This window comes from Dipteris shenzhenensis, chromosome 11, assembly GCF_047967505.1.
Source record: "Dipteris shenzhenensis isolate YYH24624 ecotype China chromosome 11, Dip_SZ_1.0, whole genome shotgun sequence".
Taxonomy (NCBI): Eukaryota; Viridiplantae; Streptophyta; class Polypodiopsida; order Gleicheniales; family Dipteridaceae; genus Dipteris; species Dipteris shenzhenensis.
The window spans coordinates 5,268,671-5,340,759 of record NC_141606.1 but is presented as its reverse complement, the minus strand read 5'-3'; the positions used below and the strand labels follow the sequence as shown (position 1 = coordinate 5,340,759).

The 72,089-nt window shown below is 42.3% G+C and overlaps 1 protein-coding gene across 1 annotated transcript; it reads left to right on the top strand.

Moving 5' to 3' along the window:
- Window positions 1-18,252: 18,252 nt before the first annotated feature.
- On the top strand, window positions 18,253-35,000 carry LOC147896529 (E3 ubiquitin-protein ligase APD2-like). Its single transcript, XM_087381002.1, has 10 exons — window positions 18,253-18,508; window positions 19,064-19,170; window positions 31,792-31,911; window positions 32,075-32,171; window positions 32,341-32,415; window positions 32,978-33,063; window positions 33,176-33,322; window positions 33,610-33,679; window positions 33,804-34,104; window positions 34,261-35,000. Exons 1-10 carry the CDS (start codon window positions 18,385-18,387, stop codon window positions 34,337-34,339), a joined length of 1,206 nt encoding a protein of 401 aa, XP_087237128.1. The 5' UTR covers window positions 18,253-18,384; the 3' UTR covers window positions 34,340-35,000.
- Window positions 35,001-72,089: the final 37,089 nt, after the last annotated feature.

Below are 72,089 nucleotides of genomic sequence, written 5' to 3'. Positions count from 1 at the left end.
ATAAGGTTGGCTCTAGTTGTATATATATAGCTATATATAGATATACAAATATATCTCCTTATATATATATATATTTATTTATTTATTTATATTTACTTATTTATATATTTATTTATAATTATTTATAGGTGGTTATGTATATATGGTTAGGTATTTACATAGTTATGCTCTTAGATATATATATTCCTTTTGCTATTTTGGTTTAGATTGTTTTCCTTTTTTTTGAAATCTTAAAATTTTCTTTTATATAGACTGTTCTCGATAAGCTTTTTTAGTAATCTTTAGTATATAACTAGTAAATAGTTTAAATTAAATTATATATATATATATATAGGCATTGAGAGGCAGTTAAGTGCATCATGAGTTACATGAAGGGTACTAAGGAGATGTGCATCTGCTTTGGCAGAGGAGAGATGCATGTACTTGGGTACACAAATTCAGACTATGCATGGCATGTGGTTAGCAGGAGATCCACTTCTGGTTATGTGTTCACCTTTGCAGGTGGTGCAGCGTCGTGGATGTCTCATGCACAGAAGTGCGTTGCTTTGTCTACCGCAGAGGTTGAGTATGTTGCAGCCACAGAGGGTTGCGAGGAGGCTATATGGCTTGATCGGCTAGTGGGAGTGTTTGGGTATACCAATATTGCATAATGATTCCATGAGTGCTATTCAACTGGCATGGAATCCAGTCTTTCATGTAAAGACCAAACACATTGAGGTCAGGTACCATTTCATAAGGGAGGTGCTTGAGGACAAGCGCATAGAGCTTGTCAAGGTTCATACAAATGATAGCCCTGCTTATAGGCTGATGAAGAGTCTATCTAGTCAGTGGTTTGAGTATTGTCATGTATTGATGGGCATTGGATAGTATGCTCATTGGTTGTTCTCCCTTAAAGGCACATTGGCCTTTAAATGGGAGGTTGAGGGGGTTAAAGGCCATTGTGCCTTAACCCTAGTTATATACAATACTCAAACATATATATATAGGGATGACATAGAAGATTAGGGTGTTCTGCACCCACCAAATGTTGTGTGGCTCTCCTTATCTCACCCTTGTTCTGTTTTCGCTTCCATTGTTAAATCCCCTCACTTCACATATAAGACAATAACAAGTATATTGCTTTTCATTTTTGAATTTCACAATTAGAAAATAAAAATATATTGCTTTTCATTTCTGAATTTCACAATTAGACAATACCAATATATTGCTTTTTATTTCTTTATTCTTGTTCAACCATAATTTCAATCAGTAATTGTTGTTTGACTTGAAACAACACTCGGTTGGTTTAGGACAATCACATTAAAAGTCCAAGCCATCCCAGTCTAGAAATTAAGTGGTATATGGCCTGAACAGTAGGAAATTAAACTTAACTAATTTAAGAACTAAGAAACACAGTAACTTCAACCATCAGGCTGGTCAACAACTACTGTCTCTTCAACCATGCCGGTTTTAAGACAATCACATAATTGGTGTTTCAGTTGAACCAGCTCAGTTGAACCAGCCATGGTTGCATGATGTTCCATGGGCTGGTTTAGTAAAATAACAATATATTAATGTTCTGTTGCAAAATATATTGCTGTTAATTTCAGTTCAACTACTCTGGTTCAAGACAATCACATAATTGATGTTTGGGCTGGACCAGCCACTGTTGCAGGATGTCCCAACCATCGGGTTAGTTTAGGACAATAGCAATATATTGCCATTCTATTGCCAAATATATTGCATTAATTTTTGTTCAATCGTGCTGGTTCATGACAATCACATAACTGGTGTTGAAGTTGAACCAGCCACAGTCGCATGATGTTCCAACCACCGGCCTGGTTTAGGATAATCACATTAAGTCCAAGATAGCCTAGTTTAGGAATGAAACAAGTAAAATATCCCAAATCTCAATGACAAACAACCATCGGGCTGGTTTAGGCAACCACTGATCTATGTTGTGTCATGTATGTGTATGATTGACTCGTCAAACACCTTGCATCCCATCCGCTTTTTACAGATGTCCTTCCTATTTGGAGAAACTCTCATATTTTCATGCCAAAACACCGTCACTCTGGAAATGACTTCGCACTTAAGGTGTCTCTCCTTTTCTTGTGTTTTGTTGAAGCCCACATACTTCTCGAATTAGGATGATTATGCTTCCACTTTGTGTTTCTTGCTTATTTGGCATTTCATGTTAGACCTAGGAGAGTGATAGCAACAACATCATCCACTTTCATGCCATAAAGTGGCATGTGTGTAGCGCTATCATGGAGATAGTATTTTCAAAAATAAAATAAGATAAAGCTCCATATATGTTGTCGTGCTCATTGTGATTCTGCGATGGAAAGTTTAAGAAAACCTTAAGACAAACTATAATAATGGAGATAGGCCTGAAGATCCTTCATAGACACATTCCAATAAGCATACAGATAAGCAAACATTTCATCTGTGGCTCTGTACAATATCCAATGCCATAATGCATGCACACGCCAAGCATGAAGCAAGTAGAGTGGCAAGGAGACTAGATAAGATGATGGATAGAAAAGGAAAAAACAAGATGTAAACTTTACATTATGTATGTGGTAGACCCTTATGGATATACATGTCTTTACAAATTGGTAAAAGGATGTCCATGTGAAAGCAAAGGATTAAAAACATGAATTTGGTAGGCCAAATTATAACATAAGACAAAATAAGAAACATGGCTGCATCTCTTTGATTCACCAAATTAACACATTGTCCATAATGACCAAATAAGAATGCACATCTTCCACGTTTAGCTGTAGGCGTTATTTGTAAAATGATTATAAAAATTTGAATCAAAAATATATTCATGGATGAAGTTATGTTCATATATCATGAATTCATATCATTGCTCCAAACTAGGAGGATTTACCATCCTATTGACCCACATTGGTGACACGTGGTCAATGCATGAGAATGAGCATGCAATCTTACCACATGCTCACACACTGATGCGAATCATGAATGCAAAAAAAAGTAGACAAAAGGAAGTGTGCTCCATTAATATCACTTCTCCTAAATTTTTAAGCTTCTTTACTTATAATGGAGAGTGCAATTACACAAAGATACATTGACTAATTATTGCAAAAAGCACAAATTATCAATCACAAGAGCCATTAATTAATTATGCAAGGGATGAAGAACACCATTACTTAACCAAATAAGGGATACAAAACATCCATGTACAATTACAAAATAATGATGGGGGCTACCTTACCCTTTCCAAGGGACAATTTCATGAAATAATTAGTGTATTGCTAGTAAGCACTCAAAACTTTATAGCAGTATAAGCTTACTCCTACTTGGATACATATGTTGAAATTATGTTAACAGGTTGTGAGAATTACAAAACATGACCTTATTATATAGTGGGGTGAACTAATCAGGGAGTTGTAGGAAGGCAACTCCAGTTGTACTCAACTTGTCCCCCCTTAGACAATTAAAACCAAAAATGAAACAACAATAGCTTGGGGGCCGCTTCGAATGAAAATGTTAGCCTAACGTTAGTCTAAGGTATGTCAATGTTACTATGTTAATATATTTTGTAAGTATTATCAAATGAGGTCATTGTCTAATGTGAAAGGGTGATAGGTTGTGCAGAACATTATAAATTCATTAGGAATCATGATTTTTTTTGCATTATGAAATTTGACTCACGCAATCAAAATTCTAACGGCATTGGAAATTGGAATGAAATCTGGTGGTGAGATTTGATTAAGGATACGTAGTTGTCGGCGAGTTCTAACTCGAGAGAGCATTATGTATGTTAGCCCAAGTGCAAATGACTTTTGTATCACAACAAGAACCTTTCCATTGAGCGTGCATGCTTGAGACTTGTGTCTAGTAATTGCATATGCAAGTGTTATTGGAAAGGTTGTCTTGGCGTCTACTACTAGTGGAATTTCAGTTTGAAGGTGATCTACACGAGAACAACTCCAAATTGTATTTGCGAAGAAATAGGGAGTGGCGTGGGAATGCCTCTTTAAGTATCACTCTTGGATGCTGTGAATTGCAAGAATGCACAATGCCAAGGATGCAAGAGAAGCCCGGCGAAGACGGATTTTGGACAGGGGCTCTGACCGTCTTGCGTACATCACGGGCGGACTCAAAAATTCCTCACCCGTCTCTGTCGATCTTGCATCCAACAAGCATGGATCGTTAAGCGCTCCCGACGACGGTTCGTCTTAAGAGCACTTCTATTGCTTCGCTGTTTTTAGCAGATCGATGCTCGTAATGCTTTTTAGTTTATGATGAAACCTACCCCTTTACGGCAGGCGGAAGCGTGATTTCAGAACATAGCGTTGACAAAAGAGCGCCGGAACTGCATCCCCTCTTGACAGAAGGTTTTTCGGATGAAGTTCAAGAGATCGTCTCAAGTGTCCTACCTTCCCGTACGAGCCCCCCATTCGCTGCATCGAGTGGCGATGCTACATGCGAGAAGCCTTCTGCTATTTTTCGATGGCCTCCCCTGAAAATGCTTGTGCAAATTATCGATGCTTCTGAGGGTGTTCGAGTGATAATGGCAGTCAGCCTTGCCATTTTCATTGTTTCTGAGACTCTACTCTCATGCTGTGGCGACACTTGGGGCAGTGCCTTGCATGTATGGTTGCCACATTGGCCCATCAGCTTTATTTTATTGGCTGACTTCTCTGTACTTGTCGGAGGTTTCTTGGTCTGTTTCTTTCAGAGACGTCTCCAGAACGAACCACAGGAGGCTGTTGACAAGTTTGGCTCGTTTACAAGAGCGCTGGATGTTGTGGGCAAATTCGAATCACTTCTCAATATCGGCCTACTGTGTAAAAAGGCAGCTAGTGCTATCACACTTGATTGCAGCACTTATGTAGTCACACTAGTGTGTGGCCTCTGTTTAGGGCATTATGGATTTTCATGTTGCTATCTGCCTGGCTCCGAGTGACTTCTGGCCTGAGCCCATAAATTTTCTGGATCATAACTTCAAATAGAGTTTAACTTTACATTGGTTTTCAACTTCCCGCAAAGGCGTAAATAAAGTAGATGTATTTTAATTGCTAAACCGAGAGGAGCGGGGACTCCTTTAGAGTCTTTTCTTGTAATTAATGTTCCTTTGAAGGAAGTCAACCAAGAAACACAGCTCCTCTCTAACAAAGAAGGTATTGCACAGGGAAGTCAGATCGTTTAGCTTAAATGCAGCTTGAGGAAACTTTGCAACGAATGCCTCATCTTTTGATCGTTGATAGTGTTCCTTTTTAATGAGCTTTTTTCTTTGTGAGCAATAAGGATTAAAATTGCATTCATTGGTGTAATGTAGGCATAGACACTTGTTGTTCATGAGATTGGGCCGGACCTTGCTGGTGGTTCTTGTCTTGAACTTTGAGTTAATTTGGCGCAGCGTGGAAGTCTTCTTGATTGCGGCTGTTACCAGCCCTTCGACTGCTTGTGGCTGGCCAGTTCCAGGCAGCTCCGCATAGGTGTAGTTGTCGCGCTGTTTGGGAAGCAGTACCTCCATCTCGCAGTGGTCACAAGTGAGCCCTTAGGCTCCCACACTGGTGCTGGAGCTGCTCGCTCCCCTTCAGTACGCATCTGCAAGGCACTTTTTCAGTTTCGAGTTCCAAGCAGAGGTGATGGGTTTCGTTGAGCTGCTCCCTGGCCTGGCAGCTTAGTCTTAGCTGTTTGTGTGGCCTCTCCAGCAGCTCTTTTCTAGGGAAGCCCTCTGTTAGGTGCTTGCTTGCCGACCAGCTAGTACCTTGGAGCCTCTGCCAGGCATTGTTCTTTCCAAGACATGGTTTTAAGGTGCCTTTTCAGCGAGCTCAGATAGTGTGGCAGAGGTCTTGGAAGCCCTGTGCTCTTCTTCCTTTACTGGGAGTCTCTCCTCAGTTGGCTTCTTCAGCTGGCCTTTTCTTTTCATCGTGGCAGCAGGGTTGCGCACCCCTTGGACCCCTCCCTGATGGGATGGTCAGTTCTCTCGGATAGGGGTGCCTCGTAGGGTTCATTTTTTTAGAGTCTCTGGGCTCCATTCGGCGCAGGTTCTTTAGTGTGGGATTAGGGGGCAGAGACAGCGAGGGAGTTTGAGGAGGTTGTAACCTTGGAGGGTCTGGAATGAAAGAGAATCAGGATTGTGGGACACTTGGGCATGGCATGGCATATTGACCCGAACACAATCTTATGAGGATCAGAGGAAGACGTTTGGTGTCTCTGGCTGTGGGAGGGCCAGCCACTCAAGGACATTCGGTGGGACCCGGGATAATGGTTTTGGCCAGTCCGGGTGGGACATTCAGACAGGAAGTAGGAGGTGTTCTTTTGGCAAACACATCCTGTTGGAGGGCCCCCTCAAAGGGAATGACACTGGATGGAGCAGAATGTTGCCCGGGAGGTGGGCACACGCTTTTGGCTGCGTCTCTGGTCCAGTTTAAGACCACAGCAACAGAAGATCTCCTAGTTTGCTCTTGCATTGTCATTGTTGCCTTGTCACCTTTTCTTGGCCTTTGACATTGTCTACTTTCAAGAGTTTTTTTTGGCTGGCTTAGAACTTTAGAACAACAAATATCCGAAGTTGTATGATTGGATATATTCTATCTTTACAAAATTATATTTTTTGGCTGGCATGTTTGAATTCATCGACAAAAGTATATGTGACATCATGCACACCCAATTTCTACCATTTGGTGGCATTGCTATTATTTTAGTTGGTGACTTGTGCCAAATCTACCTTTTAAAGGACAAATGGATATTTTAAGAAATATTGTCCCTCCAACTTGTGCACTTCTAGTAATGTTTCATTTGCTAATATGAGCTCATGAGCCCATGCACAAAGAGGATACAAATACCAAGTTTGTCAACATCTTGAATGGTTTCAAATTAGTGACACAAATAGATGATGACGTCAACACCATAAACACCACTTTTTGTAAGCACCTTTTCAATTGACAAAATAAACCCTCACGTGTTCTACTTTGCAAGATCAACCAAACATCACAACAGCTCATTCTTGGCACAATACCACAAAAATCCCCTTTGACATTCATGCAAACCTTTGTCACAATGTCACATGTCCTAAATGTTAGTATCTACCTAACAATCCTTAAAAAATACATCGACTTCACAAAAGTTTGCAATTCAAAATAGAAATAATTGTAGACCTTTGCACTGAATCAATGATAAACTTGTGAAGGGTGCTAACAACACTTACAAAGGAATGATCAAAGACAAGAAAGGTCTCATTGTTAATAGTATGATTGAAGTACAATCTAATGTGTACAAACAATCTACAAAGAAGAACGGACATCAATTCGTCCAATAACCACAAACATCCAAATGAATCGAAAAAATAATCAAATGATAATAAGAACACAATTTTTATCACTCACAAAACTTGACATTAGACGACCTCACATTCAATCCAATCGGGTCAACAAATATCACATGATAATAAGAACACAATTTTGATCATTTACAAGACTTGATATTAGACAACCTCACATTCAATCCAATTTGGTCAACAAACCGTGGCCTAACATATATAATGCTATCACACATATATGCCAAGGCCATCTATATTTACTAAATCTCTTATCATCTAAGAGTTTCAAATTCAACAGGTCATGTAAAATTATAAGACTATCGATAGAAACCGTGGACCCTAACTACTCGAGAACTACAATAATATAAAAAGACACATATAGCACTCCAATCATTGAAACCAATAGGCCCAATCATCATACTTGAGGGCTTTAACACAAACGTAACCTAGAATGATCAAAATTATAAATAGCCATGGTAAACTTTGACGTGAAGCTCATCTTTAAACAGTAAACAATAGTCAACAGCATATGGAAAACCCTCTTTTTCAAGATAGCATATGAAAGCCACATTATTATATTGGATTATTAATGATGTTTCTTTTAGATTTTCCACCACATGCAAACATACATCCTATTTCAAGCAATAGACACAAAACCAAACAAATGCTACACAATCTATATTCAAAACTCAAAACCATGTTCTTGATGATGCAACAAACATCAACAAAACAACCAATATGCATCATCCTTTCACTATAATTCACCAACATATCACCACCGAAACAATATGCTTTCATATGCCATTTTGCAACTCATCCACATAGCTTGCTCAAACCCTACCCACCCACATTCCATGAGCATAAGCCACCCCAAGATAGAGAAATCATATATCTCTTGAGAGTATGAGAAAATTTCCCTCCCTCCCCCTTGTATAGGACCATACCTATTGCTAGAACTATTATGGAGGCCTTAGAGGCGTGGTGCCTCCAAGCATTTAAACCCATGCTCTAAGAATTGGAAATCCAATTCCCAAACCACTAAGCTGAAGCATTGGAGTATTCCAAAGCCATAGTTTGGTTACATTAAAAGCATTGATTTAACTGGTAAATTATCTCCTTCCAACAATTACTACAATGCAAAGTGTTATTTACTTTTTGGAATAAAATAAGCTTCCCAAAAAAAAAAAGGGAAAGGCATGTTTCAATCATACCAAAGTAGGTATGTGAACCATGGCATTCTTGATATTTTCAAAGTGTTTCTAACAAGTTGCACAATGGAAAGACATTACAAGGTGGACAACACCTGGATCACAAAGGTGGGGATAAATATATACGAAATGTCAAGTTTTTAATGAAACTCGTAGGATTCAAGGTTTTAATGAAACTCATGGATTCAAGGACGAGCAGATTTCTTTCACATCTTTTGGTGCCTACCATGTCCAAGAGAGCAATAAAGCTTTTGAGACTTAGAGCTGACTGTAGAGGCATGTTCACAAGGGCTCCTCTCTCACTTGTATTTCAGTGGATTGCACCATACCCTCTAGTAGTCTATTTCTCAAAGCATAGTTAAATGAACATATGTTCCCTTAAAATCATTAGGATCATTTTTTCTCCCATTCTAATAAGAAGAAATATTGAAAATATTTTGCATGGAGTGAAAGAATTATAAATGAAGGTGAATGTCTTAATGCATTGTAATTTGGAAGGGTAATTGCAAAATACAAATCATATTTTTGCATAGTGGTATACCCGCACAATAGATGAAAGTAATATTTGGCCAATCCTCATTGAATTTATAGCTATATTTTATGCACAATCAAATCCATCAATGAAGGAGTAGAGGGAAACTCCCACTAATTCTTTTAGATTCCCGCCATAAAGGTTGAGGTGATCCATGCTTGTTGTCCTAGTGCTTGTAGAGATCTATAAGACATATACCACATTGGAAGCCACCATGAGTGTTCGGTTGGGACTCTAGCCCTTGCCTCCCCTCCCTTGCATAGTTTTGAAAGATATCTTCTTGGAAAAATTTTCATTCAAGATTCAGAAGAATGAGCAAATACTTATTTATATTCAAAGAAATACATGAATAGGAAGAGAGCTAGGGACAACTTGGTGTGCCTATTGTGCCCAAGTTAAGCTCCCTTACCTCATCTATAGCTTGAGGACAACTCAAGTGTTGTCTTTGAGTCTCGTCATTGTGTGAAAACCCCTTGTTGGAGAAGTTTATAATCTTTATTGGAGAAGTGTATGGTCTCTTTTCCTAGCTACTTGAAGGGTAATAAGATTTAGTCATAAAAAATAGTGGATTGATATTCAATGAATTTATTCCTCCATCGAATGAGCTTGCACTTTTCTTGTTAAGCCCCTAAATTCTTTTCTCAAGAGGGCCTTTAATTTTGTAATCCAAAATTTTTTATCTTATCTTCAAGAGACAACATGTTGTGCTTACGTTTTAACATTTGCACTCTCATTTTCTACTATGCTATGTCAACTATGTTGACCCCACATTATAGAATCTTGTGAAAGACATATAGCAAAGTTTTTTTTGTTGCATCCCACCCTCTTGGAGACTTTTCGGAAATTGAAAACACAAACTCTAGATTGTAAACTATTTTTAAATATTCTTAAGAAATAATTTTTGGGGATATTCTAGTAGCATTTCTATCCATTTGTATCATTTGTCATTTTAATAAGTACTATATTATTTTCTCTTGAGTTCTTATCTTGAAACTTGCAATCCAAGAGAAGAACACAAAATTTGGATTGTAAAATTCTTTTTTTAATATTTCTAAGAAGAATGTTTTTGTGCATTTTATATTATCTAGCATTTATTTTACATATATTATGTTTCATTTATTTTACATACGTTTTTATGCTCTTGAGGAAGTAAAAGTGATTTCAATAGCCTTATTAATCTATGATTCAATCCAATTTCTTCACTAGCTCCACAATTCCATAGGTTAAATGGTTTTATAAAGTTTTTGTGTGAGGTTGAGAATGGTATTGCCAAAGGTTAAAATCTTATGGATATAATGTTCTTCATAGCCATTGTTGTTGAAGTTAGCTCAAATGTCCATTTGTCGTGTAAATTACCCACCAGCATTCTGAGTGCCCAATGTTATAAGGCCCCATATGAGGAAAGGGATGGTGGGCATGAAATATTGGGAGGGTCCCTAGTCTTGAAACTAGAAGGGGTCTTAGGTTGTGGACCAGATTGTTATGAGATAGCCTGTGTGAACTTGACATTCAATCAAGCGGGATAAATCTTGATGCTAGCCTCAAGGGGGGGGGGTTTTGGAGGGCATTAGCCCCTCAAGAAGCAAGGGTATGTATGGATGAAAACCCCACAACCAAGGGTTAGGGGACTTGATGGTACGACCTATATGCAATCTATAGTCGTCTTGCTAGTATGACTTCTAAAGGATCTATAGTCGGCCAATCGGTCAAAGCCACATGGTGCACTGTATAATAGTCACCCCTCTTGTCTTGAGACAATGTAGATTTTCATTGCTCATAGTCCTCCATCCATCATTTGTTAAGAATCTCTCTCTTGAGATTGCAGGATGGATAGCACAGCAGCCATCAATTGTATTAATAGTTTTGGTATATCAAAATTCATACTCTCTCCAATTTTCTATTGTGTACTTTTGTTTTTTTATTATCTTCTATTGTGTACCATTTTCTTTCAACCATAGATATTTGCATGTCATTTATACATGAGTGTCACTATCATTGAAAGGAAAGAGGAAATGCCATGCTTTAAAAAGAAAATTAAGAACTACAAAGCAACATTAAAACACTAAATGCTCACATGGCAGGGAGTACTGTACAAACCCTTAAACTTCATATGCAAAATGCAACTTTAAAGTAGGAGATTTCAAAGTCACAAATAAAAACACTATACATAAAAGATACTCCAATGAGTGCATGCCAGTGTAAAAGGAAATAATGTCTGATAAATGATTTGGCTAAGAAAAACAAGCATTGGAATCATTAGTTAGAGCCTTTAGGACTATTTTAGAGCTCATCTCTCAATAATAAAGGTTCTAGTGTTGTGGGAGAATCCTTCCCAAGAGAAGCTAGAATCTACAATACATCATCTCAATTTGTTGTACTTAGATTGAGTATAACCTTTGAGATAATGCAAAAAGGTTGTAAAACAATTCATTGCAGCTACCACATAAGAAGTGTGTGATAGTACAAGCATAAGTATTAGGAGTGTGTGATAATACAAGCATACTAGCTCATATTTAAGAATTTAGAACAAGTATGCCTTGATGAAGAAGGCTAGGGTCATGATGAGAGTCCACCCAAAATGAGGGGGGACAAAGGAAGTTCCTATTTAAAAGAAATAGGAGACTCAAAATTAGGGTTCAAGAGACGAGGAGGTGAAAGGGCACTTAGAACTGGGGGAGAGGGAAAATGGCAAGAAAATGACATCCAAGTATAATTAAGTTCCATAACTTGTAAGGAAAGAGACATCATAAGGAGATCATTAAAATTGTGTGTGTGTTTGTGGCCCATGTATGGGTGTGTGTGTGTGAGCCCACCCCCTCCTGGGTCTCTACATGGAAGGTAAGTAAGATAGCAAGTCCCCACATATATATTATTACTTCCCATAGCAGAAAATGAGAATGTAACTGTTACAGGCTCCTAAAGCATAGAGGGCTCCATGATTCATTACCACCCAACCACACTTTTCCAAAGTGCTCTCTCTATTCCAAAGTGCTCTACACAACATTGCCTTCCCCTTAAGAATGGTTTACGTCCCTCAAAACAAAATTGGGAAACCTCCTTTGGAGATTTCTTACTCTTTCCCATTTGGAACTCTCTTTAGGTCTATCTTTCCACTTAACCAGACATTCTCGCCATAATGTATGTCACGTTCTTTTTTCTTATCGATATAAATTGATTTTTGGTTCATGTGGTAAAGTAGCAAGTTCAATGAGTTCAACTAGGACTTCATTTCTAATGAGATTGTCATCATCTCCTAATTTTCTTTTTTGCCTACTTACGTGAAAAATTAGATGTACTCTACATCCCTTTGGTAAGGCTAATTTCTAAGCAAGTTCTCCAATTCTCTTAAGTATCATGAGACTATTCCACAATACCTAGGAGACAACTTTGGACATTAATCATGATTGGACTAAAACCTATGGTAGCTGAATGTTTGGCATTGTTATATGAAAATTCTAATATGGGCAGATATTGTTTCCAATTAGTTTATCGTTTACTTACATATGCTCGAAGCATATCCTCAAGGACCTGATTGACCCTTTCAATTTGACCACCATCACTTTGTGGATGATCCGCGATGCTCATATTCAAAGAAGTTTCCAAACCTCAATTGAATTTGCTATACAGATCACTAACAATATCAGCTCTTGGTAGCCCATACAATTTATAAATATGCTCCACAAATGGCCTTCCTAATTCTAGAGTTTTAACCTCTTCATTGGTTGGAATAAATGAGCCATCTTGGTCAAACTATCTACAATTACCAACACAGCATCATGCCCCCTCTGCGTCTTAGGTAATCCAATAATAAAATCCATGGAGATGATTTCCCATTTCGTGGATGGAATCTCCAATGGGTGGAGACCAGTTTAATCAAAATATTTTGTCTCACAGTCCTTGGCTTGTCAAAGGACACTATCTGAGTCACATAGCTGAGAAAACATCATTTTGGAAATATTTTAATATTGGATATACACATATACATATATTATTATATGTATATATATATAACTTAACAATTGCACTTACATTGAGAAATATGAAATCCCATAACTAATCCACAAATCCTAAATGAATGAATTGTATGCCATTCATCTTGTAATAATAAAGATAGAAGCAAACCACTGCACTAGTGGCAATTAACATCCTAGTGTGCAACCAACCACCATGTTGGCGACCACTTATCCTGCACTACTGCCGTGCTATCTTAAAATTGTTGCAAAGTCTCTCTCATTTCCAATTTTGGAAGATCAACAATCAAATATATAAAACAAAAAAAAGAACAGAGCATAGAGGCTGGGAGTCCACATAATTTCATATTATCCACAACTAGAGACTAATTTCATACATCTGTGTGTCATGCACCACGAGTAGACCTCTCTTGAGAAAGTTATTCCAAACAATTACAACGTTTTACAACATCGTTTTAAATACTAGAACCTTAACTTATGCTAAGTATATCTTCAAGGCAATAATATAGCTGATTAACACCTTGCACATCCTGATGGTTAGTAATCTTGGGACAAAGTTGTTGATGTGAACCTGTGAGAAAAGGTCTTGATCAACATATTGCATCCTCTACCTTCAGAATGTAGGCAACCCCTTTTTTAGTACAACATACACAAGTTCAAGACTATGTGGTTAATTGTTAGTAGAGCTTAGTGTAATACCAAGATACTAGTAGTTTTCATACATAGCTGTCCCATATCTCCCTAGGTAGAATTTGCTTACAAAGTATTGCCATGTTATCAAAATCAAATTATAAAACTACATAATAAATTCAAAAATAATTAAAAGGAAACCAAGGTGTGTTGACTGGCTTATTTACAACTCTCTGAGGCGATTCTACCTCTGAGGTGTCATCTTTTGCAGAACCATCATTGAACTTGGAGGCCTCCTCCATCTGAATGTCATAATATGTATAGTCCACTAGTTTGACAAGTGGCTTCTCCATTGTGTCCATAGATCCATCATCCATAGGAAGATGGACTGAATTGACTTGCTCCACCATTCTGTCCACTAACTTATCCAATGACTAGATTTGTCTCCTCTCGGATCTCTAAACCATCATATATTTTCTTAAGCTCATCTATAAAACTGGCTTGGGAAGCCATAATTAAAGCCTCTACAGCACCTGTATTTGTAGTTTGGACTGGTTCTTGTATGTCTATCTTTTCCATTGTATTGATAAATTTGGAAAAAAATTCTAAGACATTGGGTTGAGCATCAATTGAAAATACTAGGAATGGCTTAAAGGCAGAAGCAAATCTTACTAAATATGTTACTATTCACCTTGTCCCACCTAGTGGGATTTTTCCTCCAAGAAAGAGTCTATCATACGCGAGCTTTCTACATTTGGAGCTTTATATTTTAACAAGTAAATTTCCTTCTAAAGCTCCTAGACTTGCTTCTGCAACAAAAAATTTGTTATTCCTTCCTTCTAGTGTTGCCATGCCTACAAGGGTTCCTTTTCAAGTGAAGTAATCTATTTTAGATGTATGCCTAGATACCTGTTATATACTCTGTGACCTTGATTTTTAGATCCTCAAAATCTACATAAGACAAAAATGTGCCTACAATGTCCGACTCCTCATCCATTATTGACTTCAACTTCTCCTTTACTTGTTGTAAGGTTACCAACTTTTCCTTCATGATTATATTTTCCACCATAGGTGTATTATGTTTAGTCAATCACCCAGATACCACTGAGATATTCTTTTCAATGTTTATGGACTAGGTTTCCAATTTAGCTTCCATCTGGACTTTCTATTGCAATTTCTCCCTAAGTTCTTAGATAGAGCTCTCGAGGCTATCTTTCTATGCTGTAAAATACTCTTGCATAATCTTCTATTCCCTTGCTTTGAAATTCAGGTCCTCTTTTAAGCAATCAATTTGATGCGACAAACATTGTCTTGCTTCAATTGTTGCCACTCTTCATACACTTTTTGCATTCCCACATACCTTGTTTCCTCTTGTTGATGGAATATCTATAGAAAATGTATAGCCTAGCCTGCTTCTTCAAAACCAATTATTGTTAAGTTGTTGGGTGGCTCATCCCTCAAGTAGGACTGTGTATCCAAACTCTCCTCACCTTCTTTTGATGGTGGTGATCTATCTTCTTGTCTTTCTAGGGTGATTTTTTTTAATTTTTTGGTTTGAATTTTTTGTAACTTTCGTTCGGATTCTTTTCCTCCTCGTTCTCGGATTCTTCGTTTGTGTTTTCTTCTTTTTTCATGACGTTCATAATCGGATTCTCAACTTCCTCCTTGAAATTCTTCGTAATGGCATTTTTTGGATCTTCAAGTGCAGGGAGATTGTGTGGCATATCTTCGTGTTCTTCCTCAGTTATTTGAGAAAGATTACATGGTAGTCGATGATTAATTCTTCTTGAACCAATTCATCTGTCCCAAGAAGAGAGGCAATCTTTAGATTTTCTATTAATCAATCTTTTGGACTTTTTTCCTTCGATTCTCCTCGAGACACCATTTGGACCACACCTTCCACCCTTGGTAGACTATCAAGCTCAATCCCAATGCTTACTACTTCTTCATTGTTTTTTTGTTGGATGCTTACTACTTCTTCATTGTTTTTTTGTTGTAATCGCTCTTTGCACAATCAAACTTGCAAGTGCATTATTTGGGAATGGAGTCTTTATGATCATGATTCTCAAACATTCATTCTCTTGTCTTTTTAGTTTCATGCCCACTTTTCTTTTTACGTATTAGGTTTCAGAACAAAATCCTGAAACCATACCTATTCTACAAATGCTTAAAATTGTCGAAACTACGTCTTTTCAAATGTCTAGATGGGGTAATCTAAATCTCCAAATTGGAATCAAGGCTTCTCTCTTTTTTATTAATGCGGTGCTAAAATGGGAGAGTTGTAGTCTTGTCCGCACCATTTTAATTTTTGTATCCTCAATCACTGTCCACACTTACTGGCCTTGATTGTGTCTTTGAACTCGCAAGATCGCCAATGTTAATGGGATTTAACACTCTAGGTTTTTGAATTCGATAAAATGGGTTGCATTGCAAGGCTCAGCATCTCAAGCTGCACTTTGTCATTCCAGTGACAGGCATCATCCAATGAATAGACATTCTCTCTCTCTCTCTCTCTCTCTTTCTCTCTCTCTCTCTCTCTCTCTCTCTCTCTCTCTCCCCCCCTCCCCCTCTCCCTCTCCATTTCCATTTCCATCTCCCTTCTCTCTCCCTCTGCCTCTCCCTCTCCCTCTCCCTCTCCCTCTCTCTCCCCACCCCCCCCTCTCTCTCTCTCTCTCTCTCTCTTTATTTCCATTTCCATCTCCCTTCTCTCTCCCTTTCCCTCTCCCTCTCCCTCTACCCACCTCTCTCTCTCTCTCTCTCTCTCTCTCTCTCTCTCTCTCTCTCTCATTTCCAAAGATATAAAACAAAAACAAGAACACTACATAGAGGCTAAAAATAGAGACTCGCTTCATAAATCTGTGTGTCATGCACCATGTAAAGATCTCTCTCTCGAAAGTTGTTTCGTACACTTACACCATTTCACACATACCCTTTCTAATTCCAAAACAAAGATATAAAACAAAAATAAGAACAAAGCATAGAGACTGGGAATCCACACGATTTCATATTATCTAAAAATACAGACTAGTTTCATAAGTCTGTGTGTCATGAACCATGTAAAGATCTCTCTTAAGAAAGCAGTTTCAAACAATTACAACATTCACACACACCCTTTCAAATTCCAAAACCTTAACTTATGCTAAGTATGTCTTGAATACTAATTTGGGGCAATAATAGAGCCACTTAACAATAATGTGCAATATGAGGCTACACAATTGGGGGATTGTCTGATTTAAGTTGAGGCAATGCAAAGAACATTACCAACTGTATGCCTAGACCAAAAGACAGAATCTAGACAAAAAAAAGACGAGGAGCTATATAATCATTTGAATGTGGATCTCAGCCCCCCTTCTTGTAATCTTGTCAAGTCTCGCTCCTAATGGGACAGTTGATTCCATGATGCAAGAGAGAGGGGGTGTACTCCATCACTTGAATTGGAAGTAGACTGCAGAGATGGATAAGACAACCGATCCTCTTCCATTTGATTTTGTCCAATTCAAAGGTTTTGGTAGATTGGTCTAAGAAAGGTTTTGGTAGATTGGATGAAAGCTACTTTACTCTAAGGTTTTTTAATTGCCTACTACTTGCACTCATAAGAGGTAGGGCTAGTAGGCATGCACCTCACCACTTTCTCAACTCATTTTTGGAGGGGGGAGGTGATCTGTCCTAAAGAGGGGGACACACTTGTATTGAATGTATATTGCTTGAGTTGGAGCCAAAATTGCATTTGATTTTTTTCTCATAAATACAAAGGAAGTGCTCTCATGGTGGGAGACTCTCATTGCCATTGGATACAAGGGCTAGTGACCACAAGATACCTTAGATGCTATGTTGCAGATTGATATCTTAGCATAGCAATAGATTCCCTTAATCAATCACAAAGGGTGTTTGTCTCAAATTCCTTTACTGGAGATTTTCCAAAGTAATAATTGCCCATTAGGCTCTCTCTCTATTTAGATGGCCAATAAAATTTTGAATTGCAACAAAGTACTTGACAGTGGAGCGTAGTCCAACACATGAACATAGAGGCTCTTTGGCGACATTTCATCAGGTGATGTAAAGTGTGCTTGTGGGGCTTTCTTGGGATGCTCTATCTTAGGCCGTTTATAGATCGCCAGCATGGGCCGGGCACTTGCAATGGGTAGACCCTTTATAGATACACAGTGCAACCGAATCCTGAATGAACAGCTTGGTGGGACCTTGATAGTGAAGGTGAAAACCTTGCTATCTCCTTGCCCAATGTTGGGCAGTGAAGCTTGGTTGCTAGGTGGGATTGGACACGAGCGGAAGGCCAAGGATTTAAGTGTGTAAACGCTTGCTCACCCACAGATCCATCTGGACGGTAAAACGGCCGGGCATAGTGGTCAACGGTCAGAGACCCACATTTGTGTCATATGAAGTGATGCAGCAATAACGCCGTGGCAACTAGAACGTTGAAAACTCAAAAACGCCGTGGCAACTAGAACCGTGTCCAGAGTCCCACCTTGAAAACTCAAAAAAGCCGGGAATTTGGCAATATCAAAAGAATTATAATGAATGACGAAGTTTGAGCTATCCAAATTTAATGCAACGTACTTCACGAACACCTCGTGAGCGTGCCTGCACTGTCTACTCTCTCTGCCTCTGCTCCCCTTGCTTAATTCAGGTTGAGCTACGACGCTGCTTCTATTGCACTCCATAGATCCTCGCTCAGCGCTGCTTTCCCACCATGGTCGTCTCCCCGGTCTTCTGGCTGCGCCCCCGTCCAACCGTTTACTCGTGATGTCTCGTATCGTTCATTTCACAATGATGCAGGCGACTGGACGTCGCTCTCGGCGGGACGAGCTGCTTCCTCAAGAGGAATACTGGGCATGCATTGCGATACCTGTCTTATTTTGGTTGTTCGGTAAGTATGCAGAGCTCGTTTAACTGGCCTCGTTCAATCGATTCTTGGGATGCTCGATACTTGCGCTCGGCTCATGTAGGTTTACAACCTCAAGTGCCGTGGTAGAACTCTCTATGAAGTTCGATCAAGCTCTTCTTAGATGGAGTCGTCCCAAATGCTGGTTCCATGACATCACATTACCAGGAAGTATATCAGTGCCTGTGCCTGAGATTTATATGCGTAACGAAAAAAACATATGCCTCCAAGGGAAGACAAGGCACGATTGCGCTTTTGAATGATAACCGATTGTCCAGGATATGCATGCACTCGACTTTTGGCAAACTGTATATTTCAATAAGATTGTACATTTATGATGATTTCGGTTTGCTAAATCGCTTTCGGCGTCAAGTGCCTGGACTGTAAATTGGCTGACCCTTCGTCTGAGGCAGTTTTCAATGCCTGTTGCTTGATTGGTAGATATTAACGAGAAAAGCTTAGCAAATCGTCTCCATTGGCTCAGTTTTAATGCATTAACGATTCATGCGGATAATGATGTCTCTACTTGTGTTTTGTCAGCTACGTTGACATTGACCATGGGCTACTATGGAACTAAGTCTTTGGTGCTGGGACCCAACTATTCGCATCTTTTTGAGGCTAATGCCCTGCTCGTAAGCCAAGTTGTGGTAAGCGAGGTCTTCTGAGCCTTTATGCTTATCTAACTTGAGTAGCAACTGTCTGTATTCTCTATTTTGCGAATTACATGGGAAAATGCTAGCAGCGATGTGCCCACTGTCACTTTACAATTGCGACTATTGTACTGTCCATGTCTAATGATAGTTGATAATTAAGCTGGTCTCCGCACATTGTTCTCTTAGACTTTGGCCAGCATGTGTATCAAGGTTGTGTTCAGTATGCCGATGTGATTTTTGACCCTTGAGTTTATCTATCCTTTATGTCGGGACCTAAAGAGGGGAATCTCAACCGAACTCAGACAATCCATTGCACGTGTCCTCATGCTCGCAAGCCTTGCTTGGCAAATTTACACGTGCACGTGTGCAAGTTTACTAGAATGTTGTGGGAATGGTGGCTTATGGCCGATTGCCTCCCGTCTACGAACCACCCATACTCTCTGCCACTTAAGCTTATCGAAAGACGACTCCTCTGCATGATGCTAATGGAGCGGTTAAGTATTTAGTTCTAGTCTCCGTTTAGGTATGGTGCCACTCGCAGCCTCCGTTCAGCTATGATGCCACTTGCAGACTCAGAGACTTACTGTCCGAGAAAATTGGGCCTGTTTGACTGGGGATGAGAGATCCAAGGACTGTTCCTTTGGCCATTTATTGGTTGTTTAAGGTATAGAGTCAATGCCCTACCTGTGAGTCCCCTAGTGAGGAGAGCAGGAGGGCTGGACACCTTATCTGTAAGGGTGTTGGAAATTCGGTGGGGGATGGACTGAAGCTGCCATGTGGGCAGCAGGATGGCTGCCACATTGGCACAAATATTTGTCCTTCTTGGATTTGTTCAAGGGCAGCCATATTGGCCACCAAACCCACCAGAATTGGTTGCCTTATAGGCCCTGGGAAGGGCAGCAATAGGTGCAGTAGTAGGGCCTTAAAGGCTGGATGCCTACAGATCGGCAGGACCCACAGAGAGGTTGGAGTCTGCTGACCAGTCAGGCCAGTGGCAGACTGCCACATAGCACATTCGGCAGTCCTGCAGGTGGGGTCAGTCTGTGGATCCTGTCGGCCAGATCCAGGGCTTCTAGCCTTTTTAAGGGGGGTCATTTTATAGTCCAGTAAGACAAGGTTTGATCATAGGACACACTAGAGCGCAGAGCAGCAGCTTGTTGGAGGGCATCTATGTGTGCATAGGACAGCGCTCAATAAGGCATATCTTGGAGCAGCTACTGAAGCCTGCGAGAGGCAGGCAGTGATCTAGCAGGAATCTACAGCAGCAGGTTCAGCATACAGAGCCTGTTTTTAGTGCCCTACCTCAGCGTGTGTCTGCTGTACAGAATCTGGGCAGGTTTGGTACATGGATTGGACGTCTATTGCAGAGCCTTTGGGCAGGTTTGGTACATACATTGGACATCCAATTTTTTTTCACTGTACATCTGTGTGTACTTTCTCCACATCTGAAGTGTTCTTTACACGTGTGTACACACGTGTTGAAGTGAGATAAAGTGGTGTAGTACCTTAGCATATCTTCTGCATTAGATGACTTATTTTCATCATCTGTCGGTGATTGTAAGGTCATTGGTTTAGTATCAGGTCCAGGGAGGTGAACATCCTTGGTGGCAACGTAGGTAGCCTTCTCCAAGTTTACTTTGAAGATGCTGAAGGTGGATGCCTTTGCTCCAAGAAAGAAAGGTGACTTCAATTCAGGAGCTGTGCTTTGATCAAATTGGGTTTGCAGTGAGTGCAAAGGATTCAAGATTGACGGCATCTTCAGGGAATATACAGAAACATCCATGACCTCTTGAATGCCTATCCTTAACTTCGGAGTGAAGGGGATTCTGGATGAGAGCATTGCCCCATTTTGAAGATAAAGCGAAGTATAAGTACTCTCTCTCTCTCTCTCTCTCTCTCTACACACACATATGTATGTATATAAATGTATAAATATATTTCTTCTCTCTTTATCTTCTTCTTGTGCTTCCTCTCTTGCCTCCTTTTTAGTGTTGTAGACTTGTTGGACTGAATTTTGTAACTTAGTAAGCACCAAGATTGTCCAAGAGATTTTAGAATCTTTTGAAACCTAGATGGTAGCTCATGCTTGGGGTATGTGTGTGTGTGTGTGTGTGAGAGAGAGAGAGAGAGAGAGAGAGAGAGAGATTACCATCTTTGGGAGGCCTCATGGGCCTATGAGGCAAAGTACAATCATAGAGTAACTCATACAAGCCACTATGGGTTGATGCAGAGAGCTTGCTAAGGCCCTTTGCTGAGTACTATACTAAACTAAGCTCAAAGCTGAAAACTCAAAACTAGTACTCAATCTCAAAGCCAAAATGCATAACCAGGTGCCATGGTGGCTCTCTTGTGAGCTGCAAAAACATATTTGTATCTTTGTTTGCTGGGAAGTCTCTCTCTGTGGCAAGGTGCGTGGTCTCCGTGATCTCTGTATTTGGCGGGCCACGCCGAGACTAAGGCATGTGCTTGGGCAATCCCCTCCGAGTAGAGTTGTGATGGGCTGAACCTCCATCGTGCCTATGCTGGTCCATCTCTACATCGTGTGTAGTCCTTGTGCCTTTGGCTGCATCTTTCCTTATCATTGTCTCATCCCACTGATTGTACAAAGTCAGGCAAGCTACTTTGAGGTCACATCTTTTGGTCACCTGCCTTTGGTACTAGTTGAGGTACTTGTATTTCAGTTTCGGATTCTTTTCTCCCCTTGGTTGTCGGACATGGTGTGATCATACCCTCTAGAGCTCAGTGGGTTCTTTTGATTGGACAGAGGGGATCATGTACTGTTTAGGAAGGAGTTGCTCTCTTGGGCCCCCATTGCTAATTCGTGGGTCATAGGAGGAGACTTCAACATGGGAGAGTTACCCTAAAAGGGGGCAGAGAGGGTGGCATCCATTCTTTGGAAAGGGCAGTGTGGGATGCCTTCCTCTTCAGTTTCACTTGCAGAGATGTTTGGCTTGATGATGCTTTTCGCACTCAGTCACAATCACTCCTGTTTTTCTTGGTCGAAGAGGAGGCTGCAGGTGCCTATCAATGCACAGATCGATCTTATGTTGATGATTGGGCCTTGGATAGATGAGGATCAGTTTGCATTGCCTCTGGGTTTCCACTTCGGATCACTTTCCAGTGGTTTTCGAGCTGCATTTGAGAGGACGATCTGCCAACATTAGGATTCATGATACCCTTTATGCAGAGGAGGACCTCTCAGAGGCAGCTTTGCAGATCTGGGTTTCTCATGTTCAAGGTGGGGTGCCCTCTCCTTTACATATGACAGCAGTCCTCTCTAATATTAGTGACTTTTATCATCCAGTTGCTAGTACCAAGAGACGTGAGATTCTTCGGCAAGAGACAGGTATTCACCAGTAGTTGGCAGCTTTGCAGAGGGAAGAGCAGAAGAGGCCACTTGATGCTTGGATTCAGGAGCACCTTGCTGCAGCAAGGGCTCATCAGTAGATTTTGTTGGATCAGAGAGCAAAGTTTGCCTTTCATGCACGAGAGTCCTTCTGGATACAGATCGGAGGTAGAGTCAATAAGCAATTCTTCTCTACTCATGGCCCCAGACATAATAGAGAGAGTGTCTCTCAGCTTATTGTCTCAGACGGAGTTTTGCAGTCAGACCTAGATGCCGTCGTGCGCATAGCTACAGATTTGTATGCCTCCCTTCTTTCAACAAATCCTGGTAGTGTGGCTACAGATGATGCCAGACAGGTCATTTGGTAGTGTACCCCTAGGTTGGTGAGTCTAGATATGAGTCTCTCTTGACGCACATTTTACCAACCTAGAATTCTGGATTGCTCTTCTTGCGCTTCATAAGGGTAAATGCCCAGGATTAGATGGGCTTACACCCTCCTTTTTCTTGACCTTTTGGGATATGATTGGGGATCACATCACCACAGCCCTGCAGAGGGTTTGGGACTTTGGTGAGATGCTTGGCTTGGTAGGCGGGAGGCGGCGGTACTAAGGAAGCACTCTGTCGAGGAAGGGCGCTTTGATGTGAGGAGCTATACCAGCACCCGGTTGAGGTCGAGGAGGAGGTGTTGGAACTACGCCACCCCCTTGTCGAGGTCAAGGAGGAGGTGTTGGAACTGTGCCACCCCCCGGTCGAGATTGAGGAGTTGTTGTACCAGAAGGCTTCTGGGGCCTCCTCTTTTTAGGGCATTCCTTGGCGAAATGCCCAAAGTTCTTGCAGATCTTGTACTGGTCCTGTCTGCCTGCAATCTCTACTCTCTATCGAAAGAAAGAACCATCTGGACGTTGAAGTATGATATGGTAATCTGATAAATTAGGGTCCGACGCAAGGATCCTAACTCTAGGAACCCCATCAGAACTGATCGCTTGTGTAGCTGTCAAGGGCAAACCAGGGAGTTGGGGGTCTCAATGACAATACCAAAGTACTCCCCAATAATCGGGAGTAAGCGATGGTAAACCTGGGCGAGATCGAGAAATCTGACGAAAAGTGAAAACCCCTGCTTGGCCTCCTCCACAAGGTCACAGTCGAGGTGAAGGGGTTAAAGAAAATCTTTCTATGTCCCAGGTGCAAGTACCCAACTTTGAGCACAGTGCTTTCAGCGTCTGATGAATCAAACACCATCTGGAAGAAACCTTGTCCGAGTAAATGAACATCTTTAAGTCGAGGGTGAGTTTTGGGGGTAGCATAGAAACATCTAGTCTCTAGCTTGTAACCTGGAAGGGTGAGACTCATAGATGCATGTGATCAACATGGTTGAGCTTTCAAGCTCTACATCCTTCTTGAGCTATTGCAACTTGTCTTCTAAGAATTTAACTATTTCCGCAGCCTGTGGAATTGGCTCATTGGAATCCATTGCCAATCAAGGTGGGATGGGCACTTGCTATAAAATCCTAACAAAAGCAATCAGCTTGCGTTTGCATCCTATACTTTCAGATCTTATTCATAATACACAGATGGGATTTGTTCATGGTAGAAGCATTTTTGATAATATATTCTCTTTTTGGGAAGCTTTGCAATGGGCCATGCAGAGCGGACAAAAGATAGCCATTCTACTCTTGGACTTTGAAAAAGCCTATGATAGGATAGATTGGGATTTCTTGGCGGGCGCCCTTCATCATTTTGGATTTTGAGATGCATGGATCAGAGGGGTTTCAGCCTTGTACATATCAGCCTACAGCTAGGTGCTTATAGGAGGGGTCAGGAGGTGCTTTCAGATGTCGAGATGAGTCCGTCGGGGATGCTCTCTTGCCCCTTTTCTTTTCCTATTTGCGGCTGAGGCTATGAGCATTCTTCTTAGATCTCGAGCTGATATTCTTGGGCTTAGACTACCCCTCAAGCGGAGTAGGACTCCGTCGATTGTGAGCTAGCAGATGACGCTACTATTTTCTTGGAGGCCTCCGCTCAGACTCTCATTTCCTTCAGGACAGCCTTGGACTTGTTTTGTATTGCAATAGGTGCTCACATTAATTGGAACAAGTCCAATGGCTTTTGGATTAGTGACGATGACTCTCTGTAATGGGGGGCTGATTTGGGCCTTAGTTGTACTCAAAGGGATGTGTCAGTCGGATACTTAGGATGCCAGGTCGGTATGGATGTCTCTTCTTCGCAGCAGTTTGCTCCGGTGTTGGAGAGCATCATGAGGAAACTCCTTTTTTGGAGTTCAGCTAGGTTGGACCTTGCATCCAGGGTGGTGGTTGTTAACCAGGTTTTGCTGGCCACGGCTTGGTATGTTTGCTCCTGTTGGTGTAGCTCGAAGGAATGCATCTCAGCTCATAAGACCTATAAGGAATTTTTTATGGAGTGGGCTAGATGGCACAGCAAACACTATTGCCAGGGTGGCTTGGGAGACCTTGATCCTTCCCACGCATGAGAGGGGTCTCGACATCATAGACCCATATTTGCAATGTAAGGTCTTGCTTTGCAAGTTTGTGGTTATAGGTTTTTTGCTTGGGGATGAACTATGGAAATTTTTAAAAATTCAATGCATTCAGACATGTAGACCCTCCTTAGGTGGAGACTAGATGGACATCACTAGATGGATTTTCACTTTAGCCCATCTCAAATATCCTTCCTCCTCGCTTATGATTGCTATTCTGAAAGCTTGGTCAAGCTTCAAAAGTACCCTTCGGAGAATTCCTCCCTCCTCTCTCGAAGAGATTGACATGCAGCCTATCATGTGGAATGACAATATACTTGATGACCATGATAGGCAGCTTGGTTGGTCTCATTATATGCAATGGTCCAGGTGGGAGAGGGGCCCTGCTGCTTCTGTAGGTTCTTTGAAAGCCTTTAAAAGGCTTCCAGAGGATCGTCAACAACAATTGGTTAGTCACATCTGAGGAAGTGCAGGGAGGATACTCCATGTAGATGCAACTTTACCCCATGATTGGGTAGATGCGGATGACAAGCTTGTGGTTTGTTCACTTCGGATGGGGGCTTTTTCGAGGATAGGTATTCCTCTCCAGGTCATTGCGTTTTTGGGAGCACGTGAGGATGCCTTGGTCTTTGATGTACAGTCAAGTGGGAAGCTGTCTATTTCTTTAGATGATATTCTTTTGGGCATGCATTTTCAGCCTGTCAAGATCATAGGCTATGTGAAACAGGGCAAGGACTCTGCTTGCATATAGATCTCGCTTTTTCGTGTTCATGGAGATTGTGGCTCCATGGGGGAGTCCCCATAAAGTATCTTCAGTGGGGCCCCAGACAGTGGGAATGGATTGTTGCAGGGAACCAAGAGAGGAGTCTTCTTTTTTTTGTTACACGGTCAGAAATGCCAGGAGATTTCAAATCAGCTGTAGAGGTTGGAGACCATCTAGAGCCCCTCATTGGGAGAGTATTAGGTTTCAGCTGATTTGCAGTTTCACCAAAGCTTTACCTCGTGAAAAGTTGAGGCTTGCCGCTTGCACAAAGATTTGAATTTATATCTGTTTGTGATTGGCATTATTTCTTGTACATTCTAACATTGTCACTGTAGGGGTGTCTTAGAAATACTAATCTCCAAGGCAGTGACCAATATAATTGGGGTAGGGGCAACACACTTTTCCCTTGTTCTCCCTAACCAGAGAAAGTGGTCGAGTTTTAGATTTAGTCAATCACATGTGTATCGACCCTTGTTAGGGTCCATTCTAGGATTTTGTCTCTATTACTATCTTAGTGTAATTTGACATTGTATGTTGCTTAATTCTATGACTACCCTAATGTAATTTGTCATAGTGTTGTTGCAAGAGAGAGGAGAGTAGTCGCAGCAAAAGAAAGGCTAGAGGAGCCCATGAAGGTGGAAATAACTCTGGGAGAGCAAGAAGAGCATCTTAGGAGAGGCTCATCTTGCCACAACAAAGGAATTGCTATAGCCCCATGAACTTGCTCTGATCCACTGATCACCTTTGCATCATCGTTAGCTCCATGTGAGTCTTTAAATTCATTTGCATCATTGCCCCCTCCTGCATCTATGTCCTCTTGGTTCCTAGTATCATCTTCATATCAAGAGAGGATGATGATGAGGAATAATCTTCTTTGGTGGAAGTGTATTGAGGAACTCCACAAGATGTTCAATGTGAGCCTTTGCATGTCTAAGTCGGGATCTGAGATCACTATACTAGAGTGACATGGAGTGTTCTAGACTTCCATTCCACGTATGTGGAACTAGAGTCTTTTATGCATGCTTCTCGTCTGTCTTACCAGTCCTAAGTGTCTAGCTATGCTCATGATGTAGCGATCTCTGTTTGAAGAGACATCCCCTTACTGTTTTGGGTGCCCAATTCATCCTTTTGTGAATGGACCTTTACCAAACTCTATAATTCTCTATATGCTGAACATGCTGATGTCAACTCATATGTAAGGAATGCAAGCAAAGACCACCACTTGGAAGGGTGCGGTGTTGATATAAAGGACAATTTGAGGGCGGAGGGGTCACAATGGAGGGGGTGGGAGGTAAGGGGTGTGGGGGTAATGACGGGTGAGAAAGGGGGATGGGGAACGATATTTGAGAGCGGGAGGGGTTGCAATGGAGGGGGTAAGGCAAGAAAGGGGTGGGGGGGGAATGTTACTTGAGAAGGGGATGGGTCATTGAATTTGGGTGAGGAGGGGTCACAACTTCCAATGGAGAGATGGGGTGCAAGAAAGGGGTGGGGAGGGAATGCTACTTGAGAAGGGGATGGGTCATTGAATTCGAGTGAAGAGAGGTCACAACTTCCAAGGGAGAGATGGGGTGCAAGAAAGGGGACTAATAGTCGAGAGGGGGATGGGGAAGTGAAACGGGAGGGGTGGATAGAGAACAAATGGGGGAGAAGACAAAGGAAAGCTACGAGGGGATGCTAGCCGTAGAGGGGAAGAGGGAGTGGGAGCAACGAGGGGTGCACAAATGGCAGAGGGCATGTAGAAAGGGGATCGGAAGGGAATGCCAACGATAGGGGGACAAATTGGGAGGGTTGGAGGGTGCAAATGCAAGAGGGGCTCCAAGAGGGGGCCTGGCAAGAATGCCAGCCAAGAGGTAAGGGGGAGGCCAATTGAGAGGGGCGCAAATGGGGAAGAGGACACATAAGGCTAATGGTAGGGGGCTGGCATTCGAGATGGGGAGTTAGAGGTGGAATTTGTGTGGGGGGAGTGGTGCAATGAAGGAGTTGGTATAGTGAGGATGCCTGGAAGCCGAGAAGGGGGAGGAGGAGGCAGAATTGGTGAAGGGGAGGGGACGCACTTGGACAAGGGGGCTGTTTGGGAGTGCAATAGAGGATAAGAGAGGATGAGTTTGGGGTAAGGTCGCTTTAGAGGAAGGCCATAATAGAAAGGGGGAGGAAGTTCGGATAAGAAAGGGGGCACAATGATTGAAGAGAGATGGGATAGAGGTAGAGGATTTTGATAAGGGAGAGTGGTTGTAAAGGAGGTGCAAGACAAAGGGGGGTGAAATCAATTGATAATGTAGTTAAGATTTATTGGATGCCACGAACTTTGATGTTGAGAGCCTTACTAGCTCTATGCTGCTGCTCCATGAGAGTGGCAGAGAGAGAGAGAGAGAGAGAGAGAGAGAGAGAGAGAGAGAGAGAGATTTGTGAAGCAATAGCAAGTGTATTTAGGCGGGAAGAAAAGTGAGCAAGATGCTCAAGGTGACCCCAATGTGAGACACATAGTGAATGCGGGGAGGAAAATTTATAGCCCCCCCCGCCCCCCCTTCCAGCCAAGTTGGCTAGCAAGGCTGGCTGCCAGACTGACCAGTTCGTTGGCCTGCTCCGACCAGCAAGTCCGGCTGACCTGATGCAGATAGGGTCGGGTTAGGTCGGTTTAACCCAATCTGGTTGGGTGCCTAACTAGGCTCCAACTCAATCGTAACCAGGGGCCATGGCGACCTCCACCAGCTAGCCTAAACTAGGCCAAGATTCCCCTATTCCTACTCCTCACTCTGGGCGAGCACACCCACAAATAAGCCCTCTCACTATGAGATGTCAAAATTTTAGCACCCTCTTTGTAGCTCATGGGGAGCAAGTGATCTGAAGAGGCAAGCCGATGCAGATGCAACCATGGACCCTCCAGCACTGCGCATACTAGATTCATCTCGGAGAGAGCACCCTAAATACTGAAAACATAAAGCTTGCTTGAATAGCAAATGAGATGTCCTTGGCTATGATTTTCGATGTGAACCTCGAACCACGAACTTTGGTACACATTGTGTCCATAGTTTCTGCGATGTCAAGCAATGAATCTCAAACATATCTGGTCCATAGCCCCACAGCCTGCTTGCCAGACTTTTAGATGATAGGAGCCGTAATCAGCCTGCACTCCCGCCCACAAGCCCTCTCTAGCTGTGACATGTGGGGGAAGACGTCCTTTCTCTTAGAAGGTTGGTTCTATCTGGTGTTCCTGGGCAGAAGCAGCTGCCTTGGAAGCACCAGATTGGTTGGAAATGAGTCTGACTCTGTGTCCTGGCCCTTAGCTTTGCCTTTCTTCTTGGACTGGCAAGCCTTGGTCAGATGCCCTCTCTTCCCATAGGAATAGCACCTGCTCCAGTTTTTCTTGTGCACTAATGAAAGTGGTTCAACACCATCTTGACTAACCCATAACTTTCCTTGAGAGATGAGAACCATTTCCTCCTCTAGGAAAAGGGAGCATAGGTCATCCAAGTTTGACTGACTGGTCGTGACCTGGCACCTCAATGCTTGAGAATCCATGTCATACTCTAGTGGACGCTTGGTCAGCAGGATTAGGGCTGCCAATTGAAGAGATGTTAGGGCAGCACCCATAGCCAGCAGATGGTCATGAATGACCTTAGCCTTCATCAAGAATGGCTGCATGGTACTCCCTGTGGGAACTAAAGAACATTGTATAACTGTCCCTGCAAAGGGATGGCTCGCATGGAAGAGTCCCTTACACATAGATCTTCCAGTTTAGACCATACCTCGAATGCACTAGTTTGGACAGCTCCATGATTGTCCAGACCAATGCTGAATGTGACTTGGAGTCCCGGTCCTCTCAATCTTGTACCTCCTCTTCGAATGCATCCTCCCGGGCACATCCCAATGGATAGTGCTCTTGGGACATTCAGTCTTCCGTTTGTAGCCCTGAACTATCCCATAGCCCTTGTGAATATCTTCACGTTCAGCTTCCAGTGGGCATAGTTTGTGCCATCGAGCTTGTCCTCCTTACTTGTACATGGTGGTCCAATGGAACTATTCCGTCCTTACACCTCTTATAGAAGTAGCTTCCTTGCTGCCTTCTCCAACAGGACTCCGACTCCTTTGCTGTCCACATGGACAGGCTGCTCTGAACAGCTGCCAGTGTTCTCTTCCTTAGCTCACCTTTTGACAAGGGTCTTCAATCAGCAAACAGTCCTGCAGATCAGTGTCACACTTCCTGGGCTGCATCAGCTTCACACTCTTGGGATGGGTGTCGAACAGCTTCTAGTGCTGGCAGACTGTCCATGCCTTGACGAGATTTTCTGTGAACAGGTTCCTAGGCCTCTTGCCTCAGATTGCCTTGTACTAAGCCCTGCAAATACTGATCAGCCCTCTGATTACCTCAGATCTCAGTCGCACAGCCTTGACTGCATCAGATCTGCCCTCTCTTGGCCGCTAGCCGACCATAACATCTGATACCATGTCGAAGTACTGCAGGAGAGAGAGAGAGAGAGAGAGAGAGAGAGAGAGAGAGAGAAGAATTGACACGAGTTTAGGCAATAGCAACTGTGCTTAGCCAGGAATACAAGTGAGGAAAGATGTGCTTAGGTGACCCCGATGTGAGACATAGAGAGAATGTGGGGAGGGACCTTTTATAGGCCCCCCCTCCTGCCTGGTCGGCCAGCAAGGGCTGGCTAACAGACTGACCAGTAGTTTGGCCTGACCTGACCCAAACAGGGTCGGGTTAGGTCGGTTTGGCCCGGCCTGGTTGTGTGCTCAATAGTGCCCAACGCAGCCCTGACCAGGGGGGGCCAGGGTAACCTCCACCAGCCAGCCTAAACCAGGCCAGGATTTCCCTATTCCTACTCCTCACTCCGGCTGGGCACATCCAAAAAAAAAGCCCTCTCTCACCTTGAGATGCCAAAATTATAACAGCATAGAGGTGAGGGAAGGCAGCCAGGGGGCAGAAAGAAGTAGAAAGGAAAGGGGAAATGGCATAAAATAGTGGATCAGAGGAGAGGTGAGTCATGAGGCAAGGGAGGAGGCTGCAAGGGGAGAGAATGGAGGAAAAAGGGGCTGAGGGAGGAGGGTTTGCACAATAAGCATGACAGAGCTCAATGTTCCCCCCTCTAGACATCCACGTAATGTGAGATACTCAACATGTGAGGCCACTGGATGAGGAACATTCAAAAAGCAGGAGGACAGGTGAAGAATCAGCCATTTATGACTGAGATTCAGATATGGCATTATGGCCATGCATTGGACGGTCCTGTATATCCTAGGCATTGGAGGACCCATCAAAGACCCTGGATGTACATCATCACTGGATGCTGATGTGGTAGCCAGGATGCTTAATGTCATTAAATGCTGATGTAGCACAGTTGGCTGCACGCCCTTAGAGCTGTCAGGTTTCAGCTCATTGGGAGCTGTTAAGAGGTGAGAGTTGCAGAGGGCTTGAGCCAAGGGAGGGGCAGCAAGGGGCTGTAATGGGGCAGGTGAGCTTGGGAGGGCTGAATGCAGCAAGTGGTAGTTCAGAAGTACCAGTTGTACATGAACGACGAGGAACTGAATACTTTGATTCGCACCACTGCATAGTATAATCTTGTTGAAAACATACCAAGTATGCTAGAGCTCCAATATGGTACCTTTTCACTCTGAAGTCCCACATAATGTGTTGTAAAAATTGTTAGATATGACAGGCAATATAGCTTGAACTAATGGAGGATTGCATTTACTGCCTTTTAAGAAGTGTCAAAGGGACACTAATGAAATGAAGGTTTGGATTATGCATGGGAAATATGTAGAGCATGTGGTTTAGAATACAATTATATGGTTGTTCAGTGCCTTCTGATAACTTGTTATATCACTGTTCTGAAAAATATCTCATGAAGAAAATTATAGTGTCCGAATCTATTTTGGCAGTTTTTCATTGATGTAAACTAGATTATTATCTTTTTGAGTCTTCAAACATTGGCACCATACGAGTGGAAATTTTCTTTATATTGTCTTATATTTAGTCTCATATTTTATCTTTCCTTTATTTTCCAGGTCATTGAAAAGCACCAAGCAGGCCCTGTACTCTATAGTTTCTCTGTCCGTCCAGTTCTTGGCTCAAGGTCTATATGGAATACAACTCACAATATGGTCCTTGAACCAGACTACCACCAGGTAAAGGTTTTTCTATAATGTCAACATCGATCTATGTACCTTGAAGTATTTACATGCTAGATTCTTTTACACTAGCAAAAAAAATGCACAGTGAAAAGATCCATAGCAATATAGTTCATTTGTGCACGTTGCATGACTTGTTTCCCCTCCTCTTTTAAAGCAGGAGTTTGGTATGTGGCTTAACATGGGTTCAAAGCTTCATATAACCTGCTATATAAGGTCGAGTGGTTTTTACGGCATTCTACTCACTGTATCGGAAGGTAGCGGAAGGTTGATTTGATCTCGTCTCATATATTTGTATTTCACTTTTTTCAAGCATGTAAAACGAAAAATCCAATTAAAAGAAAAGTAATACAAACAAAATGGCTCATCTTGGAGATAATGGTATAGCCTTTGCAAAGACTGAGAATATTGTGCTCAAATCTGCAGGTTATAATGGTTTGCAAGACTGGATTCAGGATCCCACAAATCCCCAGGCAGCAGCAGCTTGGAAAGATGTGCATGGTATGTTAGCATAATTTCTTTGCGATCTCCATGTTCAAATGTCGTATGAGCTTTGTGATCCTGGAATTGCCAATAAATATTTTGGAGATAGCCTTGAGTATTCTGTGGGGGTCCTTGATACTGATTCTGTGGTGAGACAAACCTCTTTGAATGTTTGAGAGGAAAACTGAGATTCCTTGTATGATGGAATGTTCCTTACACATCCTTCAACAAATTCTTTATGTACTGTGTAAGGGGTAGACACTGTTCTGTTTCGTTGCTTTGGAAAATCATTAATGCGGACTTACAAGTGAGCACAAGTTTTGAAAATTTCTTTTCATTCATGTGTCCGTCAGCTCTGTCTCGGCCACTTGCCCAGGTTCTTTGATATCAGAAAGCAAGTAGTTTCCAAGTGAAAACTATACAACTATTCAGTTTCTGAAAACATTAAATAGGTGGGGTATCTATGAAAGGTCTTCTCATCTGAATCTAACATTATGTTCGGTATATATTTCTTGTATGTACATGTTTTCGTAATGTCGTCAATTTGATTTCTTCCTGGTGTATGTGTGAGGTTTGGCAGGCCAAGTAGGAGGTTTGGAGTATGAGGTTGAACGAGATGGGGATTATTTTATTGCGGTCGGTAACCTAAATCAGCAGAGTGTAGCAGTAAGTGATCTTACTGATGAAGTAGTGGGGTTTTTCCTCCCCAAGACTCACCTAGCCATTGTGTATTTTAGATTTATAACGATTATACTTAGTCTTTTTGCTTAGAATGCAGATTGAACTACAGCTGGAAGTAAATGCGACAATGTACAGTCCTGAATTTGCGGAATTTGCATGCTCTTTGGGAAATGGAAGCTGTGAGGTGAAGCTTCCACTACTTGGAAAGAGATATGCTTTGCTGACCACACCACTTGCATCTGAGGTTCGTCTTTTTCATGTCATATCTAGCTCAAAAATTCCCTTAGTACTAAACAAGGAAAAACTAATTTCAATACTACACTGTTTAGAAGGATAAAGTATTACGTGCACGGCTGTAAAAGGTTGTAAGATTTCATAAAGTTTGGCTGAACTTGAATATACGTGCTGTGGGAATGTAACCAGTGCTTCATTGTGATTGGAAGGGTATTCCAGTGTCTTTTGTTTTGCTGCTCTGCCAGTTCCATACACAGATGCGACACACATGTTGCTAACCTTTTGTTGCCATTACAGAATGATACACACAGTTGGGAAGTGGAGCTGTCGTATGGAGTCCGTTGGGTGTCATACTTCACAGTCTTAGGTGTGGAACGTGTATTGTTTCTTACCTTGTATTTGTCAGCGATGGGATCCCCTTATATATTAGCGTCATACAGTAGAAGAATACAAGGAGATGACCTTATTAATCATGTATTCCTTCATTGCAGCATGTATTCTGTCATTAGTGTCTGCATTTCTGAAGATAGTAAATGGATTCAATTGCAACTCCCATGAGGAACCACCTGAGGATGATGTGGAAGAGGCGAGAAGTCCACTACTATCTCCAAAGGATTCAGCAGCTGATGCAGGCTGCTCTGATTTGGTCAGTGAGCATGATACGGATGCAATCAACATTAGAAATGATGATTCCTATGATGCTCAGCTTTGTGCTGTTTGCCTTGATGCTCCAAAGTCTGTGTTCTTCATCCCATGTGGACACTGTGCGACTTGCCTGCCTTGTGGACAAAGGTGCATTTTCCTGAATCAATTGCTCATGCACTAAAATGTGGTGTTGGTTCTCTGCTCACAATTACTTGAATCCTGAAATTTTTATTTGGAAATAATGAGTCACAATGTGCTTGCCAGTCCTCAATTCCTCACTTGATGAAAGGTTGTGGAATGCAGAATAAGACACGGCGAGGCAGGAACCTGTCCCATTTGCAGAATCAAAATTGAGAAAATAAGAAGGGTGTTTCAAGCATAAGCATTTGCACCTTGCTGACAATGTCTACCGCTTGGGTAGCAGAATTGGATGCGTGAAAGAGTTTTCAATCAGAATTTGAGAATCAGCACTTGGAATTTCCAACTATCCAAGATCCTTGCTGAAAGTTTCAATAGATGAACGTGGTGGAAAGTGACCTTGACAAGATAATTCTAGCAGCATTGCAGTATCCACTTTATAACAGCCTCAGTCAGCATCTTCAACCATTGGGGGGGGCAAATAGATGAATTCAGTTGAAATTTTTTTTCAGGACCATCATTATTTTGACTCCAATAGTCTCCTATTGTATTTACATAACACACCATGTACCTGTTAGAGTTAAGAATATGGAATGGGTACTCCAGCACTCTATAAGGAGAGCCACAGAGAGAGATCATGGGGCAGGGTGAGAGATGGATTCAGAGTCAAAGCTAGATCCAAAGCAAACTAGCGTTTAATGACAAGGGAAATATTGAAAATCATGTAGGATCCTCGTTAGAGGACTTTGAGGACAATGATGACGTTGATACTGATATTGAGTCTCAAGATACAATATTTTAATATAGAGATGAGAACCATCTGGCTTGATGTAGACTCTGAACATATGACATGATTCGTGTGATAAATGATATGCAGGCAATATAGTATATGGTGCACATGACGTATTCATCAAACTTCTCTTGGTTTCTTTTCTCAAAAACCAATCATACTATTTATGGTTACATGCAAATGTCTTAGACCATATACATGCTTCATTTGCATGTCTACATGTTATGTTATGGCTTGATGTAGACTCTGAACATATCACATGATGCGTGTGATAAATGATATGCAGGCAATATAGTATATGCTGCACATGACGTATTCATCAAACTTCTCTTGGTTTCTTTTCTCAAAAACCAATCATACTATTTATGGTTACATGCAAATGTCTTAGACCATATACATGCTTCATTTGCATGTCTACATGTTATGTTAGTATCTCCATCCCTTTCCCTTGTTTTTTTCAACTTAGAAAAATAATTTTTGTGAGTTGGCAACTTAAAATTTCACTTTTTGTTTTAAAAAAAAGCTCACACTTAACACGCTGCGAACACTACGCAGCTAAAGACTCATATAACCATGCTCAACAAAAAAGAGACAAGCTGAGAAGTATGCTTACCACCTTTTAAAAAATCGACCTTGGGTCAACTTGACAAAACAAGGAAAATAATTGAAAAAGGAACGCTTGGTAGGTTATGAGGCATCAGCTACTACATGAATTAAAGGAACGTTTGAGAGGTTATAAGGCATCAGCTCCAAATACTATGTTGTGCTCATAGGCGCAGTTCAGAATGAGATTGCTAAATGGAAACCCACACAACCATATGTAGATCTTGGTGCCAAGGGGAGCGGGAGAAAGATGACTCCAATTCCTTGCCATGTATCTCATTAAATCATCCTTATCCACGTGCATTTAGTTAGGCATTGCGGCGTTGCCGAGGTTCTCACTCTATTCCATTCTCCCTCTCATCCAAGTCCACAAGTTGAAGTAGCATAACTAGTTTCCAGACTGTCCAAGAGCTGATTTTCCAATTAATCAAAGGTCGGATCCACAGCACAGACAAACTTCTCCATTACTCCTATCTGGAGGGAATTAGACAGGAGAGTTCTGCTAGAAAACTTTTCTTGGCTACCTTAGTTCCTGCATCATGCAGTAAACAACAAGCTCTAATATGACTGTTTACAACATGCTTAAGCTAGACTAACAACTATAGCATGTCCACCTCGGTCTCCTCGTTTAATAGTACATCATTGACTTTCTCGCCTAATAGCTACAATGTCTATCCCACGTCCACATCCTTAAGATGGCATATCCATGTGACCCAAAAGTCAATCCTTTGATCCAATTTTTTGCTGAAAAAACAGTGCTAATTATATTACTTCGAAAACAAGATACAAGAGGTCAGCATTGCAGCTGACGGGCTGCGTTCACAAATCGAACGCAGCCCAAAAAGGTAACAAAAGTAAAGCTCTCACTCACGGAGGGATAAGGCGAGTGTGAATGAACAGCCAGAGAGGTGGTGAGTAGCGCCATCGAAGGCCCTGCGAAGCCTGCTCGAAGAAGAGGCCCTGTGTGTCCCAAACCCGGAGGAAGCGTCTCCGCTTCTCCCGACCGGCCCGGGAGTCCCCCTATATGTGGTCCCATTGCCTCTGAGGGTATGTATAATCTCACTCCAGATGACAGTCATGATCTGAGCTCGATAAGGAGGTGCCACCGAGGATCTGCGTGCAGCGCGAGGTCCAGATGTGCCAACCTGCGATGCTGCTGATAATCTCCCAGACTGGCTGCTTCTCCTGAGCTCCTGTGTCGGCCTCTACCAGGTTCTGCGGGATACTCTCGAGCGACCCCACATCCCCTGTGTAATAAGGAATGTGGGGTCTTGCTGACAGGCCTCGAATAAATGATGAAAACCTGGTGCGGTGCTGCACCAGCAGAACACGCCCCAAGTGATCAATCCTAGCTCCGGTGCTGCACGAGTAAGGATCCCGAAAGTCCACCTCCACACTTCCTGGGCGCGAGTGCAACTCCATAGGCAGTGTTTTGGTGACTCCTCGTCCTCATGACAGATCTGACAACGTCCGTCCTGGCCTATCTGCCGCAACCAGCTCCCCACTGGAAGACCTTTGTGGGCAAGAAGCCACAGGAAGTAGGAGATCTTCCGCGGCCGCCAGCTCTCCCACAAGGCCTTCCAGAAGGCCTGCAAAAAGAACCTGGAAATACCCTGTGCATACCAGCTGGGCCGCTGGGTGGGAGGGCGGCTCTGCATCCTCCCGAGAACTCGCCTGCCCAAAGTCGTGCTGTAGGCAAAGAAGGAGGTCAGCCCCTGACCTGTCGCAATCTCTGGCCATCTCCACTCTCCTGGGTCCCAATCAAGCTTTGATAAGGCCCGCCCCTCCCAGAGCCAGAGTCGCCAAAGCTGCAGCTGATCTTGCTCTATGCTAGGGTCGGTCCGCCAAACCTTCCCCACGAGGCCTACGACCCGAACCCTCTGCCATGGGAGTAGGGGGTCGATGAGCACATCCTCTCTCCTGAGTCGCCCATCCCCCATAACCGCGAAGAAGGAAACAGAGGAGCCGTCCATCCGCCCTGCGACCACTAGTGGGATGCCACGGGGGGTGAACTGTCCCAGCCAACGGTCATCACCAGGCATGAGGATCTGAAGCTCAGGGGGAACCAACCAATTAGCTGGAATCGCACCGTCGATCTCCGTACGTCTCGCAAGATCAGCCGTCACCAAATGTCTGTACGTGTCCCTTCAAACTCGAAGGGACCAGGCTGGCCCCTGCATCTAGCCGTCCCACCTGATGTGTGATCTCTCCCCCAACTGAAGGCCCTCGGCATCTCTGACCTGATCGTTCCAGATAAGTGGCTGCTGATCGATCTCCTCCTGATAGCTAGGAGGGGACTGAATGAGACTGAGGTGGAGCCACCTCCACACCATGAGGAGGCTACGAACGAGTGGGGAGCGGGGCTGAGTGAGCGGGGCGGAAGTGAAGATCCACTTGAGGGTCGGAAGCCACTCTCCACCTCGGCGCGGGACACAAGAACCGACCCCCTGCTGAAGTAACATCTTCCACGTTTGCCCCCCCGGGGTTAAACCGCGGATGACTAGCTTGCCTAACAGGGCCTGACTCTGAAGCTCTGGATCGATGACCCCCAGGCCTCCCTCGGCCTGCGAAAGAATGACTGTCTGCCAAGCAACCCTGGCTCTGGTATCTCTGAGGCCATCCTCCCCGGACCAAAGGAAGTTCCGAACCAACCTCTTAAGCTGTGCCACGCTGGATCTCGAGAAACACCAACAGGAAGCCACATACCAGGCTGTTGCTAGGAGGACCTGGTTGACTACCAGGGCGCGACCTGCAAGGGAGAGCTTAGCAGTGCTCCAGAAAGCCAGCTTCCGTCGGATGGAATCTAGCACCGGGAGAAACTGCTGAGCTGGCGTGATATCCAAGCCGACCTGAAAACTGAGGTATCTAGCTGTCTGTCCCCGCGGAATCCACTTGAAACCCAAAAACCTCCCCCACTGAGAGCACGCCCCGGGGTCTGTGAGAAAACCAATTGATTTGTTCCAGTTGATTTTCGCACCGGCAGCTGAACAGAAGATCTCTAGGGCCATCCTCACCCTCTCCAGCATCATCTCATCATCCTGGACATACAGTGCTGTGTCATCCGCGTACTCCGAGTCTAGGAGCTCTGTGTCCTCCCAGAGTGGGAGGCGAACACCCCTGAGCCCAGTAGACCTCGCCCGAAGGTAGTATGTCATAGCCTCAGCGAAGAAGAGAAACAGGTAAGGAGCAAGGGGGCAGCCCTGACGCACTGATCTCTCCAGACGAAAACGCTCACCCACCCTGCCGCCAATGATGACCTTGCTAGAAGCTGTCCTGTATAATGCTGAAATACCCTGAATCCATCCTGCTGGGAGACCTAGTCGCTCCAGAGTCCCCTCCAGAAAGGACCAGTCCACTCGATCGTAGGCCTTCTCAAAGTCGAGAAGTAGGATGGCTAGGTGTGACCCACTGTGCTGAGCCCACTCCGCCGCCTCTGAAAAGGTGAAGACATTATCCAGGATACTACGATCCTGGACAAAGCCTGTCTGAGTGTCATGAATGAGGTCTGGAAGTAGAGGCCGAACTCTGGCGCTGATCATCTTGGCAAGGATTTTGTAGGCAGTGGTAAGTAGGGTGATCGGGCGCCACTGACGGATCTCTTGTCTATTTCCTCCCTTCGGGATGAGGCAAATCAGTCCCGAGGAGAGGCTCTCTGGCATATAACCGCTGCTGAAAATCCTCTGAAGAGCTGCTAGGAGGGCTGATGGATCTGATCCCAGAAGGAGGTGAAGAATGCCCGAGATAGCCCATCCTCGCCCGGGCACTTCTGCCCGTCGATGGCCATCAAGGCCTCCAACATCTCGTCTGCAGTGAATGGTGCCAAAAACATCGCCTGCATGCTGGGCTGGACCAAGGATGGAATGTGCCTCCACACCTCCTCACGGGAGCGTCGAGTGCGAGGGGCAAGCAGCTCCTGCTGGAAAAGAGTCCTGTAGAAGTCGGTAGCCAACCCCAAGACCTCACCCGGATCCGTAACAATGTGCCCCTCCGCTGTCCTGAGACTCCGAAGCTGATCACCCTGCTGCTCTCTGGCCATGCGTCCTGAAGAACTCCCTGCACATCCGGTCACCCTTCCGAGCCCAGAAGGAGAGAGAGGTGTGATAGGAAAACTCTGAACGGCGCTGGAGGGTCTCCTCAAGAAGGGCTCTGGCTCGAATGGCGTGGATCCGAAGCTCCTCCGAGCCCGGGGCTGCCTGCTGGAGTCGCTGAATGGAGGCGAGGTCCCTCCGAAGAGCTCTCTCTCTGCCCCACCACTCCTGTCGAACCTGTAGGGCTGCGAGCTGGCAAATCTGGCTGGACTCCTGCAAAGCCTGCGCCACCGAATCAACCAGATCCACGCACTCGCCCCAATCTCTGTCCCATAGACTGCAGATACTGCTGCGCACGTCCACCCTCGAGAAAATGGAGTCGGGAATCCAGCATGAACGGGGGGAAAGGGTCTGAACTGTCGAGTCTAATGATAGGAGCACAGGCGCATGGTCGGAAAGTGTCGTCCCTGGAACTATACCCGCTTGACCACCTCTGCCAATGGCCCAATCACTGACATAAAATCTATCCAGCCTCTCCAGGAGTCTGCCTCCTTCCCTGCGGAAGCCCCACGAGAAGTCCAGGCTCCCATGCCAACGCCGGAGGGACGGGTCGCTCCAACTGTCCCTACCTCCTGTCGTGAAGATGAAAGAGTCCCAAGCGGACTGCTCCGCCTGAGCCATACCTGTAAACTCCGGTCCTCTGCCCTGCTGGTCCTCCAAGGTCTCCAGATTGTTGAAGTCACCTCCAACAATCCAGGAATCCATGTTTGGAAGAATCCCTGTAAGTGTCCTCCAGAAGGTGGCTCTGCACCGGAGGTCTATGGGAGCATAAATGTTGAGGATTCCTATTTTGGAACCCTCCAGTTCTAGGCCTACCCAAAGGGCACGGCCTAGGATCAACGTGCCATGACCAAAAACTCCCTGGGCTAGCTGCTCGCACACGGAAGTACAGACACCTCCACTCTTCCATGTGCCGATCGAGGGCTCCCAATAAGTGTGAGAACGTCCAGGGAGAATCTTCTCGCAGCTACGGGAGTGAGCCGCAGAAAGCTTGTGCTCCTGGAGCAGAAGTACATCCAAACGACCAATCACTGCTGGCTGAAGTTCCTGTCGCAAAACGAGCTTCCTAGGACCACGGGTGCCAGAAGAATGAAACCCGTTCACATTCCAGGATACGAGGTGTAGGCTCATGGTGAGGATTGGGAGGCTACGAACAACTGTCTGCTCGCGGTCGAAGTCGATGAAGAAGCTGACATTTCGGAGTGGAGGCGCTGCCGCTTATGAGAAGGTTTGGAGGGGGAGGCGGGGTCGTCCTGCCCGTTCTTCAACACTTCAGCAAAGGCGAGAGGCCTTTGGTGCCATGAGCAAATGCTTTCTCGAGCCAGCTCGAGATCTCTGAAGTAGTCATCCCGTAGAAGGCTCGGAGTTTCTGAGGGGTCCAGGCTCTGACATCCTGGGGGAGGGGCCATGACAGGGGGGCCTGAGGATCACAATCAGTCGGAAGCGTTTGGCGGCGCAACGCCACTGCAGGCGCACGTCGCCCTCGGACCACTGAGTCTCGAGAAGCTACCCACCGAACAGGCCTATCTAGGAGCAAACCTGAGCGTGCGTCTGCTCTTTGAGAGCCTCCCAGACCGAGTCGTCTGTCCAAGTCTCAGTGCTGTCGCTGAGGAACGTGAAAGCAAAGCTAGGGCCATCCCTAGAGGCCAAGGCAGCAATCTTCCCATTCGCCCCTTTGCGGAGCAGGAAGATACTGATGTCGAGATAAGCCGGGAAGGTTCCAAGGTCGGCCACATCCAAGTAGTCCCAGGGGCCAGATCTGTAAAAGTCTCGAGGAAGCTCTCTCTCCTGAAGCTGAGGGCCATCAGAGTCTACCACTGAGGGGCTAGCGGACAGGGAAGCCTGCTCCAGTGGTGGTGTAGACTCAGGGTGTCCTGCCAGTGGAGGGGGGGGAGGAGGCTGGGGGGTAGGCGACTCAGACTCCATGGAGGCAACTAGCGGAGGAGGTGAAGGAGGGGGAGCGGGGGCTGCCCTCGGTTGGGGAGCCATTGGTGCAGCTAACTCTACAGGAGAGCTGAGAGAGGCGGGGGGGGGGGATGGGGATGCATCTGGAACTGGGGCTGAGAAGGAGGAGGAGGAGACTGAGGAAGAAGAGACGGGGGCTGAAGCTGCGGGTCGGGAGAAGGGGGGTGAAACTGGGGAAGGGGCTGGGACTGAGTGGAAAGGGGCGGGGGAGCGGAAGAGAGGGGGATCTGAGGCTGTGAAGGGCGGGCTACCGTCGAAGAAGAAGCTCTCCCAAGTCCCTGGGGCGGCTGCCTGTCAGGTCTCTGAGGTGCTACTGTAGGATGGGTAGCCTCTGCCTCCTTGCCTTTATCAGAAATCTTCTTGTTCTTTCCTCTTTTCCTTCTAACCTCAGTCCAACCGCCCACTAACTCTGGACCGGGGACTCCGACTGCCTCGGCTCCTCCTGACGTGGCTGCCCGGAGGGGGGGGGAGGGGGCGGGGGCGAGGGAGGGGGAGGCCGAGAAGAGTTGGTGAATCGTGGACAAGCAGCTGCCAAGTGCCCAAAGCCGTGACACCTCAGGCACTGGCCTTGCTGTCCAGTGACTACCATGCTCTGGGTGATGCTGCCGGCATCTGTCACGATCTCGATCACTGCAGGGAGAGTCGTAGGATCTGCCACAACCACACGGACTCGAGGGGCTCCTGCCGTAGTCACCACGTCGGCGAAAGTGTCATGCATAACCCAGCCAAAATGGGAGCCCAGGTCCCTGACAATCGGCCGCAGCTCAGCAATAAGACCTGGAAAAACTAGCGTCACTGGATGGCGAGGTATACGGAACCGAACATCAAAATCCGCTGTGCTGAATCCACGGTACCACGGGACTATCATGATAATCTTTGCATCCACCGACGTGGGGGAACCAGCAATCAGGTTGCTCGCAACTTTCGCATTGGAGAGTTTGAGCCAGAAGATGCCCCTTCCCATAAGGGTCACCTCCTCAATATGGCCGTCCTCTAGCATGAGAGTGGACTAGAGCCAGTCCCTAATGGCTGATCTGGAGGGGGAGTGTCCAATGACTCTGCCGTAAACAAAGGTAAGGGCAAAGTCATTGGCAACCTCCTGAACCCGAGATGATTGTTGCTCTGTCAGGATAACGTGGTAGGCATCTGGAGAGGGAGGGTCCGACTGGGCCTCCGGTTCAGGGCAGGGAGCCGCCATACCGCCAAGACAAACTGCGAGGCTTCCGATGAAGAAAAGGCTGCCACCCAAAAAGGGGGGGATAGATGCGGAAGGGTGGAGCCTGGGTGTGAAGAAGACGGGTGCGGAGGCGGAAAGCGGGGAGGATGGAGGGCGGAGGACGGAGGAGACGAGGCGGAAGGCCGGGAGGCGGAGGTGGCGCGGGGTGGGGGAGTGAGGACGGAGAGCGGGTGAAGTGAGGAGGAGGCGCGAGCGAGGGAGAGGCGGGGCGGGGCGGGAGGTGGCGGGGTGGAGGGGCGGGGCGGAAGGGCGGGGCGGAGCGGAGTGAGGGGGCGGGAGGTGCGGGGGCGGAAGGGCGGGGTGAAGGGTGCGGGGAGGAACGGAGGGCGGAAGGGCAAGAGGGGCAGGGGGGGTGGTGTGGCGAGGGGGTGGGGACGTGAAGCGGGGGGCGGGGGAAGAGCGGAGTGGGGGCGAAGGGGGCGAGTGAAGCGAGGGGGCGGGGAGGTGAGGCGGAGCGGCGAGAGGGGGGGTGAGGTGTAGCAAGGGGGGGGCGGCGTGAGTCGGGGTGAGGCAGAGGGGCGAGGGGGTGGGGGAGCGGAGAGGCGAGGGATGAGGCAGAGAGGCGAGGGGGGGTGGAGGGGGACGAGGGGGGGTGAGAGCAGAGGCGAGGGGCGCGGCGGCAGTAGCGAGGTGAGGCGGCGGGTGAGGGGGGGGTGAGGGCAGAGAGGCAGGGGGTGGGGGTGGTCAAGGCGAGGAGGAGCTAGGGGGAGGTAGAGATAGCGGGAGGGGAGGGGAGGCTCGCAGGAGCAGTCTGATGTCCACACTCTGAACTATTCCATGCAAAATATCCTTTGATCCAATTAGCCTTGGCTCTTTCCTATAATGCTATGTGAGAACCTGAATCCACACTCCTATTGTCACCGCTTATAGCTTGCACTTGTGCATTCCTTGGACTTTTCTAATCAATGATTTTTTGTATGTAGCGTTTACTTCTCTTTTTTGTTCTCTAAACATAACAAAGAGTATTTTGGTCGCTTCTTTTCTAACTATAGCGATCTATTTTTCTACCTAAAATGGAACGGCCATATGTAATACGGAGGTGACTGATGTACATAACAATTTGCCATGTATTGGGTGGATGAGATACTCAGGATCTTTAATAAGAGGTGGAAAGGATGTGCCAACCTATCCATGGTATGGCTGTCTTACTGCATCTCTTCTTTAAGAGCCTTGAACGTATGTAGTCCGCATATACTTAAAGCAAGACCTGGATTTGTCCAACTACATGAATTATCTAGATCCTTCTTCTAGTTGTGCCGAGGCTGAAGGCGTGTACGCGACCAATGACATGGTGGAAGAGTGGATATTCTACTCGAGAAGAATAAGTGATTATTGTTATAATTATAGTCTCGACAAGATATCCATTATTCGATCAAATGTTATAGTGCATGCACAATAGGATTGCTCGCCTAGAGCTCTCGAGTGCTTATCCATATGAAGATTTGGAATAGTTCATAGTTGGAGAGGTTGGTTGGTGTGGAAGCTTGGGAGCAAGGATGGTCTCATGCACGTAAACTTTGAAACTTTAAAAGCTTGCAACCTGCTTCATAAGTTACGGGTCTAGCCTCTTATGTTCATTGTGAATTGTAGTCAAGAAATTAATGCTCTTAAGCCTTAAATTTGATCTTTCTATGTAGGCAGACCTTACAAAGATGGATATCACAAAAGCTCCTAAGAGGTCTCCACACAACGAGGTTGAGAAAGCCTTGTATGCTTAGCCGGCTTAGGGGGTGGAGACTCATGGTGAATGTTTTCATAAATCATTTCCTTTTGTTTCATACTGTTGGCGAGATTAAATATTTAAAAAACAAATCCTTTCAAACTTTGGCCAATATATCCTCAATGGCTTTAAACCTCACAAATGTAGAAGTAATAAAAATATCAAAATGTGTGACATTTAGGATGCCATTAAAGCTTACAAACTATAAACGAGTAAAAGACATAGGTAGGCAAATTATTAAAAAACATGAGATTTAATTCCCATAATTTGGTTCTCATGAGCAAAGGAATTACAAATCATGTCAAAAGACTAGAGTGTTCTTAAGGCTAGAATGGATGGAGAAGTACAATTACATAATTTAGCTTTCATGAGCATTTTGCTAGGGAAATTGCAAATCACACTTTTTTTTTTTTTGGGGGGGGGGGGCGAGGTGTGGGTGGGTGGAGGGGGGTATCCAAGGCAAAGTGTGCTTCTATGCCAAGCATAGATGTTTTTATCGAAGGTATACTTATATATTAATATAAAATCTTGGCAAAAGTTTATTGAGCTAGTTCTTTTAGTTTCACAATATTGATAGAATATAGTATACTTTTTTATATTTTCTTTTGAATTTTAAAGTAAAACCTGTGAATCCTGGTGGAACTTAAAAATTTTTCTCATAAAAGTTTCAAAACTTGGCGAATGTTTTTAACGTTTATTTTTATTAGGGCATACAAACTTTTAACACCAATATAAAAGTTTTTCTTCTCAAAACGAAACTAACATGAAAAAATCACCCATGATGCCAAGCTTTAAAATTGGTTTTGATAGCTTCTTGCACTTGAAAAAAATTCATCGTATGTGTTCTTTCATGAGATTAGGCTTCCTAAACAAGGTTCGAGATATTAACCAAGGGGCTTTCTTTTGAGTAGATTTAGTAACATGATGCATAGGAAACAATTATCTAAATAATGAATAGGTTTATTTTTCCTGTGCAAGAAGAGCACATGGATGAGAACATTTGGATTCCATGTGTATGATTTGTTGATGTTGTGGCTAGAATGATTTAAAGTCATGGTAGACCTTTCACAAGGCATTAGAGATAGTTCCAAGGATATAAATCTAATTTCAAGCAAGATGGATAATCATACAAGACATTCTTTAAGTGAATTTTAAAAAGTACAAAGTATTCATCTTTAATGCCAAAGAATGGTTCAATGTCATGTGTAGAGGGGCTCATGCTCTAGTGAGGAAAGATTTGAAATTATGGTTTTTTTCCCATTAACCCAATAAAATTTTGGAATGGTCTTACAAACACCCCTTACATTATGAACAAGTAAGCAATTTCTATCATATTGATACATAATTTTGTTCTATGCAAGCATTGATGTCCATATGAGCCATGAACTTATCATGGACTATTCTCTTTACATCTAATGTTCTTTTTCAATCCAATAGTATTGACGCTAAGTAGTGGTATGTGATTCAATTTGGACCTCAAAAGTCCAAGATGTAGAAGTGGAGCCTCCATATAAGAAGGGAAAATAGATGAAATGGAAGCTAGTACTAATAATACATCTTCTACACGTGTTTTTTGAGAAGGAGGATACTTTCAGCTCCATCATCTGAGGATTCCTGAGATGACTATGACTTGGGAGATCTGCATTTGAATTCAAAAGATGTATAAGGCTTGGCTATGGATGGGGTCTAATGCTTCTTTAGGCTAAATGATGAATTACAATCAAATATTCCTAATGAACCATATTATACACACAAGCCACAATTTATCTTCCAAAAATCATGTTTATGGATTCTAGTGCTTTTATCGGCAATTTTTCCAATGCTGTGAAATGTTTATTTCTAGTACGACTTTCAACATTTATCTAGACATTTATTTCCATGTTTATAAAAAATTTATATGCCCATGACTCAGCTACAAACTTAAGCCTCCACTATTCCACTCCCTTCACTATTTCATCTTATGTCCCTCTTGACTGTTTCTTTCTCCCTTGCACTCGGACTCCAAACTTAAGCCTCCACTATTCCATTTCCTTCACTGTTTCATCTTCTATCAATCTCGACCATTTCTTTTTCCCTTGCACTCTTCGTGCAGCTTCTATCCCCTGTCATAATGGATCCCCCTAGACACACTGAGCTCCAAAACATGTTTGCACAGTTTGAAAGCTCCTTGCATAATCTTTCCTCCCCCTTTGCACAGTTTGGGAGCTCCTCATATAATCTTTCCTCCCCCTCATAATAGTTTGGGAGTCCCCCTCTGCAGCACAGTGCGCGAGGCTCTCCTCCCCTAATCTTGAAATTGCGACATATGGGAGCTCCTCACTTGCTCTTCAAAAGCCCAATTTTAATGCTTTCACGAACTTCACCAGCTTGGTATTGGAGGCAAACGTGAAGGAGGGACAAATAGTCTATCCAGATCAAAAAATTACCATCATTGAAAGCATAATTGAAAATGCGCTAGGCATTGGTGGTGGCAATTTGCAAGCACACTTCTTGGAGAAGCAATGGAAGAGACACGATATTCTAGATGTATACCCCAATGCTGAAATTAGTAAAGATGATGGAGTCAAGCTTTCTAGCTTGCCAACAGACCTCTAGGATGTGCTGAAGAAGACAATACACTTCTTTCCTGATACGAGAGGAATTGTGAAGTTCAGGCACGTTCAAGCAACAACAATAGAGCAACTGAAAGGATGTCATGTCTCTTTCTCAAGGGTGATCTCCAAGAGTGTCATAACTTGAACGTGAAGAATCGCATGGATGGCAAATCCAAATTGTCAACTCAATCTGTTGGAGTTGCAATGCACCTGATGACATCTACCCTCAAAGGAATTTTTGAGCAATATGATAAGATCTCTCAGAAGGTGATTTTTCTACAAGAGAAAGCCATGGATGCAACAAAAGTAGCCCTACATGAGAAAATTCCTTGGAAAGGTGCAGAAACCACAATAGAGGAGGTAGAAACGAGGACCTTTCAGGCATGAGAGCAAGCTGAGGCCGCTCAAAAATGGTCAACATGGAAAGGCATAAAAGAGAAGAAGCAAAGAAGTGCAACAAGGAGCTCTGGGATAGTAGGCTTGAAGATGTTAGAATGGATGGGGACATCACGGGGAAGGAGCTAGCAATGATGCAAAGCCAAAAAGGAGGCTCTTTACAAATGGCTCTGCAACATGCAAAATGCACTAAACATTGAAAAAGACTAGATGATGGAGGAATGAGAAGGGAGAATGCAAAAACGAGAGCAGTGATCATGAGTTACGAGAGAGCTTCAAGGCTAGGAAGGATGGGGCAGAGAGCAGCCATGGTAGAGAAGACAATGAGGCGTATCTCCAGGCCAGGAAGGATGCAAAGAGCAACCATGATGGAGCAAGTTGCAGCAACCATAGTGTAACTTTTTATGCAGAACCACTTTTGCAATTTTGGTAAGTTAAGCACAAGACCCTGCAAGATTATGATAAGGTTGCCCACGAGCTTGCAATGGCTTTCAAAAGTTTTGAAAAGCAGTCCGTCATCATGAGAGATTTCCAAACTAGAGTGGAAGTCTTAGAAACAACACATCTAGACATTTAAGCAGCTTTAAGAGATGCTTAGGGAATCAGATAAGTTGTTGCATGGAATGAGCAAAGAGTGGAGAGGCTAAAGGAGAACATCCGTAGCCTTAGGATGAGGGAGGAAGGAATCAAGAAGCAACTTCTTCATGTATAGAGTCAGACTGTGGTATTGACGACCACAATAATTAAATTGAATGCCTATCATGTTATGCTGTAGGGTCTGAAATGCATGGTCTGCCATACCCCCATCATAGATGACTACATGATCCGATGGTCTGCGTGCTACCACCATGTGCATGTTATTTGCTTTGGGTTTTTGTGCATGCAAGCTCGGTATGTAGACTATATAATGTGCCACCACCCAGGTCATGGACAGATCAAATGTGCCTACTTGCTACAGCTATCCACAACGAGAAAGTAGATGCTGCAGCTCAATTTGCCATTTGGGTAAAAATTGCAAAAGACAAGGAGCTTGAATTGAAAAAGTCCAAGCCCGAGCCTTGACTACGAAGAAAAGGAGCTTGAAGGGAGGAACCTGCTCCCTTCAAGAAAGAAGCAAGAAGGGCCGAGCCTGCAACCTGGGAGCTCAAAGCAAGGAAAGAGAAAGCGAAATAAAGGGAGGGGTTGAGCCCCTGAAGGGAGAAACCAGCCCCCAGAAGGAAAGGGGTCTTTCAAATGTAATCTGTATGTAATCTATTGAATTATTAATGCTCTCCAAATTTTACTTGGACAATGTATATGTTTTAGCATAACACTTATAGCAATGTGATTCGTTTTAGTATAGCACTAGGTTTGTTGCAGCTCGGAGGTTGGTTTCACACTAGGATATTAACTACCACTAGCGCGGTGGTTTGCTTCTATTATTACAAGATGAATGGCATACAATTCATTCATTTAGGATTTGTGGTCACCATCTAGGTAGCTAAAATCTGACAACAAATATATATATGCTTATATTGTAAGCCATTATAAGCATGGGCTATCTAATTGAGCTCACCTACTTGAAAATGGAGGATTCCCTTTTGTGGAACTTCCACTGTGAATCGAGGAGGTCTTAATGGGTGGCCAACATGGATTGCCAAATCCCTTTAGATAAAATAGAGATCATGTTTAGGATTGAGGCTTTATGGGTGGGATGTTGTCGATCGTGACCAGATTAAATGCCACGTACCTAACCCTTGATCCTTAAAAACAAGTAGGTCTAGTCTTCACAGATGAGGTCCTGAGGTAGCCACTCTCATACAAAAACCATAGAACATGTACAGCAAGCACATGTTTAACATACCCCTATATTTACAACATGCATTCTTATTGTGTTATTGTTTTCTCATCTTCTATACATATACATGTTATTTTGAATTTAAAAGTTCCCCCCAACATGTACATATCATAATAATATTAAATAAATATTTGCATACATGGCTCGTAAGTCCCACAAGTCAAACAACTGTCGTGAATTAACAAACCTAGTTGTGTAGAGTGACCACCTAGTGGATGAAGGTAGCTAATGGTGGAGATTTACACCTACCTTAATGCCCTTAAATAGAACAAAGCTTCATTCATATGTTTCAATTATCTACATGGATAAAGAATCAACTGCAAGTGTCACCATGCTCATCACGGCAAGATGGAAGAGACCGCCATGCAAGATCATAGCAAGACCATCCAATAATCACAGCAAGATATCCAAAATACAATCAGCCTCCCTCACTGCTTTGTGTACCTCGCCATGCAAACCAAACAAGTGGCAACCTATGCACCAACTTCCCTAACCAGTAAGCCCTCCTTGAATTTGCCTCATTTCCAACATTTCTCTCATAGGAAATCAAAAACTCTCAAGGCGAATAGTCTCTCTCTCTCTCTCTCTCTCTCTCTCTCTCTCTCTCTCTCTCTCTCTCTCTCTCTCTCTCTCTCTCTCTCTCTCTCTCTCTCTCTCTCTCTCTCTCTCTCTCTCTCTCATCTCTTGAATCTCTTTCTCACATACAAGATAAAATACAACAACCCACTCAATGAATATAATCCTCTCAATCTCACATGGACGAAAATATCTCAAATGGACAAAAATTCTATCACTCAACAAAAGTGAATAGAATGTGCTCAATCTCTCAATCAATCTCTCTCTCTCTCATAAGAAGGATGGCGCCTCAATAGAAGGCAAAACCATGAGCTCTGATACCATGAACAAATATGAAGAGAGGAGAGGAGAAGAGTGGGGATGAGGAGAGAGGGCACAGCTAGAGAGCACACCACAATTAACTAATGGTCCACTTTATTTAGTTGAAAATAAAGAATACATAAAAACCCCTTTAGCATTAGGTTAGGGTTTCCAACCCTTTCATTTTTAGCACTATTTTGGGTTAGTGCTATGCACATATTATCACATGATGTTGATATGAATCCTCAACACCTAGACCCTAGATTCTAGATTCTAGATTTTAAACTCTTAGAGACACTAAGCTATAAGCCCTAACCCTAAACCATAACCCTAGACCTTTGACCCTAAACCCTTTCTCCTACATCCTAGACCCTAGAACATAGATCCTATACCTAAGAACCTATATCCGAGCCACTAGATCCTAAATCCTAAACCCTAGACCCTAGATCTTAAACCCTAGATAAACACTAAATTACAACCAATAATTTATAAAATATCTTGATTAGTGCAATAAGTTGGGGGTTCACACAACTTGTTGCATGTGCAACTGGTTGGGGGGATGCACCCGACCTATTGCTTATATCAACAAAATTTCATGATTTGAGAAACAAGGTCATGTGCATCCCCAACCTGTTGCATGTGTAATAGGTCAGAGATGCACACAACCTATTGCATGTGCAATAGGGTAGGGGAGCACCAAACCTGTTTCCCAAATCAATAAAAAATATGCAATCGGTTGGGGACGTACACAACCTATTTCATGTGCAATAGGTTGGGGGTCACCCAACTTATTACCCAAATCAACAATCAATTATGATTTGGAAAATAGGTTGGGTGCCCACCCAACTTGTTGCACATGCAACAGGTTGTGTGTGTCCCCAACATGCAACAAGTTGGGGGTGCACATGACTTGTTGCTCAAATCATCAAAATTTGTTGGTTTAACCAACAGGTTGGGTGCACCCCCAACCTGTTGCACATGCAATAGCTTGTGTGAACCCCAACATGTTGCAAGGGTTGGGGGTGCACACAACCTGTTGCTCAAATTAGCAAAAGAGCAACAAGTCATGTGCACCCCCAACCTATAGCACATGGAATAGTTTTTGTGCATGCCCAACCTATTGCACATGCAATAGGTTGGGGTTGCACACAACCTTTTGTTCAAATCATTGAATTCTCCAAGGTTGCATGCACCCTAACCTATTTCTCAAAGGGGTGCACACAACCTATTACTCAAATCATTAATTTTTGCAAATTGGAGCAACAGGTTGGATGTAACCCAACCTAACCTATTGCTCAAATCAAGATATTATGTAGATTATTGCTTTTGCTCTAGGGTTTAGGGTTTAAATTTTACGATCTAGCATTCAGCTATGGTTTAGATTCTAGGGTTTATGGTTTAAGATCTAGGGTTTAGCTAGGTTTTAGTTTAAGTTCTAGGGTTTAGATAGGTTTTATGGTTTAAGATGTAAGGTTTAGGGTTTATGGCCTAGGGTTTGATTTAAGGTTTATGATCTAGGTTATAATCTATGGTTTAAGGTCTAGGATATAAGATATAGGGTTTAAGATCTAGGATTTAGTGGTTAAGATCTAGAGTTTAGGGTCTAGAGATTAGGATTTTAGGGTTTGGGAATGTTTTCTTTGCTCAATTTGATATAAAAATTAAGTATTTCTAGGAAAAAACGTTTGAAACGTTTTAAATTGTAAAAAACACGTATTTGAGTGTTTTTTTCAAATTGAAAAAACAAACGCCCAAATTAATGCAACTAAGGATGATATTTATGCATCAATGTAGTCCTGCCCTAGTGTTGTGGACATCGTCAGGTTTAGCGATAATGCAACTTGGGGAACATCAGTGTTTCATCTTGCACTTATGGATATCGTATACAGTCCATACTTGATGCAAATTAGTGGTTGTATCTAGGATCATAGATCTATACCGACATCAACATTCAGCACTGCATATGCCTTAGGGATATCTTATGATTTTTCAGTTGTATTTCAGGCTTCTAGGCCTTCGTACTGTTAGCTCCTTCTTGATGATCCTAAGCGGATTGTTTTAGTATATAGCACTTTGCAACAACAATTTCAAGATAGCACAGCGGTAGTGTAGGATAAGTGGTCACCAGCACGGGGGTTAGTTGCACACTAGGATATTAACTACCACCAGCATGGTGGTTGTTTGGGATATACTTTAAAAAAGTGTGGGATTTATCATTTTGGATTTATAAAAACAAGTACGGTGGTTATATGGTATCTATTAAAAGAAGCATAGTCTCAAATGGATAAGTGGAATAATTTTCCCTACTTTACTAGTATTTTATTCCTTATTACAATAAATCTTAAATGAGGGCAAAAGGATTTCGAGCCACCATGGTGACTGGAGGCCCGGTGGGGCCATCCACATAATGATTTAAACACACTTTAAGGCACACGTTGTACATTCTACTCTGAACTAGATGTGGAGCTGTTCAAGGAATAGTGCATTGATGATATCATCAACAAAGTCTAGATTCGCCCAGCCAATGCCCCTTTTGATTGGGTACCCCCTCCTCGACGAGTGTGGAGACCACACCCTGCTCCATTCAATTTTTGAAAGGAAATTTGGTGAAATTTTTGTATATGTACCTCTTGACTAGTACCCACCCACTGGCCATCTCTTTAAAGAGGATTAGCGTTGTATAATATTTCTCCATGTAAATTCATTCTTTACACTTCTCCATGTACCTTGCTTTATTTTTTTATTTCATATTTCTGAATGTAGGTGCAGTTGTTAATATATATATATATATATATATATATATCCAATATTAAAATATTTCCAATGTAATTGAATTGATGTTTTCTCAACTATGTGACTAGATAGTGTACTTTGACAAGCCAAGGACCATAATGTGAGATGAAAGATTTTGATTAAACTGAGTTGAAGATTTGAAAAAAAGTGGTTGGATAATGCTAGTGAGAGAGGAATCGATGTCACTATGATGATCATTAGCACATAGTACGGCAGGAGAATGCTCTGAGTCTGGATAGTGTCCTTTAACAGGACAAGGACCATAATGTCAGACGAAAGATTCCAAATATCTACATATATCTATGTGTCTGTATATAACCAATATTAAAATATTTCCAAAGTGATTGATGTTTTCTCAGCTATGTGACTAGATAGTGTCCTTTAACAGGCCTAGGACTATAATGTGAGACAAAATCTTTTGATTAAACTAAGTTGAAGATTTGAAATAAAGTGGTTGGATAATGCTAATGAGAGAGGAAGAGATGTCGCTATGAAGATGTCTCTATATATCCAATATTATAAATCTTTTCAAAGTGATCGATGTGATGTGCAAAGCTCCAAAGTGATTGGAGTGATCCAATTTAAATTCCAAAGTGATCAAAGTGATGTTGTAGAAGGATCACTAAAAGTTGCATTCTCTTCAATACAAACCAATTGCATGCTTTTCAATACAAACTAGTAGAGGAACAGAGATGGAAAACCATGGCAGCAACAACATTTCTTCAGCCTATCCTATGGAAGATGAAGCCATTTCAAAATGGGTCCCTTGGCAACCCGAGTTTGTCATACATGAGATTGATTGATTGGAGGAGGAACTTAGTGTTCCACAACATCGACCCAAGATTGCATTCAAAAGATGGATTGATTATAGGAGGAAGGCCTTCAATATATAAGGACCCATAGTTTGCAATGTACACTCCCACTATGCTCTGTGTCGAGGGCATGTCCTGGAACCCTTGCGCACATGACAAGTTCTTCAAAGATCTCAAACTTGATCTCTTGGAACTTCGGCTACTCTGTTTTTTGTATAATAGTAAATCTTGGATATATATTACTGGGGTCTTTCTTAGGGGCCCTCTAATAGAGTCGGATTTTCAAAAGAACTTGTGCTTGAAGTAGCAAATTGTCTTTGCATTTATCAAAATGTGCCTTTCTACTATAACTATCAGAAGCAAGAAATTAGATGTTGTAGCATGATGGTAGTGCATGATAAGTCATCACCAGCATGGTGGTTGGTTACACACTAGGATATTAACTGCCACCAGCATGGAGGTTTGCTTCTATTATTACAATATGGATGGCATATAATTCATTTGCTTAGGATTTGTGGTCACCAGCCCGGTGGCTGAAATTTGACAATAGATAAAGAGAACCATCCTAAAAGGGACTATTTTAGTATAGCACTTTGCAACAATTTTAGGATAGCCTGGCGGTAGTATAGGATATGTGGTCGCCAGCATGGTAATTGGTTGCACACTAGGATATTAACTACCACCAGTGCTGTGGTTTGCTTCTATTATTACAAGATGAATGAATGGCATACAATTCATACATTTAGGATTTGTTAATTAGTTATGGGATTTACTAAAAAAGGTGCAGTGATTGTTTGGAATATACTAAAACAAGCATGGGATTTATCATTTAGGATTTACAAAAACAAGCACAATGGTTAGTTTGGACTTTACTAAAAGAAGTGTAGTCTCAAATACATTTTCCATTTTCCAAGATAAGTGGAATATTGTTTCCTTGCAATGAGACTACATTTTCTTAGTATTATCTTAGTCGTCCTCGTCCACCACTCCAAGACACCCCAAGATGTGCTCATGTGTGTCTAAATCCAATTTGAAGACACTCTTGCTCTTCTTTTGTTGTGGCACAGGTTGCATCTGGAACTTAATAGCTCTTACTAGATGAGAGTACACAAATGTTTGTGTACTCTTATGTAGCAATTCATAATTGTGGCCTCTCTTGGATGTCTTTTTGTAACCAAAAAGCTCCAACTACTACATCCCACTTCTCAAATGCTTCCTCAACCTTGTGCTTAGGTTTGTGCAGTACAAAAAAAAGTATGGGTCATCTTCCTCGTTCTCCCTAGATTCAATGACAATTATAAAGTTATCCCCCTCTTCCGCACAGCCAGTGAGGTCATTGAAACTCTCCCCAAATTGTGGTGAGTCATCGTTTGTCTCTCCATTGATTGTCACTCCATCTAAATGTAGAGGGAAAACTTCAACTCACTCCCATGTCTTCACAGTGCAATGTTCTCACACAATTGTCATGATCCCCTATGATGCACACACTGCAGAAATAAGATTTGTTCTTGTTTTGATCAGGTGGTTTTTTGAAAAGCCCCATATGCTGTGTAAACCATAAAGTCCTTTAATTTTGTCACTATCATGCCAGCTTCTCCTTTGCACTTCATCCACTTTCACTTCATGGAACACTCTGTGCACTACACTATTCTTAAGGTTTTGTTTACTGTATGTTGAATGCATATTGTGGAGAGGTTGGAAGGCAGTACCATAAGGCAATACCATCTGACCACACCCAATGTTGTTTTACATTTTTTGCATGGGGATCTTCTTTTTTAAACCATTCCCACTGCAGTAGAAAAGCATGCTGCATAAATAAGGTATCACATTCACTATCATCTAAAATGTAGAAATGCTATGTGCGTTGCATTGACCTAGACTCTTGTGAGTCAACAAGCAAATTGGCATCAATCATAGAAGAATCAAGCAAATGACTGTACATGATATGTACAAGAATTGTTATCTGCTTGCTATACCAGTGAGCACTTTGTATCTCATCTTGTTCTTAAAATGAATAATTTTTTGCAAAATCTATGACATAGACAATAGTATCATGGGGAATATTAGCAAGGCACCACCTGAACTACTTATCTTGTCAGCTGGTTGTGAAATTGTGAAACACATATTTTGGGATGGATTGAACCAAGTGACCTATAAGCTCCCTCGAGTGAGTGCTCTTATATGATAGTAGCCATCTCTTTTTATCGTATCCTTCAACATTGCCATTTTCAAATCTCCTCCATTTTATTATCGTATCCTTCAACATTGACATTTTCAAATCTCCTCCATTTTAGAGCAACAGGGTTGTCTTTCTCATTTCATTTGGACAAACATGAAATTGCCTCTTCTTCAGTTTCAGACTACAATGCTTGCATGTGCCACAAATGCATTCAATGCGGTGCCACTCACTGTCTCTCTTTGGACAAACAACTGGTTCCCACAAAGACCTTAGGCTACCAAGCCTGGTCTCCCTTGTAACGCATGATGAGGATCTAGGTGGCCTACAGACTGTGCATTCATCGAGAAGACATGGGCATCAATCCCCATGGACCAACGCTCCAACATGACCAGATCTCAAGTCATTCATGCTTGTCAAGCTAGGTCAAAGCATATGTGTATTTTGCAACAACAAGCATTCCTGTCTTTGAGTTTCATGACGTGCCACAAAGCTTCTCTGCCCAATTGACATGTCAGGATTCTAATCCATAAACTTGAGATACAACTCTGTTTGCTGACCTAACATGTGGAAACAACAATACATTGAGCCCCCTTTTTGCACTACTATGAGGGGAAAAAAACAAAACACAGTAGGTGTAAAAACATCGTCTACTTAAACTAATCAACCTATGGGAAAACAAAACAATTTCAACCCCTAGGCTAGTTTAATACTGTCACATATAATGAATCTAGTAATTAAACTAATCAAGCTACTAGCAAAACAAAATAATTTCAACCACCGTTCTGGTTTAGGACTATCACAATTTCAACCACCAAATTGGTTTAGGACATGATCACAATTTTAGCCACTAGGCTGGTTTAGGATAGTCACAATTTTATCTATCGGGTTGGTTTAGTGTGACGGTCTCAACTTCACAGATTAGACAATAACATGTATATTGCTTTTCATTTCTGAATTTCATAATTAGAAAATAACAATATATTGCTTTTCATTTCTAAATTTCACAATTAGACAATACCAACATATTGCTCTTTATTTCTTTATTTCTGTTCAACCACAATTTCAATCAGTAATTGTTGTTTGACTTAAACTAGCACCGAGCTAGTTTAGGACAATCACATTGAGTCCAAGCCATCCTGGTCTAGAAATTAAGTGGTACGTGGCCCAAATAGTAGGAAATTAAATTTAACTAAATTAAATACTAAGAAACACAATAATTTCAATCACTGGGCTGGTCAACAACTAATGTCTATTCAACCACACTAGTTCAAGATAATCACATAACTGGTGTTTGAGCTGAACCAGCCACAGTTGCGTGATGTCCCAACCACCAGGTTGGTTTAGGACAATAACAATATATTGTTGTTGTGAAATACATTGTTGTTAATTTTTGTTCAGCCATGCTAGTTCAGGACAATCACATAACTAGTGTTTGAACTGAATCAACCATGCTTACATGATGTTCCAACCACCGGGCTGGTTTAGGACAATCACATTAAATCCAAGCTAGCCTAGTTTAGAAATAAAATAAGTAAACTATTTGAAAACAACCATCGGGCTAGTTTAGGCAACCACTGACCTACATTATATCAAGCATGTTTATGATGTGCTCATCAAACACCTTGCATCCACTTTTTACAGATGTCCTTTCTATTTAGAGAAACTCTCGTATTTTTGTGCTAAAATATTGTCACTCTAGCAATGACTTCCACACTTAGGCTCTCCTTCCTTGCTTCTGCTCTACGTTTCACTTGCTGGAGTCATGTTGGTCCTTTTAATTGACAATATCTTCGACATTGTGTGCCTAAGCCATTTCTCCTTTGTTTTAAGGGAATTAACATAGCTAATGTTGTCCTCTTTGCAGCAGCTAGTTGATCTAAGCTATGCACCCCTTTTACTTTTGGTAGGCCATTTCTTAGGTTAGAGAGCATCACCTCTTGGGCATGCATCTCTCGAGGTGTTTGTAGGATTGCTACTAAAATGAACTTTAGGGTGCAGGCTAAAGCTTGTGAAGACTCGAGACTATTATTCAACTGAATGGCCTAATGTTGCTGCCTCGAATGCTCCCACCAATCGTGACACCACAGCTCGTGTTCTTTGCTCTAATGGTAATGATCAAATGCGTGCATTTGCAACTGCTGCTCTACAAGGAGTCTTATTTCTTCTCATTGTTTCACCCTTCACAAACATTGCAAATGTGTCTTTTGTTGCCATTTCGATACAATGCCATTGCTTTCCTCGACCTGCAATCTATTCCTTATGCCTTGACCAAGCTTTTCAACTCTCCTGTCTTGCAGCCTTTGCATGCTTCTCTTGCAAGCCATAGTGAGCTACATGTTTCCATTGATGCCATGGTGATGATCATTCCAAAATAGACCCTCTAGAATAGAGAGAAGCTATCTTGTAAGGCAAGCAAAGAATAGAAGATAACTTACTCAAAAAGACAACAATGCCAAACCACATTGAGGTGCGCGTGGGTTCCAAGGTCACATTGAGGTGCATGTGGGTTCCAAAGCATTTGCAGGGCGAGGGCAAGTCGCAAGTACTTAATATTCCAAGATTCAATGGGTGGGAGGTGTGAAAATTCAAAATTCACAGGAGTAGCAAAATTTTTAGCCACCGGGTTTGCCCCTTCCGACGATACACGTCAGCAAAATTGGATATCCCAAACAAGTGCAATGTGGCCTAAAATGCTTCAAAACACAAATAGGCCAAAGGACATGCTTTTGACCTAAAATGCAATGACCTTTGGCATGATTTTGAGCCATATAGCAAGCAAGTGCATGGAAAAAGAAACAATTGGAAATTGTAAATAGTGTTGGATTTATTAAAAGATCTTTGCACATGCACAAATTAAACGTTTTCAACTTCTTCCATTTTAGGGTGAATCTAGATACCAATATTAGACACTGGCAAATCAAAGTCTATGCAAGCTCATGTCGAGGTGCGTGCAGGTTGCAGGGCATTTGCAGGGTGAGGGCAGGTTGCAAGTACTTCATCTTCCAAGATTTGATGGGCAGGAGGTGTGAAAATTTGAAATTCGTAGGAGTAGCAAAATTTTAGCTACCGGTTTTTCCCCCTCTGGCAATACACGTCAGCAAACTTGGATATCCCAAACAAGTGCAATGTGACCTAAATTGCTTCAAAACACAAATAGGCCAGCATGCTATCGGGTTTGATGCTATGTGTTATTAAATGCAATTACCTTTGGCATGCTTATGAGCCATATAGCAAGCAAGTGCATGGAAAAATCTTCCATTTTAGGGTGAATCTAAAACAACTATCAATGTTTTAAGACCACCATGCACTAGTCCCAATAGTTTGGATTCCAAATATTTAATCCGTTTTGGTTTTTAACAAATCAAAAGAAAGTTATGGAGCATGCCGTCAAGCAAGAAAGACTGAGCAGAGCTATTACACTGAGCATAAAAAAGTGAGCAGACCATCCAAATCATTCATTTATTGTATTAGGGAAAGAATATTGTAACCAACATCAAATACAAGTGAAAACATGAAAGGGGTAGAAGTGTGGTGTAGGGAAAGTTGCTACTCATTTCTGTAGACTCTGAGCATCCTATTTCTCATTATATGCACCTCTAAAGATCCATTACCTCTCAATGGATGAACAAAATCTGTCTATATATGTATTACCTCTCACATGGATGATCAAAATCTGTTTATATATGTATCTATTTCTTATTTACAACAAATAAAAGGAGCATAAGAAGCTTCAATTTTTGGATTATTTTCCTAACCTTTTATCCATCTACCCTAACATCATATGAGCATAGAAATAAACTTTAACTTTGGCTTTTGCATGACACTGTATTGTACTTCAAAGCCACACACATTTTTCATGAATAATCTGAGGATAGAAGAGTTTCACAGTCTCCTTAATCATGGCACCTTAAATTTAAGGAAATGGGGTAAGCCATTAGAGAAAGCATTTAGTAACAGCAAGGAAGCCATGCAAAGAATTAAGCCAAGCAGGCAGTGATGCCAAATTAGTTCTCAAACAATCAATTCCCATCAGTCCACTTTCATGTACTTGCTTTATGTAGTGGAGCATATAACATAATGCATCCAGTATTTTAATGGAAAAAAAGTTCATGCACAATAGAGTGAAATACCAAAGGTACTGAAGCTAGTCCAAGCCAAAAGATCTTCATTATTTCCATGTATATGAAAATCACAGCCCATCGACCTTGCGCTTATAAAAAGTGTCCATGACATGTATAGGTAATAGATACTAAAGAAATATAGAGATATCTCTTTCATCTACTCCACACTTGTTTGGTCTACTTACTTTCAAACATTTGTAAAGACTAAAGGTATTGATATACCAAACCCATAAATCCTTGTTATTGTATGTGCAAAACATTACCAAAATTGAGACAGGGATCTCTTTTCATCTCCTATACATTGCTACCATTCTCCATACACTCTGCACATGTTAGGATTTTGCCACCTCCTTGTGCACCTACTCCATGCGTGCAAGGTTTCTACCACCAGCTAAGGCATGAAACAACTCCACCTTTGTAAGTGCAGCCTGATGCATGAATTGATGGACTTTTGCAACGAGGCCGAGCACTGAAATGAATATGAAATATATGTGTTTGCAAGGCATGTATGCATTCTTTTTTGCATCATGTTGTGCGAAGTCCAAATAGGTGCAATATGGAAACTCCGCAATTGTCACAGCATAACTAACCTTCTTAGCTATTGAGCTTGGAGTCCGCACGTGAAACACATGCGACACATTTGGAACAATGATATCCTCTTTCAAAACCTCGCCACTTTCTATCATTGCCTTTGCAATCCTTTCTTTAAATTCCTTAATTTTGATCTCCATCTCACAATCTTTCCATCACGATGACATGGATGTGCATGGCTTATTGTGTTGCCTTGTTGCACTGGATCACCTTGCCCAACATCCTCAAGACAAAGCCTGCTTTTATCAATTCATCTCTCTCTTCAATCCTAAGAGAGGTTCCCTCAACAACCTTCCACACCAAGTGAATCCCTTGGCACACCTTGAATAGATCGATCCATGTTCCAAGTATGGGTCACCATTTTATTGCAAAACCAGATAAATTGCTCTCTAAGAGCTAGATAATGGAAGCCTTTGCAACATTGTAAGTACACTCACCTCTTTAACAAAAGTTGATGATGCATTTGACACTATTTTTCTTATGACCACCATGAAATGTTGATGGGTTTGGTCATCCAATCTGAAGCCTTTCTCTAAGGGGCCCCCTTCTAAATCCACCAAAGGTTGACAAATAGCAACATCTTCAATTCCAATCTATTGATGTACTTGAATCTCTTAATCTCCAATGGCAAAATGGTCCTTAATGTCTATTAATGCAACCTCACAAAACTCAGTATCATATCTAATAGCAAGTGTTTGAGATTGTGGATATTTCAGTAGAATAGTTTGAGGTGCCATTCTATTGTCTTAGATAGAAGAACATAAGTGCAAAGCTAGTAGAAAGTGATGAGAAGGGGAGGCCTTGGAGAATCGCAAAGCCAATAGAAGGTGTCAAGAAATGGAGAGCTTTAAGAATTGCAAAGCTACTAGTGGAAGGTGATGAGAAGTTGAGAAAGGTGACAAGAATGAATACGTGTGTTAATCTTGAGTTTACAATTTTAAATTGATATTATTATTATATTGCAAAGTGGATACAAGTTTATTCTGTGAACTTGTACATGATGCGCTATATTTATTAGTAGGAGAATAGTCCAAAAAAGTGGACTAGTAGATGGTGCACATTACCAGATACGTATTAATTGTGTGAATCTCTACCCATCACTTTGGAGGTAGCCCACCACTCCTTTTCTTCATGCCACTTTGAAGGCAACCTAGGACCACTCATGCAATGAGCTACCAACTGATGATGTCGATATTGAAGCTCGAGAGTGTGAACAACTAACTTTATGTTAACTTCTAACATCATGCTAGCTTCTAACTTCATTTTTACGATCTTGTAACTATCCATCAACAAAACTATGATCTTCTAGCTTCACGCTAGCTTCTAAGTTCATTCTTACTATCATGATAATGATCTAACTTTCCATCAAGCTAACTTCTACCTTCATGCTAATAATTATGCCTAACCGAGTGTTCTGCCTAACTGGAAGAACTGAGTGTTCTGCGAAGCAGCTACTGATAATCTAAAGCGACTGCCATCTTCATGTAAAACTGATGCTCCATCTATCAGTTTTCATGAAAATCTGATGCTCCTAACTCAATGAAAATTGACGTTCAATGAAGAGGCTTACCCATGCTGTAAATCTGTCAGTTCCATCTTCACTTTAGGCTTTGCTTCAAGCTTTGCTCCATCTTCACTCTCGATGCCAAGAATCCGTGTACTCATGATTGATGAAAAGAATCTTTTCAGCAAGTGCACAAAGAGAAACTTGGAGAGACTTCAACAGTTGGTGTCATCGTTTGGCAAGGTCAGAACCTTCGAGACTTTTACCTTCTGTTTGAGCTTCATAATGTTTGTGTTCAACAATTGGTGTCACCGTTTTGGTTTTGTGCTCCTACTCCTTGCACCTTTCTTACTTTCTCAAGTGCTATTAGAATACCTCTGCCCTTCACTCTACTCCTCCTTTTGAGCTCAAGCTCTCTCTCTAGTCAAGCTTTCTCTCTCTTTCCATAGCTCATTGGAGATTGAGCTGCTGTCCTTTGTTCATGAGCGGGTCATGGAGTTCTTTCTACTGCTAGAAGACAAGCTTCTTCAAGTCTTTGCCTTGCAGATTGCGCTGCAGATTGCGCGTAGACCCTCAAGCTCTGATTTTTCTTGTTGAGCTTCGTCTACTCCAGATCTACCCATGAGCACTCAATGGGCTTTTCTTGCTATAGGTTGCTATCTTCCAAAGCATCTCTAAGCTTCTACACAACAGTAGCCATTCAAACTATTGGTTGCATGCCTCTGTCTAGAATGTCTTCATGCCCACTTCAGCTCTCTGAGTTCATGTCTGCCTTAAGGCAAGGTCAGAACCTTCGAGAATTTTACCTTCTAAGCGAGCTGGCCATTTCGGTTTTGTGCTCCTTGTGCTCCTTGTGCTCCTTGCAGGGGCCTCAAGGGAGGGAAAGCATGGCAACTTTACTGGGGTGCAAAAGAAGGCAACGCTTTAGGTGGCCTATGAGCTTTGTGAGGAGGAGGCTGACAGCATCATCATGTGGACTGTGGACTCTAGAGTGCTTGGAGGGGCAGAAAACCTGTAGAGGATCGATTTCAAAAATTTGCAAAGGTAGTAAAGAAAAGGAGTTGTCTCGTGAGGTTTCTTCAACGCTTTACCAGCAAGAAATCAGCGGTAGAAAGTGAGAATGTCATGCGGAGAGCTCCATTGATGGAATTTGAAGGAGTGTGAGAGGACGCTGGCATCACGCATCTTGCAAGAAGACATTTGGCTCTGTGGCTATTGTTGAAAGCTCGTTTTGAGAAGCTTTTCGATGGTCGGAACCGAGGCAGTTGTGAACTCTGTCCTGCATCCTGTATACATCTACCTCGCATAGTAAAGCTGGATCATGGTGAGTAGCTTCACGTTTCAACTGTTTGCATCGACAAAATCCTTGAGATCCTTGCGCTCTTACCATCCCAACTATCTCCTTGCACTCCTGCTCAGCTGACATGGATCTCCTGCCATTCCAGCTTGCTCCTTGCACTCCTGCTCCTTTTGCTCCTTGTGCTCCTACTCAGCAGAAAAGCTCCTTGCACTCCCTTTCATGGCTTGAGCACCGCGTATTAATACGCGGTGCCAAAGTGTATTATATAAGCTGAAATGAGTGCCTTCTCTACAAGCTCTTTGTCCATGGAACTGACATGAATCTTCACCCTTTCATGGCTTGAGCATCGCGTATTAATACGTGGTGCCAAACTCGTATCAAAGTAAGCTGAAATGACTTCCTTGCATGCAAGACCTCTTTCCTCGATAAGACGAAGTAGTTTATGCTTGAATTATCACTTCCTCTTAGTTTGAATTATCACTTCCTCTTTAATTAAATCAATGTTTGAATTGCCACTTCCTCATAGATCACAGAGCTTTTTGATCAAATCGTCATCTCTAAATCAACTAGAGCCGTGGAGATAAAATCAAGTACCATGATAACAATTTTGGAATGAAGGGCTTTGGAGCAAGCTCTAAACACATTTTTTTCATTGGTAGAGCACGCGTATTAATACGCAATGGGAAACCTTTTAATCTTGCTTTTTTTCAAATGTTCCACCATTGTCTCATGCTACAAAGATTTTATAGTTTGCCTTTTATCAGTTGGCCATTGAGGTGATTTGTTGGCAAGAATGATGTGTTTTAGGCAGTGATTTATTGGCTAGAGCACAGCGTATTAATGCACGGTTCCAAACATTATGACAATTCCAGATTTGCACTTGAGGAAGGCAAGATTTCAGAGGTCATTAAACAAGGCAATTTGTAGGTTTTAGCTCAGCGTATTAATATGCTATGCAAAAGGTTGTTCCTCATGCAGATTTAGGAGGGCATATTAGTGTTGTGCTTGTGCTTACTCTTGGAGCCATTTGTTGAGGCTTGAGCAAAAAGGTGAATTTTGGCCTACCTTTATATAGCAAATGCTTGAAAAATAACGGATTGATTGTTTTTTCATCATGGATTGCTATTTGTTATTGGTGGATTTCAGTCTTGGAATCATGGTCAAGAAGAGGGTTTTGAAACTTTATGAAAACAAAGAGCCTCCTCTTGCCACTACTGCAAGGGCACAAAGAAGGAAAAGAGAGTGTCCCCCGAGTGAGGGATCTGTCCATGACAATGTAGGGAATGAAAAAGAGGTTTTCGAGGTGGATAGTGTTGCAATTCAAGGTATGGATGAAGACATTGACGGGTCACTTCCACAAGAGGATGAAGAGATAGATGTGGATCTTGCAGAAATGGAGGTGGAGATGGCAAGAGGAGGTGATGTCATTGGTAGATGTAGACTCCTTGGCTCTGATGAGTGTCCACGAATACCATTGTGTAGGATGATTCCATATGCTCGTGTACGTGGTCTAAGGTCTGATGTGGCAACACTTAAAAGTGCTTTTCAATATGATGGTTACTTACCTGAAAAAGGGGCTTTCATTGTTTCTCTTTGCACTTCAAATGGGGAGGAAACAAAAGTCACAAATGAAGTCATAGAAACATGGACACCATTGTGGAGGGAAGTTGAAGGTGAATTTGAAAAGGAGCTTGCAAGTAAAAAAGAGTGGCAATTTATGTGTAAGAAGATGTTTTATGTATGGGAGGGCAATCATCGTACCATTGCATGGATGCAATTGATTTTTGAGGCCTACATGGAGACTAAGGCAAGACACATTAGTAGGGTGATGTGCATAGTGATAGACCCTCATCGTACTTCAGAGATTGCATTGCTTGCTAGATTGCAAAGAATGAATTTGTAAGTACATTAAAATATTTTATTTGATGCCATGCATGATTTGATATGGAAACTACTAACTAGAATGCTATTTGAAGCTTGTCTATTTGTGCAGATTGAATGATCATGCTATCATTAAACCTAATGTATGAGACACTTTTGTTAACACAAACAATATATGTGAGTGTGATGCCACCTTGTTTCTTAGTACTTTGACTAGTGAACAATGTGTAGTCATTGAAAAAGCAAGGACAAGGGATTCAAAAGGGAAAAAACAATGGTACCCTTTGACAAGAGGATATCTTGCACGTTTGGTGTTTTAGGTGTGCTCATTTTTATTGTATTCACATTTCTCATTGTATTCATTGTTTTCATTTTGCAAGATTAGCATATTTAATTGTATCCATTCACTATTTCTCTTGATTTCATAGGTTGAATACACTGGAGACCTTACACAAGCAATAGAACATGTGGGAAAGATAGTTTCTGAAGAGAGGAGGGCAGAGGCTGAGCGCAAAGAGTGTACAAGAATTCACAAAAAGTACTCGGATAAAATGGGAATGGTATGTGACCATCTTTTCTTGATTCATGCTATTGATGGCTTTTAATGTGAAGTATCTTATCTTTTTGCTTATGCTGAATCATCCTAGGTGCTCAACATCCTTGATCCTAAACTTGGTGATGTGTGGAAGAAAAAGGTTTTTTCATTGTGCTTTGAAAGTCATGATTCTATTATTACCTTATCCAAGCTAAAGTATCTTGCTAATGCGGAGTTGAGAAATGAGAAGAGATTCATGTTGCTATCACTTCTCGATGCTAAGAAGAGGATGAGGGAGATGTATTTTATGCCTGCAAAAGATAATGAGTATAGAGGGTAAGTGTTTCATGCCTATCCTATATTTTCTCAAGATGGTATGTGCTTAGTTGGATTTCTTTCTTTGATGTGCTAGTTTGATTTCTTTCCAAGTAGGTGGTTAACAAAGGAGACATTCCTTGAGAAAGTGGAGATCCAATCATCAATGGCTTTGGAGGATTTATGTGCACTTTGTGCAATGACCTAGCCACTTGATTTGCCGAAAGATTATACACTACAACAATATATAGAGGACACTAAGTTGGAGGGATGAAAGCATATGTTTGTTTCCTTGAGATCCAGGGATGGCAAGAAGGCTGAGAGCTCAAGAGTGGGAGAAGAGGAGATGGAGGAGCACAGAGGAAGACAACAGAAGCTTGATCAAGCAACGCAACGTGTGGTTTTTAGGTATAGTTTTGAGTTATTTTGTTATGTTGCATTATCTTTGTCAGCACTTTGACACAACATTAAATTGTATGTCATACAATCTTTAAGGTATCTCTCCCACTTGGTGCAAGAAGGAAAATTGAAAGATCTCCCTAGGCAATGCAAAGGGTGGTTTAGGGTTACCTTGCAGTATCTTTCTAAGAACTTTGACACAACATTAAACTGTATGCCTTTAAGGTATCTCTCCCACTTGGTGCAAGAAGGAAAATTGAATGGTTTGCCTAGACAGTGCAAAGGGTGGTTGGAGATTGGGAACCCAGCAAGTTGCATGTACCCAGGAACCATGCATGCATTGTCTCAATGGGAACTTGCACACTGCCCTTGGTGGATTGACTTCACGGAGGGTCAAGTTTTAACAAGAGAGAGAGATCTCTTCACACAATATTCTACAAGCAAGAAAAGTGAAGATAAGGCCACAAGCAAGAAAGACAAGTGGAGTCAAAAGGCTACAACTTCTGTGCCACCACCGAAGGATGTTCCAGAAGAAGGTGTTTATTAAATCATTTTGATAAATTTGTTCAATTGTTGTGGAAACTATTTTTGGTTGCAGATTGACCAACTCGATTTACTTGCACAATTGTTGTAGCGATTCTAGCTCGTGTTAATAAAGAACATCAGAAAAGCATTGGCCAAGACCAAGGTATAATCATTTCTCCTTTCATGAATCAATTGCTCTATATACAATAACTCATTGTTATATCATTTTCATTACTGCAAGAAAAGGTTATATTGTTATATTTGTGATATTGTATATTACAAGAAGTAGGATGGTTGTGAAAGAGATGATCACTAATGTCTTTCATCATCCATCACCTATGGATCGCACTGTGTGTCAAGGAGACACATTGCTTTGCAATTTTTCCATTGGAGATTATATTGCCATGGGCTTGGACTTTGTTGATGGGAAGAAGAATGGTGTTTACACGTAGGCTCATGAACTTTTCTTAGCAGTGGCTCAAAAAGAAATAGACTATAGGAGATTTGGAAAGAAGGTGAAGTGGGCTGCAAACTTTATGTTGCTTGACTTTCCGACTGGTTTTGAGATTTGGGGAGATGTTGGCCTCCCGTCATGGAACAAACAGAGGATCACTTGAAGTAAGGCATAGCTATAGCTGGAGTGATGTTGGATGATGATGGGTGGTTGGTCCTCATCTGTCCATTGGCAAGCAAGCTTCTATTTACATCCATTTACTTCCTTCTTTCACTTTACTTCCATTTAAGACTTAGAGCATGGATTCTCTTTGACAATATGGATATTTTGTATGATCTATATATGAAGGACCATGTATTACATGGATGGAACAATATGTTCGTGCACAAGGATTGGAGGTGGACCATCGTGTATTTGTGCTAGAAAAGCTTCCATATGGTCACATAAATGTACATGAAGGAGAAGATATGTTGGTGAGTTGGGTTCATGAAGTTTCTTCTTATCATTGTATGATGTGAGAGATAAAATGTCAATGACATATGTTCCTTCATCTTGTAGATGCGATCCTTCATGCTTGTGTTTGTGAGGCATGTGGGCCATAAACCACCAACATTCCATGTGGAGAATAAACCTCTTTTTGACAAGTTGAATGTTTGCCAAATGAGTGACCACTGGACTCATTATCTCCCTGACATACAAAAGATAGCTCGAGGAGCATTAGAGAAATCTGCTAGTTTCATTGAGTGTCTGTCGATCCTTTTGTGTCCTCCTAGTGGTTTGTGCAAGGAGATGGGATGTGGTGTTGCACCTCTCATGAGAGCATGCTTGGCAAATCGGCATGCATGCTTCTCTTTTGATAATGATGCTTTCATTGTGAGTAGTGTTGTGGAGCCACTTGTGCAGACCACTAATGCAAAGAGAGCTCGATTGGAACTTCTTGATCAAGACATTGAGGGTGATGAGAATGCTATTAAGCCTCTCAAAAACCCTTATGACTCATAGTGAGCTACTTTTAGCTTGACTTCTTTTGTGCTTATTTTGGTGATATTTAGTGACATTTTAGAGTTGTGTGATTAACATGGTCAGGGGTAATGACAAATTATGGTGATTGGTGTTTTTAATACTTTTGATTGGAGGAAGAAACATGAATTCTACCACTCATCTAACTATTCTCTTATGCCACACTTAATTAAAGACTCACTCCATGTGATCTTATGTGATATTGGTCAAACTATGAAGTGCAAATGATAAGTAATTTCTTTTGGAAAGTCAAATGCAATGCTTTAGGATGAGTACGTCTTCTCAGACATGTTGTTTTGAAGGTAGGAATGGAGCATGGTGTGCTTGGGTGTAGAGTTCATTGCTTGCATTCTTTAATGTGATATGTCACAAAAATACTTCAATAATGTTCAATAGTCAAATAGTCATATAAAGTTTAGTGCTATTTGTACATTCATATATATTTACGGTGTATATTGTGTGTGTAGTGAACTACCATGCTATGCAGAAGCAATGGCAAGGGAAATGGTGAAAAGAGATAAGATTGTTCAAAGGATCAAAGAGATGAAACAAGTTCATTGCATCTTTGTTGATGATGAATGCTCAACAAGTTTGACCTGAGCTTCAGTTTGTTGTTGAATTATGAGTCAATCTATTGCTTCAACTTGGTCTTCAATCGTTGAAAGGAAACTAAGAAAGACTATTGGTGATGGATTATCATGTTCCATAAGATATTCTAGTGCTTGTATGATAATGTTTGTTGGCTTTTTTTGTTTCTAGTTGTCAAATCCTAAGTCAATTGTCATATCTATAATATACTAAGCATGCTAATTGGATAGGATCATTTAGAGAATGTGGGACCTTGGATTTAATGTGATGAATGTAAACCATTAGATCAATTCGGTTAGAGTGGTATCAATTGGTATCATGAAGTGCCCTGATTCTTGCATTGGATTTGAATCCTCGAACCACCTACAAGCTTCAAGATCATGCGGATAGCACAGTTTGTGATCAATCTTTCTAGGTTTTTTCTTATCTTCAATTTGTTTCATGGAGTTCCATCACCATGCTTGAAGGACAGATGTCAACATCCAAATAATGTTCTATAATGCATCCTTTTTACCTCTTGTATAAATTGGATAGAAAATTTTTGAAGGGCGAATGGCTGTTGTTGTAAATACTATATGGCCACTATGAATGTAAAAACGATGCCCGATGGAACGAAATGGATATAGCCTATTTCAACTTTAAACCTTTGTTTCATAGAAGTCCAATAAGATCGTACTTGCAAATTTTTTGGGTGGATTGTTTGTCTTCCTAAATAGTTTTAAGATGGAGGGGAATGTTGGGATCCCTCCATGGAACAAAGTCATAAACGAACACTTGGGGAACAATATAGCCACATGGGGTTGGTGATGGTGGGACTATTATTTTCCCATTTGCATAAAGGCAAATGCTTGCCTTATTTTATTATTTTTGCCTTTTTGCATGACTTCACATACAACATCACTATTTATCTTAATGTCCTTCCAATCAAAATATTAATGTTTAATTTGTTAATGGACCGTCGTGTACTTCTTAGATGGACCATCTTAAATGTGTTACTTGATAGGATAGGCATTCAACATCATGTTTTCAATTGCATGTTGGAATCATGACTTTAACTAGGTAAAGTGTACTCTCTTGGTTTTCACTACTCACTTTTCTTACCTCACTCGATTTTTGTCGCTCGCTTTATTGGCTACCTCATTTAAGAAGGTCTTCAATCTTGGGGTCAGCTTTGGAATAAAGAGCTTTTCAAGTGGAAATCTTGGCTTGAAATCAGAAGGGAGTTCTCCTTAACCAACCAACATCAGAGATTGATCATGGAAAGACTTGAATTATGGATCCTGCTGCAGATATGGAGGATCTTTTTAGAACTCTTAACAACAGGTGGAAACTGAATGATGATAGATCCAAATGGTATTTCATATTTCACAGAATATGGAATAGGAATGTGCCTGAGAAAATGTCTTGTCTTGTTTGGTTAATTCTTCACAAAGTTGATAGTTTTGTGTTATTTCATGATATAAGTGCTGATGTAATCAGAACTGATATTCCAAGAGATATCTTTTGATGTATTAAATGTTATAAAGCAATAAAGACACTCTATTTTTTTGCCCAAAAAATATAAAATAAGAGAGACTCCTCATACCAAGTCTAAGCTAGATGAAATGCAACAGCGCATACTTGCTCAATTTGACTATAGCTAGACAAGGCGAGGAGAGGTGGAGCGGACAGAGGAGAAAGAGGATGCACTTCCTACCTAGAGTGTTTGGTGATATAGTTGTCCAATGGAAAATGGTAAAGTAGTTAGAGCCCTTGACAAACGTAGCAAGGACGAACCCTTAGAAAGAATAGACATGAGAAGTGAAGACAGCAAGGCACAAATAGATTTATACACAAAGTTTGCCGACATGTGCTCTACAACGGTACACTTCCCACTAGTTGCATTGACAATTCTTGAGGAATTGGGTGGGGCAGTGGAAGGAAAAGTGTATCAAGTTAAGATACAGGGTGTGCCAGGTTTCAAGCCAAGCTTATCTTATGCTAGCAGGGTCATTGTTTGCTTTGGTGTAGAGGATAATTTCTCCAGTTTGGGGCCGTGCAGGGTCTAATATACCTCATATTTCTCAAAAACAATTGTGCCCAATCCTCCTCTAGATGAAGTGCTGCTTTGATAATCCAAGTAGTAGAAAGCTTTTTAGCAATAGAAAAAATATCTATCACCCCTAGTCCCCCTTATTCCTTGGGCTTCCCATCTCACTTTGGAAATTTTGTTAATCCCTCCCCATAAATGATTTGCATAATCTGATGAATTTGTCTAGACTTGTTTTAGAAGGAGACCAACAAGAAAGATAAAAAATAACAATGGGGTATAGGAAATGGTTAAGAACCATTTTTCTTCTAGCAAGGTTGGCTTGAAAGCTTCTCCATTTATCCAGCTTCTTTTGAAATATATCCATTACCCAGTCCCACCTCTGCTTCATTGTGACCTCAAAACCCATTGGAATTCCCAAAAGTCTAAAAACTGTCCCTTTTTTAATTTTGAGGCATCCTAACTGTTGGAGAACACCTTGTTCCTTGCCCCACTAAGAGTGTCACACCTTGTTTTGGAGTGGTTGATAGAAGATCGTGAAGCTTGACAAAAAACTTCAAGGCAATCCAACATCTTGATCAGTGTTTCTAGAAGTCAGAGTGGTGTCATCAGCAAACTATTGGCATACCAATTGTTTACCATTAATCAGCTCTATGCCTTTCAGACTACCCTCTTGAATTTGACTTCTAAGAAGCCAACCTAGAGAGTCTACAGCTATAGCAAAAAGAAGAGGAGCTAAAGGGCAACCTTGTCTAATTGATCTCTTTAGAAAAAAGGGGTCACTCATCATACCATTGACATTGACCATAGCTGTAGCATTAGTGAGTAGGAGTTCTCATAAG

Excerpts from the sequence above, each read along its gene's own strand:
- LOC147896529 (XM_087381002.1), top strand. The coding sequence starts at position 18,385 with ATGTCTCGTATCGTTCATTTCACAATGATGCAGGCGACTGGACGTCGC. Across the intron at positions 18,509-19,063 it reads TGTCTTATTTTGGTTGTTCG|CTACGTTGACATTGACCATG; the intron begins GTAAGTATGCAG and ends GTGTTTTGTCAG. Across the intron at positions 31,912-32,074 it reads TTGAACCAGACTACCACCAG|GAGTTTGGTATGTGGCTTAA; the intron begins GTAAAGGTTTTT and ends CTTTTAAAGCAG.